General features: G+C 35.5%; 3 protein-coding genes and 1 pseudogene across 4 annotated transcripts; 3 read left to right on the top strand and 1 right to left on the bottom strand.

Annotated features, from left to right (window-relative positions):
- The first annotated feature begins 1,071 nt into the window (after nt 1–1,071).
- On the top strand, nt 1,072–4,062 carry LOC143628916 (protein PSK SIMULATOR 1-like). The gene is made up of 2 exons (XM_077098361.1): nt 1,072–1,145; nt 2,186–4,062. Exon 2 carries the CDS (start codon nt 2,212–2,214, stop codon nt 3,913–3,915), a length of 1,704 nt encoding a protein of 567 aa, XP_076954476.1. The 5' UTR covers nt 1,072–1,145; nt 2,186–2,211; the 3' UTR covers nt 3,916–4,062.
- A 1,351-nt stretch (nt 4,063–5,413) lies between these two features.
- On the top strand, nt 5,414–9,014 carry LOC143627352 (uncharacterized). Its single transcript, XM_077097199.1, has 7 exons — nt 5,414–6,052; nt 7,017–7,140; nt 7,231–7,284; nt 7,926–8,017; nt 8,099–8,334; nt 8,410–8,565; nt 8,648–9,014. Exons 1-7 carry the CDS (start codon nt 5,466–5,468, stop codon nt 8,728–8,730), a joined length of 1,332 nt encoding a protein of 443 aa, XP_076953314.1. The 5' UTR covers nt 5,414–5,465; the 3' UTR covers nt 8,731–9,014.
- A 4,103-nt stretch (nt 9,015–13,117) lies between these two features.
- On the top strand, nt 13,118–18,915 carry LOC143628923 (pyruvate kinase 1, cytosolic-like; annotated as a pseudogene). The gene is made up of 16 exons (XR_013152842.1): nt 13,118–13,186; nt 13,257–13,324; nt 14,915–15,012; nt 15,121–15,276; nt 15,746–15,823; nt 15,894–16,025; nt 16,134–16,214; nt 16,309–16,380; nt 16,648–16,737; nt 16,830–16,974; nt 17,185–17,273; nt 17,669–17,764; nt 17,845–17,912; nt 17,998–18,097; nt 18,205–18,264; nt 18,331–18,915. The product of XR_013152842.1 is annotated as a pyruvate kinase 1, cytosolic-like (transcript).
- A 3,795-nt stretch (nt 18,916–22,710) lies between these two features.
- LOC143625999 (histone H2B.7-like) lies at nt 22,711–23,094 on the bottom strand. Its single transcript, XM_077096204.1, has one exon. The coding sequence runs from the start codon at nt 23,092–23,094 to the stop codon at nt 22,711–22,713; it is 384 nt and encodes a 127-aa protein (XP_076952319.1).
- Between the last annotated feature and the right edge of the window lie 36,614 nt (nt 23,095–59,708).

Below are 59,708 nucleotides of genomic sequence, written 5' to 3' on the forward strand. Positions count from 1 at the left end.
GTGGGTTTGTGTGATGGAGATTGAAATGTAGTTATATAAATGTTTATGCCACTTATATATAATGCAACTTATTAAATAATTATACAACTTATTTAAATATTTATATAACTTATATGATAATTACTCAACTTATTTTTTGCAATTATGCATGTATAGGCGCATATTTATGTAATTTAGATGATTACTAATTTAATAATATTCTTTGATTGGTTGTTAAAAAAATTAAAGTTACAAAACTAATCCCTAGTTAATATATAGTTTATTAATTAACAATGTATATAGAGAATACTTTATAAAAAAAAGGACTGGTTTTAAACCATTTAATTAATTGTGTAGTATATTAATGATTTAATTCCACTCGTTTTCTCTGCATAATCTTTCCATGTGATAAGTTGGGAATAAGCTTGTACCGGAGTGGTAAGAGAAATATTTGGTGTGTCATGTAATTTAGGTTTAATCCTGTTCATATCATATAGTTTCAGCATCGGATGATAATGAGAGATTAGGTGAATAGGTGACGTTCACTAGTTGAATCTTTAAACTGAACAAGTTTTTTTCTCATCACACTGTCATGTCTTTGAGCTGGTGTTGACCTTATGTGAGGGTTTTCCTTTGATTGAAAGACGAGTGTATTTCAATATGATAAATTTTGTCCGTAACCATTGAAACATTCCTTGACCGTTAAAAAAATAATAATGGAGAAGGTGACGTTTTACTAGTTGAATAATTGAACTGAACAAGTTTTTTCTCATCACATTGTCATGCATTCGAGCGTATTTGCAAGCGATAGCCTTATATGAGAGTTTTCTCCGAATTGAAAAACGAGTATATTTCAATACGATAAATTTATCAAGCAACCCATTTGAAACATTTGTTGAGTGTTAAAAGATAATACTCCGTATTAGACTATAATGTACTATATAGGGACTTGAACACACTATATACAAAACAAGAAGGATGAATGAATAATTATATTAAACCATTGAATTAATTGTGTGGCATATTAATTCCACTCTGTATAATCTTTCCATGTGCGAGTTGGGTGGTCACCCACACACACACACACACTCTCCCTCTTTCGTATCTTTAAAACTCTCTCTCTCTCTCTTCGCCTTGAACTCCGTGCTCCGATTCTGATTCAATCGGTGAGTTATTTTCCTATTCATGTTCTCTTCACTTGAATTCATTCTTATACAATGGAACATTGTTAGGTTTGGCTTTAAGTGTATGCGCATTTGGAACTTTGAATCTAAGGTTTTAAATATTTAGTATTTGAATAGTGTGTGTTTGAGAGAGTATTGAATAAGAGTTGTTTTGGTTGAATTTTGATTCAGATTTAATGATATTGGGATTTGTGAAAAATTTGGATTATGGGTTGGGTTGTCAAGATAGATCCCTAAACTAGGGTTGTTTAAAAAGCTCGTGGTTCTAAAAAAACTTGATTTGAAACGATATGAGCTGAGCTGGCTCATTTTTGTAACCAAGACGAGTTCGACCCAAGCTTGGCTCGGCTCGTTGGCTCGACCTTAGGTTAGTTAACTTCTAGCTCGAGCCTAGCCAAGCTGACTCAGTGACTTGTTAAATTTGGAGCTTGAGGTCGAACCCACCCTGGCTGTTCAAAAGCTCGAATAAAACAAGCAAAAAAAAAACTTGATTTGAAACGATCTGAGCTGAGATGGATCATTTTTGTAACCAAGCTGAGCTCGACCCAAGCTTGGCTCGGCTTGTTGGCTCGACCTTAGGCTAGTAACTAGTTAACTTCTAGCTCGAGTCTAGCCAAGCTGCCTCATTTACAAAGTTACGTATACACACACACAATTTTTTTCAAAATTTTATATATAGTCTTTCAAACCTATTAATTATCAATCGCATAGGATTAATAAGTATACCTTTTCAAATACTTTGATTTTGACGGTTTTTGACCAATCCAATTGGACCGGCTTTGACCGACTACCAATTTGTATTAGGTGAACTTGAACTGGTAGCATACCGATTAGTGATTAATTGGTGACCAATCGCGATTTTTTGAACACTGACATTATCTATTAGATATAACTTGTAGAAGTGAAAAAACATGCATTTAAAGGTTACCATTTCGTTCACTGTGCTTTATACATGTTAAACCGCAACAAACTGTACCTTTTGAGATTGATTATTGACTGTTACTTCTTTTATATTGATTCAGAATCAGAGTATTCTTGAGGGTGCACCATGGTTGGCGAGTCATGGTTCCATGGTCTATGGAAACCTTCGAGAAAACATGACCACGGTCCCGATAAGGCGCACATTGGAGTATTAGTATTCGAAGTAGCAAGTGTAATGTCTAAGTTAGTCCATCAATGGAACTCACTATCCGATAAACAAGTCACAAAACTTAGGGAGGAAATAAGTAGCTCTACGGGTATCAAAAAGCTCGTTTCAGAGGATGATGATTACATAGTCGATTTAATATGTGCTGAAATGCTGCATAATTTAGAGAACGTGTCGAAAGTTGTCACGAGGCTGTCGACGAACTGTAAAGATCCGGTTTTGAAGTCTTTTGAACGCGCGTATGACGATTTGATTCAACTCGGTGTTGATCAGTACCAGTGGCAGTATTCAGGGAAGAAGATGATCAAGAAAGTGAAAAAGATGGAAACTTTTGTTATGGTTAACTCGAATTTGTATCAAGAAATGGAGAGTCTTTCACAACTTGAACAAGTCTTGAAAAGAATCAAGAAAAACGTTGATCACGATACCATAACCGTTGTTGATTTTACCAAGAAAATGGCGTGGAAACAACACGAAGTGAAACGGTTAAAAGAGATTTCGTTATGGAACAAAACTTATGATTATGTGGTTCTTATTTTAGCAAGATCAGTATTCACTATTTTTGCAAGAATCGGACACGTTTTCGGGGTTACTCACGTGTTACCTCAAAAGGTTCATGATACTACATTACTAGATTCCGGGTTGCTTCAAGAAAACTACCCGGTTCAGAGCAGCTTCACAAGATTCTCTTCGGGCCCGTTAGGGAACATTGGTGCCAAATCCGGGCCGGTGACAAGAACTGGTAATGTGAAGAAGTACTTTTCAGGTCCACTTGGTAACTCAATCATGGTTCCGAGTTCCAAAAGTCGAAACATGAATTTCTTTTCGGGACCCATCGGGAAGCTAACGTCAAAGTCGGGACCTTTAGCTCGAGCCGCTCGAACCGGGCTCAGATGGTGGCATATCCGCGATCACTCATCAAAAATCCATGAAAAGAAGACTGATACCCCGACCCGTTTGAGTATCGGTGGCCCGTTTACAGGGTGCATGATGGGCGGTAACGGTAACGGGTCTCCTTCCAACAACCCGAATGCCGCCTCTTCTGCCGCTAAGTTCCAAGTTCAAGAAACCCGTAGTTTGAAACTGAACCGCTTCGACCCACCACCTGAAACTCTAGGTGCGGTTGCGTTAGCGCTACATTATGCTAACGTGATTGTGGTTCTCGAAAAGCTTATCGCATCACCTCATTTGATCGGTCACGATGCACGTGACGATCTATACAATATGCTGCCTAGAAACGTGAAAACCGCCCTTCGTGTTAGGTTAAAACCGTACGCTAAAAGCTTAGAACAGGCGGTTTACGACCCGGTTTTATCGGATGAATGGAATGATGCAATGTTAGGGATTTTGGATTGGTTATCTCCACTTGCTCATAATACGATAAGGTGGCAATCAGAGAGGAGTTTTGAGCATCAAAATATGGTTTCCAGAACAAATGTTCTTCTTGTACAAACAATCTACTATGCGAATCAAGAAAAGATCGAGGCAATGATAACCGAGCTTCTTGTCGGGTTGAACTATGTTTGGAGGTTTAGTAGAGAAGTTAACGCGAAAGTTTTGTTCGACTGCGATAATGGGGTTGATGATTATGTTAACATGGGTTAGTATTGGTTTTAAGATGTGTGATGTTAACTTACATGTTGGTGGTATAAGTAGTTTAGGGCTATAAAACTTGTCATATGGAGGATGTTTACTCAGATGTGAAAAGTTGTTTAGAATTATTATATTTTCATGTTATACATGTTTTAACCTTTATAATCTATAAGGTGGATGGTAAATGCCCGAGTCTCTGTAAGCTGCTTTTTATTTGTTAACGCTTTTTAAGTTTAAAGCATAAGGGTGAGCAATAACCGAATCGAAAATTGATTATTAGCTTTTTTGTACTCTCAGTTAACTGAATTTAACATAATTTATGTTATTATCTTTTATACCTACATTTATGTATTTTGTATTTCATGTTTTATATATTTATTTTATGTATTTCTAAGCAAAAATTTAGCCCAAGTTTAATTTTGGTTATCATCCATAATTAATCAACCGAACCGAAAATCAACAAACTAACCGAATAAATTGAACTAATTAACAGAAAAATTATTTAACTAATAAAATAGATTAGATGATGACTTTTTTTTTGTTTCGACTTTATGTTGAGGCTAATAAGCGAATCAATTTGAACCGTGCACACCCTTAAAATCACCTATAAATGTAAGTTGAGTTTTATCAAGTAATTATTTTACTATTTGGTCTCAATAATCAATGCACCGTGTACAAGTACTTTTTTCAATTATTGTAGTTCTTAATATACAATTGGTTTTGAAAAAACGCGTTCCAGTATAATATGTAACATTGCACCTAAAATAAATATATCTTCAATAGGTGTGTAAACGAGCTTAGCCAAAAATGGGGCCGACTCTTTTGACTTACGTAGCATGAGCTCGGCTCGCGGGTCATTTTTTTAAGCTTAAGTTTAGCTTATATATTTTGAGAAAACCTTCACGAGCCTAAGCTCAACTCAAGCTCGTGTACAATACCTTAAATGAACTAAAGCTTGGCTCGAGCTTAGTTGCATAGTGTGAAATAAATACACAAAAGTCCAAAAAGAGAGAAACTTCAAAATACACTAGTCTCGTTGATGTTCGACGAGCCTGGACGAGCTTTCCATACAAGGCTCAAGCTCGGGCTCAATTACTAAACACGATGTATTTCAAGCTCGGCCTCGAGCTCAGCTCATGAGTCATTTCTTCAAGCTCGGGCTTGGCTCGAGTTCAGTCAGTTTATTTTTCATTAATATTTAATACATATTTAATTATTATATATATGTTTTGAGAAAACCTTAACGAGTTTAAGCTTGGCTCGAGCTCGCATCCAACATCTTAAACGAAATAAAGCTCGTTCGAGTTTGGTTGTATAGTGTGAAATTAATACATAAAAGTTCAAAAGAGTTAAATACTTAAAACTACAATAACCAGCTTTCTATACAAGGCTCGAGCTCAATCTCGATTAGTAAACAAGCTTTATTAGAGGCTCGGACTCGGCTCGTTTGCTCCGTTTATTACCCTTAACGAGATCCGTTAACGTCGTTAGTCTATTCTTCTTCACCTTCTTCTTCCTCATCCTACAAACCACAAACCCTAACCCTAACAACCTGTTCTTCAATGGCTTCATCACCTCCAATCGACGAACAGAGCAACGGAGACACCATCACCACCTCCGCCGTCGCCGTAACGTCTCCGGCCACCCCTGCCGCCGTCAATTCCGACGAAAATCTAACCAAAACCCCTAACAAAAAGCCAAAACTTGAGTCCAGTTCGGATCACCGGAAGGAACGAGAGGAATGGACAGCTTCGGAGATCACAATCCTATTAGAAGCCTTCACGGAGAAGTACTTAGCATTGAACCGGACGAATTTGCCGCGAAAGGAATGGGAAGTTGTGACCGGATTGGTGGCGGAATGCAGCGATAAGCGGTCGAGGAAAGGCGTGGAGCAGTGTAAGAATAAGATTGATAATTTGAAGAAGAGGTATAAGTTGGAGACTCAGAGAGTGGAGAGTAATGGTGGTGGTGAGAGTAAGTGGATTTGGTTTAAGAGAATGGATTGTGTGTTTGGAGTCGGACATGTGAAGACGAATGCGAATGCGAATGTGAGTGAAGCGGTTTCGGACGGTGAGGAGGAGGAGGATTATGAAGGTGAGGGGAAGTCGGCGGGTGTGTCGTCTGCGAATCGGATAAGGCGGTCTGCAAGGTTAACATAAACAAGTAGTTTCTTGAATATTGAACTATGATTAAATTTCAGTAGTTTGTAATTGGTTCAGAGTTCAGTATGTTGTGATCGGTTTTAGTGTAGGATTTCAGTATTTAAGTGATCATTGAGTATCACAAAATAAAAAAACCTGATACTGAACTGATCACAAAATAGTGAAATCAGATGCTAAACGGATCACAAAATACTGAAATTGGATACTTAGCCAATCACAGACTACTAAAATCAGGCGATCACAAAATAGTGAAAACGGATACTAAATGGATTACAAGGTACTGAAATTGGATACTAAGCTGATCACAAACCAATGAAATCTAGTACTGAACCGATCCCAAAATACTGAAATTCGATACTGAAAAGGTCTCAAAATACCGAAGCCAAATCAGTTATTTGTATTCGACAATTCAGTTATTTGTACACGGTTTTCTTGAGTTATCTTATGTGTCTAGTGATCGGTTCAGTATCGTATTGCAGTAGTTTGTGATTAGTTCAGAGTTCAGTATTTTGTGACCATTTTAGTATAAGATTTCAGTATTATGTGATCGGTTAGTTTCACAAAATATTAGAATACTGAAACCTGATACTTAACGAACTCAAAAAAATGAATTCTGATAGTGAGCCAATCACAAAATAGTGGAAATCGGATACTAAACTGATCACAAAATACTGAAATTGGATACTAAGCTGATCACAGACTTCTGAAATCTGATACTAAACGGATCACAAAATACTAAAATCTGATATTAAGCTGATCAGTAAACAAGAAATCTAATACTAAACCGATCACAAAATACTGAAATTTGATACTGAAACCATATTTTGTTATTTTGCGTATAATTGAGTATTAGCTTTCAGTATTGCATAATAGTACTACTACTAAACATTTGTTTCAACTTTCAAGTCATCTTCTCTAGTGTTCTTATATACATGTTGTTTATGTTCAAAGGCTTGCTCCTCACAATGGCTCTATTATGAACAAAAAGCTGAGTACAAACGTGAAATGGAAAAGGGTAGTCTTTAAAGTTAGTGGCAGTGCATTAGCCGGAAGCGGTCAAAGCATTGACCCGAAGGTTCAATTTTAAAATTGTCGTTTGAGTAAAGTTGACTTCATGAATATGTTGCAATCTACACATTCATTAAACTTGATTTTTAAATTTTAGGTGGCTTTGCAAATAGCAGAAGAAGTAGCCACTGCTTCCCGTTACGGTGTGGAGGTACTTATCTCTCTTTCGTTTAAATCTAACCGAACAAACGATCGAAAACGGACAGTTTTACGAATGGAGTTTTGTTGTTCTGTCCGTTTGTTAAGAAAATAAGCGTGTTCTTGTTTGTTTATGTTCGTTAATAGTAAGAATGAGCGGTTCACGAACGTGAAATGAATGAACATGGCTAAACATAGATGAATGAACATAAATGAGCAAACACCAATTAAAATTATATATGAACATAAATATGTTGGGACCTAAAAATTTATTAAAAGTAAAACAAATTGTAATGGACAATTATAAAAGTAGACTAAATTGTAACGGGCCTAAAGTATTTAGAACAATATGTAAAAATTGTAAACAAACGAGCATAAACAAATGTTCGCAAACACAAATGAACGAACAAGAAACATGTTCATGTTCGTTCGTTTAGTTAGATGGAAAAAAAATGTTCATGTTTGTTCGTTTATCAAATAAATTGACATAAACTAACTTCCCACTAAACAATTCACTAAACGTTTGGTTTATTTACAGGCCTAGAAAACTGCATGTAAAAGCAATCAGTTTTATAAGATGAACAAAAAAACTGTTAATTATACTATTAACATAGACTCTTAAATGTTAATAATCATAAAACTTATGATTTATAGGTTGCTATAATAATCGGAGGTCGTAACTTCTTTTGTGGCGATTCATGGGTATCAGCAACTGATTTAGACAGGCCTACAGCGTACCAAATCGGGTACTTCTAGTAATTTATTTTAACTTAAAACACTATATCTTTAAAACAAATATTCTGATATTTATACAACGATAAATGTAGCATGATGGCAACAGTTATGAATTCAATACTGCTTCAATCAGCTTTACAGAAATTAGGTATTCCAACACGAGTTCAAAGTGCGTTTGTGATGCCAGAAGTTGCTGAACCGTATAACCGATTACGAGCCATGCGTCATCTTGATAAAGGACGAGTTGTTATTTTTGGTGGGATCGGGGCTGGAACTGGGAACCCACTTTTTACTACTGATGCAGCTGCTGCATTAAGAGCCTCCGAGAGTATGTTAATTTACTTTTTTTACATTTTTGTTCCAAGTATATATTGAATTTGACAATGTTGTTTTTGTTGATCAGTCAATGCAAATGCTGTGATTAAAGGTACAAATGTAAATGGTATCTATGATAATAACGTCACACTCGACAAAATTTCGTTTCGTGACGTGGCTTCTAAACAATGCACTTCATTCGATTTAATGGCGATACAGCTTTGTGAAGAGAATGCAGTATCTGGTTAGTTTATTCTCTCTATATTGCACTTTTTTTTTCTTTTTTTTTTCATTTGATTTTATTGTCTTTTTTTTTTGCATTATAGTTGTCGTATTTAACATGCTGAAACCTGGGAATGTATCAAAAGCGTTGACTGGAAAACAAGTTGGCACCTTGATTGAAAAGTAAAATTTTCACCGAGTTGACTCACCCTCGGAACCTATTTGCCTGTACTAGTTCGAGTCTAGTTACAGTAAAACCATTAGGGTTATTTATTTTGTACATTATTATTGTCAGCAGATTCTAATAAACTAAACTGTAGAATTGGTTTTAGAAGGGTTGATTGTTAATAAGCCCAGTGTTAGTTTGTTGGAGGAGTTTTCAGATAGAAATAGTTTCGGATTAAGCTGATTGTATACAACACGACACGTTTAACACATCTATTAAACCTGAACTTGACACCGTTCACTAAACATGTAATTTTCTTAAATGCCAACACACGCATATAATTAACGGGTTACACAACACAACGCCCTAAATAAGATTAAATGAAACAAGTTCAATAACACGAATGCATGACGTACTTTACACACTTAAATTAATATAAACATGTCAACATTGTGAATGGCATAAAAAGCATAATTGGTCCAATAAAAAAAAGTCATAAATGTGTCGTGCTAACTTAAAAACATATATAGTCTGATTAGTTAAACGTGTTATTTGTGTTATAAACAGGTTGACCTAAACAGACGTGATTTTAATCATGTCAGCCCGCTTGTGTTCCAAACTCGTTTAGCCCCAAATATTAAACTCTCCATAGTAATATCTTGTCACTGGGCCATATTTTGGTAGGTTAGATGTGTGGTTTGGATTGGATTGGCTGACCCAGCTATTCAATGTGGTAATATCAAAAGAGATAAGGTGATGACCAAGAATCCAGATTGTCATCACTTTTCTAAATTATTTTATTTATAAAAGTTCCAAATATGTTTTACAAAGTGGTATTCTAGGGACCCTGCCCATTTTGCTAAAAACACCCATTGATACGTTCCGTATAGGGCTATACGGTGTATTGGCCCCCATATAGCCCCCCCCCCCCCCGTATAGCCCTATATGGAGCGTATAGGGGGTGTGGGGTGTCCCTAGTAGGACCATTTCCAAAGTTACCAAGCACGTGCAAAATCCGTTTACTGTATATAGTTACAAGAAAATGTATGTCGGAATGTTAAGAAAACAAAAAAAAACGAAACCAGGTATTTTGAATTTGAGAAAAAGTTAACGAACAAAATTTATTAAAAAAATCAATTCAAATGATAAAGGAAGATTATTGGCGTAGACAACTCGCCCGCCCACTTTGAACCCACAAACACCAGCGCCGTCTACTAACGAATATCCGCACACGCGCGCATCTCTTTCATTTCTTTACAAACACATGCATCTCTCCCTGTCCTCTTCTTTCAGTTGGTACCTACATAGGTGGCGGCTATATACCCGCTCAACAAGCTTTACCCGTGAGGCATACCCCGTTAACACCACTCATGCCCCAAAAGAGTTAAAAACATACACGCGTGACCAGCCCCCAGCTCTAAGCGTGTGCCATGTGGGGGGGCGGCCGAGGCACATTTTTCTTAAAATTTTTGATGTTATATTAAATAAAATGTCCGAACGCTTATAATCCTGCTATTTATATAATACTCACACACATTTTAGATCACTTTTTTGTAATTACCAAAAAACTTATAGGCCATTAAAAATTGAAAAATGCCCATTTTACTTTTAATTAATTAATAAAAGTTAATTAAATAAAAACAAGAAACGAATATGCGGGATAATAACAAAGTCGACTTCGATTACAGTTATTGAAATTGTTATGTACAATCCACATCCACAGTTCCTAATAAAGCAAATTCCAGCCTTCTTTTTCTCTAAATTATGTAAATTGCAAAGCAAAACATAGTATGGTCGAAATGTTTTATTAACTTTTTATTAATTTGATATTTGCATGATTGCGTGACTTTTGTGTTAATCTAGAATAATGCTGACGAGTTCACATTTTTGTCTGCATTGGTGAGCTTCTTTTGGACCATTTCTAGTTTCTTTCAAGTGGAACAAAAAAATTGTTAAAATATTTTTACTTTTACTACTTTTTATTTGCTGATATCAATTTTACCTCCTTTTCTCTATGTTTAATTGTTTATATAGATAGGCATATATGTACTTAAATAAATATACTGAATCTATGATCAAAGTAGTCATAAACAGTTTACAAGAAATTTTCCTTTGATGTGTGTGTGTTTGGGGGGGGGGGGTAAGTAAGATTCAATGGATAAACTGAGAGAAGTAATATAATTCCGATTAACAAATTTAATAAGGGATTGGAATTGGTTCCCTAATAGACATAATCATATCTCCTATCAAAGTGGCGGCGTCGATACAAAATTGAGCCTTACGAGTCTTTGGAGACTAGCGGTGTCGGCCATCCATTTGTCCAATCACGTCAAACTGTAAGGGAGTGGATAAAATTTGGGTTTGTCTTTCCCTCGTCTTGAAGACGAATGGAAATGGCTTGGCAATCCAAATGGTACATTTTTGGACTTTGGTCAAGTGGCTCGGTCAAACAAATATTTGCAAACAAATATTTGCAACTGCTCACTTAAACTTTTGAAACCGAGTCCTAAATACAAGTTAAAATTATAAGTTTTTAAATATAAATATTAATATAACGCTAATTATCATTTATCAATATGACTTATATAGTTAAAAAATATATATAAAATGTATCAGTGTCTAAATATTAAAACCATTGTGACTTAGTCCAAATTGATTTTGTGTTTATTTATGTATTTGTTGTTGGTGTTTTTGCTTGCTTATAAAATTGTATTTGTTTACATATGTTCTTCTATGTTCAATCAACTTTGTTCAATTATGTTTATGAAATATTTATTTAGATTTTACATTCATGAACATAAATGAACACGTGTCCTTATTAAAATTAACAACCAATGATGTTGAAACCGGACTTGACCGGCCGGACTTTGGTTCATTGACCGGTCCGGTTCTATGTAGTTCGCTCGGCTCCTAGAGAACTGGCCGATCCGAACCGGTTTGACCGGTCAGACCAGGAAACCTGACCGGTTGAACCGGTTTACTATGATTTTTTTTTTCATTTTGAAAAATCATTTTTCCAACCCTACCCTCCATTTTTTTTACCAAAGTCGTTAGACTGGTCAGACCGGTTAAACCAATGAACCGACTGTCTGTCCGGTTCACTGTTCAAGCCGGTTATGAAAATATTAGTAACAACAATAACATCTTCAAATCTATTTAATGTTTGTATATTTTAGGGAAAAGATCCAATACAATAATACCTTATCGTACAATATGTACGCGAATCCCCTTTTTTCACGAAATCGATTCATGAAATCACATCCAACATTTCGGAATCGTCAATCCATATCCAATTAATCATTGGTTCACCGAAAAAAACAGTTCTAGATCGTTAATCGATCAATTTTTTATTTTTTTTCACGAAAGCCGTTTTTGAGCGTTTTAGGTTTTAGGTTTTGCCTTTGTTTTTTACTTATCGTACGTTAAGACATTATTGTACAGTATCTCGAACCTTATATTATTATTATTATTATTATTATTATTATTATTATTATTATAATTTATTAAGAACTAGTTTTTATCCCCCGTATTACGGGGGTTGTTTTATATTATTTGTTCTAATATTTATTTATTTTTTACATTTATATTTTTTTATTGTATGAAAGTTAATAATATACTTATGGTTTAATAATAAATTGTTTGACAAATAAATGAGATGTTATAACCCGGTTTAAAAGCTATATGGTTTTGATGAGACCCAAGACCCGTTTATTCCTTTTACTATAAAATTGGTTGTTTAATTATAAATAATATTTATGAAAGTTAATAATACACTTATGGTTTGATGGGACCCAAGACCCGTTTATTTTTGTTACTATCAAAATGCTTTTTTAATATAAATAAAGTATATATCTTTTTTAAAATAAGTAAGATAGTATATTCTATTTTATATGATTTTTACATTAATAATTTGGTGAAAATAATTTTTAATTTAATGGGATATTATAACATGTTTAAGGAATATTTGAGTTTGAAAAGACCCATACCCATGAATTCGGGTCAAATGCATAAGAAGTCTCCATTTAAAAATCAAGCAAATGTGGCGAGTCCAAAAAAAGGAAGAGCGACCACATCGCGACACGTAAGATTTTTTTGTCTTCGTTTATAGATAGATAGATAGATATATAAAGCGCAGCGTTTTCATGGGACCCAGTGGTAGTAAATAAATAGATAAATAAATCAATCATGGTTTATAAGAGTGCGCTTAAAACATTGGGCACACACACTTTGGTCAAATTCAGGCGGAGAGTGACTAAACAACGACTCCCTCCAATCCATCCCCCGCTCGCTTTAAATAATAATTAATATTAATAACAACATTCACTCTTCCTTCAACAACAAACTAACTAACTAACAAACATTCACTCTTACTAATATTAATCCACTTACCAATCATCCATCCGTCAACATGAACTCCAATCACTTGCTGCTCGAAGAACCTATACGTATGGCTTCCATCCTCGAACCATCCAGATCTGTAACTCATTCCTTTCGTAATTTTTTAATTTGAATTACCGTTCGTTTCAACCGTGATCGGTGTTGTGTAGAGTTATTTTCCGTCAATGACGAAGATCCGTGGAAGTTATTTCGCAGTGTCTAATGGCTGGAATGTCTGGTAATGATTCATGGATCTATCTGGTGGTAAAGTGTGTGTTAGTTAGTTATTATTGTGGCATGATGAGCATGTTTTAACGATTCCGGTACCGTATAGATACTGTACCGAACACTATCAGACTATCAGTACATGTATTTGTACCTGTACTGTATTGATACCTGATTATCATGTTTTCGGACTACTGATATTGATTGGTACCATACTTGATTATCATGTTTTCGGTATTGGTACTATTGAGTTTCGGTATTTTTAATGGTACTTATATTGATCGGCACGATACTACAATATCGATTGATGTATTGTTAGTGGTACTCGGTTTTCATGTTTTCGGTATTGATACCGTTCGGTTTTGGTATTTTTTTTATGATACTTTTAGACAATATCTCGGAAAATGAAATTGAATAATAATAATAATAATAATAATAATATATGATTGTTTGTTGAGTGACTTTTGGTTAATTGTTTGCTTTTTTCTTAAATAAGATAGTGATAGTTTCCAATGGATGATGAGGATGTCTTACTAGATAGTAGATACATACTAATAATATTATATTTTTCTATGTTTATTGTTATACGTTGATCGTCATTTAAAAAAATTAGCTTTTGTATTTCCTTATTTGTTAAGGCCTAATGGCTTTTTTATTTAAGCTCGGCCGAGGTTTTTTAAAATTTTAAATCCTCGGGGCCGGCCTTGCTAATACCGTATCGAACCGCTACCAACCAAACACAATTACTGGTATTCAATTTTTATGTATTCAGTATCTCTGTACCATTTGGTTTTGGTATTTTAGTGTATTTTCAATGGTACCGATCACCAACCGGACACGATCAGTACCATAACGGTACTTGATTGGATGACTTCGGTATCAGTATCATTTGGTTTCGGTAATATTTGGTATTTTCAATGGTACCAGTACCAGTCAAACACAATCGGTACGGTACTCAATTTCACGTCTTCGGTATCGGTATTTTCATTGGTACCAATACCGATTGGTACTGAATCGAGAAAGTAGTACGATATTCGGTTTATGGTTTCACTCATTTTTGGTATCATTATGTTGCGGTGACGTACCACCTCGGTACCGATCTCTTCCCTTCAAAGCTACAAGCAGTTGAGCAACAATGTTCAATAGAGAATTAAATTGACTTTGATTTTTGCTTGCTAGATGTCATCACAAATGAAACTGAATATGTTAGACGTTTTTGGTTCAGAATGGTTCAAATTCACAAAAATTTTCTGGCCAAATTGGATTGGATAACCTACTAGTTACTACCCTGGACACTAGAAACTTTTGACCATAAACTTAACTGATTGATAAATGAAGGCAGTCTTACAAATTACCATATTCACAGACCATAAAAAACTCTAGAAACCTAAACTGGGCCTGTTTGTGCATACGAATAGACCCTAAAAGATTTTTACAACGTTTGCTTTTTTTTATTTTGGTTTTGAAACATTGCATCAAACCCGAGAGTTTTGTAGCATAAATAAATAATTAAACTTGTCTAATACACGGGTTCTAAAGCTAGTAATAAATATATTCAAATACTTTTGAGCTCCTATTTTATAATATTTGTCATGCTGTGTAGTGGCACGATTCGATTTTACATGGGGAGATGCCGAGTTTCACCAGGAGACACTGGAAAACTTAAAGATTGCTATCAAGAAAACAAAGAAACTGTGTGCTGTAAGTTTCATTACTACCTCATCCGATGAAATCCCATTTGTTATTACAAGTATAAGCCATCAAAAGAATAAACATCTTTTTTAAATGTAATGATTCTGTGTGATGTAGGTTATGTTAGATACAACTGGCCCTGAACTCCTTGTTGTCAACAAAGGTGATCATCCTATACCTCTTGAAGCAGATTCATTCGTTGTTTTAACACCCGATCAAGAGAAAGAAGCAACTTCAAGTTTATTGCCAATTAATTTTGGCGGTCTAGCTAAGGTAATGAATTCTTATTTACCATAATACTAGCTTCAAAGCCATGGATAGGTGGAAAAATGAATTACACATACTAACGATTTTAGAAAAAATTTAAAAGTTTTTAAATTCTAATTAGGTTTCGAAAATATATTAGCTATTATGTAATGTAATTTATTTTCCATTTACCATTTGATTGAAAACAAAAACTTCCTAATTAGATTTCAAAGTTTCTTGAAATAAAAAGATATATATTAAATCAAATGTGTTTTATTAGTATAATTAGTATTTTTATTTTTATATACATCCATTACTAAAAAGTGAGGTATATTTAGTAAGAGACAGGGGCGAAAAAAAATGGTGAGAAGGGATATGGATACGATACGTGGCAATTTTCGATTTTTATGTATTATATAGTTCAGATTTAGATTAGATTCGTTTATTAAACCATACTACTGTATGTTCAATTTGAGGTTATTACTGATGTTTGTAGGCAGTAAAGGCTGGTGACACCATTTTTCTTGGCCAATACTTGTTTACAGGAAGTGAGACAACATCTGTTTGGATGGAGGTAATTTGTACTTGTTTATTTACTAAACTAAATTCTGATTTTGAATTAAGTGGTTATTTATGCAATGTAGGTTTCCGAGGTTAAAGGTGATGATGTTGTTTGTTTGATAAAAAACTCGGCTGTTCTTGCTGGTACATTATACACTTTACATGTTTCCCAAGTTCATATTGATTTACCAACACTCCCGGATAAAGATAAAGAGGTAAACAATCTCAATATTTAATAATTATACCAATATTTTTTAAAACAAAACGAAGGGTTCTTTATCAATCAATCAAGTATTATTTTTTTCGTTTATATTTGATTGTAGGTTATCAGCACATGGGGAGTCAAAAACGGTGTTGACATATTATCTCTGTCGCATGCGCGTACCGGGCAAGATATTCGTGAAGTATAGAATTACTCCTTAATTTCTTACATATGTAATTCAATTGTTTGTATTGACTATTTTCCATATACAATTCAGTTCTCTTGCTTTTTTGTAGGCTCGTGAATATCTTTCTAAACTAGGTGACCTCAGTCAAACTCAGATTTTTGCAAAAATTGAGAACGTAGAGGTAAGATGCTTGTTTTGGCATATTATTCTTTTAGATGATCGATCACATAATGTATATAGTTAGTTTCATTTATTCGAATTTCGGTTAAAAGCATATTGAATGACCAAAATAGCCTTGCTTTTTGTAAAGACAGCCCTTTCAAACTATAACTCATTGACACCTCGTCAATGGTATTTTTGTCTTTACAAAAGTTCTAAGGGCGTTCTCGTCATTCGACAAGTTATGCATATTCTTAATGTTTTTATGTGTGTCCCCGATATGCTGCAGGGTCTCGTGAATTTTGATGAATTACTTCAAGAAGCAGATGGAATTATTCTAGCTAGGGGTAATTTGGGAATAGACCTTCCACCAGAGAAGGTGAGCGTGAAATTACCTGTTCTCATTTTCCGAATATTATCATTATAATTGTCATTATTTTGTAGAATCGTAACCGAATTTCATTATTTTAGGTATTTTTGTTTCAAAAAGCAGCTGTTAACAAATGCAATATGGCTGGTAAACCGGCTGTTATTACTCGTGTTGTTGATAGCATGACTGATAACTTAAGGCCCACCCGTGCTGAAGCTACTGATGTTGCTAATGCTGTTTTAGATGGTCAGTATTTAAGTACATTATAGTCTTATAATAATATACATTTATATTATATTATAGATATCCCTATAATCAGAGTTTAGTATGTTCTACCCTATTAAGAGCAGATTGTTTTTTGATTTTGCTCGTGTGTCGATTATCTTTATAGAATATAAATTATACAAAAAAGGTAATTGATTGTCTTATGTGTGAAAATGTTTTTGTTTGAATCAGGAGCTGATGCAATTCTTCTAGGTGCAGAGACAATGAGGGGTTTGTACCCTGTCGAAACCATCTCTATTGTCGGTAAAATTTGTGGGGAGGTATTTATTTCTTGCTGATTTTAAATAATCGCTGATGCTGCGTGTTTTTGTCGCTTTATTTATATGCCACTTGACATCTGATTCGACGCATTATAATTTTTTATAATATATCAGTAAAATGATAGATTTATGTAGAATCAGTTGAACCAAATAAAAGACCGTTATATTTAATTTGTAAATAAAAACTATTTTTATAATCTTTTCACGTACGCGTTTCTTTGCATGTGTGGTGTCTGATGTGGCAATTTGCATCATATGAACCAGTGCCACGTCAGCAATTTACAATCAGTTCAGTTAAATTGTATAATTGTGAAGTTAATTTCTAATTTGTGCTATATTTGTCAGTCAATCATACATTATTATTCAGTTTCTTGATTTAACTTTACTGTATACAATCTGAGAAAGTGTACAATCAAGACTCGTATTTCAAGAAAACCGTCAAATATGTCGGTGAACCAATGACCCACTTGGAATCTATTGCTTCCTCTGCGGTACAGTATATTATATAACCTATGTTTATTGTTCGAATGATATAATCATAAGTATATTAAATCGTAAGATTCAAATATAGGTTCGTGCTGCTATCAAGGTTAAAGCATCGGTTATCATTTGCTTCACTTCATCCGGAAGAGCTGCAAGGTGTGTAATTTATAGTATAAAGTTTACAAAAAAAAAAATTATTTTCCCATTTTGTAATAGTTGATAATTAATATAAAATCTGCAGGTTAATTGCGAAGTACAGACCTACCATGCCTGTGCTCTCGGTGGTGATTCCACGCCTTAAAACGAATCAACTTCGTTGGACATTTACCGGTGCTTTTGAGGTACATACAATAATAAGCTGTTTTCTTTTTCGGTAAAATTTAATTTCATTATTTGTTTATGGGAAAGCTTATTTTTGTTAATCGTGCGGTTTTTGGTGACTTTAAAGGCAAGGCAGTCACTCATCATAAGAGGTCTTTTCCCTATGCTTGCGGATCCTCGGCATCCTGTAAGAAATTCTTTATAAAAAGTTTATTAGTTTTGTGAAAAAGCTGATAAATGTTTTATTTTGCAGGCGGAATCTACTGGTGCTACAAATGAGTCAGTTTTGAAGGTGGCTTTGGATCACGGTAGGAGTATCGGTGTGATAAAGCCGCATGATCGGGTTGTCGTGTGCCAGAAAGTTGGGGATGATTCTGTGGTTAAGATTATCGAGCTTGAAGATTAGCAACACTAGTTAGTAATTACTAGTACGCGGTTATTTACGTATGTAATATCATGTAACTTCCTTTTGTTAGATTTCGGAGTGTGTTTGTTGTTGTAATGTATATCGTGAAGCCTGTGAGCTATAAGTTTTTGTTGTGGCGTTACATAACGCGTTTAAAAGTGGATCTTTTAGTTTAACGAGTGTTTATGTGAGACATAACGTTATTACTTAGTACATTCAACCATAAGGCCGGGTGTTGTACTTTCTTGGTACCCTGCTCCATCGGCATGGTATTTCAACGCTCCCCGCTGCATCTCTAGCCGCTTCCAGTTTCTTTTTAATGTCGCGTGGCGAGTGTCTACGCTCCCAGCCTCCCACCGCTGCAGGCTCTCATGTCGCTCCGGTGGCACCTCACTAGTATAATGCATAAGTAAACCATCAAATGAAGCATGTCTATTGAGTTTTTCTTATAGAAAGAATATAGTTCAATACATTTAAACTAGCACAAGATATTAAACTTGTTATCTCATACATAATCTATACTATATAATGAGTAAAGTGTCATTTTTGTCCTTGTGGTTTGACAAATAATGCGAATTTAGTCCAAAAAGTTTATTTTTTTGCATATGAACCCTTTACGTTTCCCAGTTCTTGCCATTTACATCCAAATCACTAACCGTGTTAAATTTATTTGTTAAGTCATGGGTAGACATGTATTTTCATCCTTTCTTTATTATAATACTTATTTCAGTAAACTGCGGTTTACGTCCCTCTGGTTTGTCCAAATCTGCAGTTTTAGTCCAGTAATTTCAAATTTGAAATTTTCTTCCCTATGGTTTGATTTCACTTGCAATTAAACTCGAATTCCCTAATCTCGTTAATTCTGGTCGTTAAATCCATCAGTGTGCCCTTTACGTGAGGGACAATTTTGTTCCTTCTTTTTTTCCCTTTTCCCCAAATACACCCCAGCCTCTCACGTGAGAGGGCTTGCGAATTAGGATTGGGGTTTATTTAGGAAGAAAAACGACAAAACTGATCGTCATGTGAGGGGCTCGCAAATGGGTTAACGACCAAACTTAACAAGGTTAATAAATTCAGGTTTAATTGAAAGTGAAATGAAACTACAAGTATGAAAATTGCAAACTTGAAACTATTGGACTAAAACCACAGATTTGGACAAACCACAAGGACGAAAACCGCTGTTCACTGAAATAAGTATTTTAATAAAGAAAGAGTGAAAAGACATGTCTACCCCTGACTTAACGATTAAATAGACGGGGTTAGTGATTTGGATGTAATTGGCAAGAACTAGGAAACGTAAAGGGTCCATATGCAAAAAATAAAATTTTTTGACTAAACTCGCATTATTTATCAAAACACAAGGACGAAAATGACACTTTACTCCTATATAATAAATAAAAGTTTTCTTATGCCACATATCATCATATTTGAGTGATCTTTACAAAAGTTTCCTTCCTCTCCATCATATTAAATGCATTTATGTTTCTTATTTATATTTTATAATTCAATTTTTTAATCTATCGTTTTCTCATTTTAATAATGATTTTCTGATATAAAAGATTTAATACCAACATAAATACATTATTTTGTTTTACATAAATGTATTGCATTAATTATTAATATTACGCTTTTATAAGTAACCAATTTTCACGTTGATTTAAATAACTAATTCAAACGTTAAGATTTAAAATATATTATATTAATTCACTAATATTAATGTTTATAAGAAATGATATTTTTGGATGAAGAGCAAGCTTAATTTATAATTAAAATTTTTAATAAACTTTAACTTATTAAATATCTATATATATTGTTTACTAAATTACAAGTTTTTTCTTTCAAAACCTTAAAATATAAATTCACTATTTATGTATTCTCAGTGTTTATGTTAATTCAAACGAACGGGTTTCTTTAACCGATTAAAGGATCAAATATGGTTCAAGTCAAAATAGTCTATGATTAGAATTAGTTTCGGTTCACGGGTTGGTTTAATAGAGTATCCATATACAAGTTCTTTTTTTTACTTGACCATTTAATCAACCCATCATTTATATTAAGTTCATCATTTTAAAAATTATCAGAAAAAAAAAACACTAGACTACATGTTTTAGTTTTTCAGATGACAAATTCTTACTTTAGGAATACAAATGTTAGACTTAAGCTCATTGTTAATCAGATGATAAATTAACTTTATTGTCCTTTTAGTTTAGAATATTTCAAAAATATAGATTTCTTTAGTGGGCGAATAATACTTGCAACATAAAATGAGTTTGTTTAATAAACTAACAACCGTTTGTTATCCATGTTTCCAAGATGAAAAATATTACCATTGTTTAGATGGTATCTGTCAGAAATAATATTATATGTTACAAGAAAGTATTACTTTCCTAATGTTTTAAATGGCTTAAAAATCTAAGGTTGTCAAGTCATAGGTTAGTCTCAAAAGCCAATGTTGAAGTGGTACTCCTTACAATGTTAACTAGAAAAATGGCCTATGCAATAAAACTAAAGTGAAAATAAAATATGGTTATCATGTTATAAAAGCTGAAATCATATCTGGAAGTAATATTGGAACTCATATTTTATTATTAAAAAAAGTCATATACCTTTAGATAAAATAATTAATTTCAATTTTCAAAGAAGAAAATTTTCGCTTTATGTTTGTTATGCAATGGAGATGAATAAAAGTTAAGGCTAATCACTATAGATGGTCAGTGTGTTTTTCAGACAATCTGTTTTAACTCATGGGTGAGTTATGTGTTGCGTTATTTAGAGTTAAAAGCAGAAACAAAGTGAAACTACTAATTTAATTTTATATAGAGGGAAAAGTTACAATTAAAATTACAAATATTGTATACAAAAAAATATTTAGAAATTTATGAATTTTCAACAATTTTATAATTCCATATTGTGTAATTTAGTCTATCATATATAATATATTATATCTTTATATATGTTTAACATATTTTTTGTATTTCATAATTTCATGTGGTGTTATTATTTAAAAAAATATTTATTTTAACCCGTGTTCCACACGGGCACCTAACCTATTATATATATAAACGAAACCTTAAAAGCTCTCTGGTTACTCCCTACATTCTTTCAAGCCACAAAATTACATTATTTGTAAATATAGGCTTTTCATTCATTTGATCCGAATTCACGAGTGGGTCTCACCAAATCCAGATAGTCTTTAAACGTGTTATAACATTCCATTAAATTAAAAATTAATCTCACCAATTATTTGATATGAAAATCTTATAAAATGGGTATATACTTAAAATTAATATCTGAATTTTTTTTAAAAAAATATTATTTATATATAATTAAGAAGTAATTTTATAGTAAAAAATATAAGTGGGCCATGGTCTCACCAAACCCATATAGTTTTTAAACTGTGTTATAATATCTTATTTATTTGTGAAATCCTTTCGTCATCAAATCATAAGTATACTACTAACTTCCTTACAATAAATAAAATTAGAATTCAAAAAATTATATATATATATAAATATTAGAAACGAATAATATAAAACAACTCCGTAATATAAGGGATAAAAGCTAATATACTATAAATTTAAGCTAGCACAAGATATCATACATGTAAAGATATTCAACCTTGAAATCATATATATTAAGCTTAAAATTGATCTTGAATTCAATTCCCTTTGGTAACATGAACCGAAATCATTACCCAATATGCGAAGCCAAACCATCAGAGCAAGATATTGGATTTTGTAATTAGTTTTCAGTACTTTATATTATATGATCATGGTCGTAAAAATCCGGCTAGGCATCAATTAATCGCTATTTGGTCAAATTGGTCAAATTCGATAAATTTATATTTAAAATTGGGAAAATTCCCCAAATAGCCTATTTTGACCAACACTTTCCATGAACAACCATGGTTTTCAACAAATCCCCAAAATAGCCAAAGAATTCGACGGATCCCCACTCCATTACCCAACTATAGCGACTACCGAGTTCTACAACTACTCATAAAAAATAATTCAAAGAGATCTTAGGTAACAAAATCATAAACATTGGAACAAAATTGACCACATGGTTATATTATTACCGATTATTATAACTAAAGGCTAAATATCCACAATGCATGCATGCATGCATCATAAGTTATAATTCCACATCATAACACTGATGAGTGATGAACATATGAAATTATAATTTACAACCAAACACACCAAACCCTTCTCAACTTCAACCAATCTACACGCTACTAAACTTAATCACCGCCTTCGTTCCTTCTGAAACCGCATGCTTCGCCAACTCACCAGGCAACAAAAGCTTCACAGCCGACTGAATCTCCCTTGACGTGATAGACGGCTTGTTATTGTACCTAGCAAGCCTAGACGCCTCCTGCGTGAGCTTCTCAAAGACGTCGTTAACAAACGAGTTCATAATCCCCATGGCTTTGCTTGGGATGGCTAAATCCGGATACACTTCCTTCAACACCTTGAATATGTAGCTCTTGTACGTCTCCACGAGTTTTTTGGATATTTTTTTCTTTTTGTCCGTGGCTGTGGACGCATCCTTTGGGAGGTTTTTCTCGGGGTTGTTTTCGGTAGGTTTTTTTTCTGCCTTAGGTGCCATTGAAATTGTGATATATGTGTGAAGGATGTTTATGTTTGTTTGATGGAGTTAATAAAGGTGGTGGTGTGGGTGCAGGGACGGATTTATTCCAATGAGTACCGGGTCAAGCGAACCAGGTGTTTTTCGAACCGTAGTGGAGCATTTAATAGCGACTTTTTTAGCGAACCAGGTGTTTTTCGAACCGTAGTGGAGCATTTACTTGACCCGAACCGTTAAACCAATCCGAATCGTCAACCCGACCCAATTTTTTTATACGCGTTCTTATATATTTAGAGCATCTTAAAATAGCGAACCAGATAAAAAAAAATTCTAAATCCGTCACTGTGTGGGTGGTTAGGTATATATAGGGTAATTAAGAGTGTTGCTATTGGTTGATATTAGTTAACATGGATTGTGAGTTTAAGCCGTGGATTATGTGGGAATGTTATTGGATGGTAAAGATTGAAATGTGTGAAAGCACGGAAATTCAAGTGGAAAATGACGAGTTAATCAAGTAATGTAATTATGTAATTACATCGTAGTTTAATCACACACTAAAATTACACTATGTTGTATATATAATTACATTACTTGAATCTCACAATTAGCACGTTAAAGTAAAAAAGACAGTTTTTTAGGAATTGTAAGAATACATTTAGGTAATTAGATCTAGGACATAGTTGTTGGGATTAATAGTTTTTTAGGATATATAATTTAGGCTAGATATTTTCTTATATAGACTCATGTTTTCTAAACTTCAATTTTATGCTCTTCTTACCATTATTAAGAAACCTTTTGTTTTTATTATAAGTTCTCTCTCTCTCTCTCTCTCTCTCTCTCTCTCTATATATATATATATATATAGGGAGAGGATCATGAGAGAACTCCTTTTTATGGAGAGAACTAGAGAATTAATAATGAAATATTTTTAATTAAATAAAAAAAATATTTTTAAATTTTTTTTCTTTAATCCTTTTTATATGTTGTTATTCTTCACCACAAAAAATATAAAAATGAAAAAAAATAAAAAAAATTTAACGAGTAATGCATATATGCAATACACCGACTTTTTTTATAATGCATATGTGCAATAGTGTGCATTTTGATATTTTAAATAGTGTTGAATAGCATATATAGTTGTTTGTGTTGTATATTTGCAATAGTGTTATATTATATACAAAAATTAAAAAAAAATCGATATAATGCATATGTGCATTAGTGTTGTATTACATATATGCGATAATGTGTTTTGCATCAATTATTAGTGTTGTATTTGCATATATTCGATAGTGTGTATTGGATAATGCAATTGTGTTGTATTATATGCAATAAAACACTATTGTATATATGCAATAGGCATTAGTGCACATATGCACTACAGTACTAAACCGACAAGTTTTTTTTTTAGGAACAATATCATCTTATTAGAAGGAGGAAAGAAAAAGAAATCACAAAATATTTTTTTAAAAATAATTCTTTGCTAGTTCTGTAGTTCTCTCTTTAAAAGGAGTTCTCTCTAGATCCCATCCCTATATATATATATATGTATGTATAAAATAAACGAAAACATAAAAATCCTACGTGTCGCGATGTGGCCGCTCCTCCTTTTTTTGGAGTCACCAGATTTGCTTGATTTTTAAATGGAGGCTTCACATGCATTTGACCTGAATTCACGGGTATGTGTCTTACCAAACCCAGATATTCCGTAAACGGGTTATAACATCTCATTAAATTTAAAATTATTCTCACCAAATTATTGATGTGAAAATTTTATAAAATAGGATATACTAAACTTATTATATGATTTCTTTTTAAAAGATATTATTTATAATTAAGAAACAATTTTATAGTAAAAAAATAAGCGGGTATTGTGTCTCACCAAACCCATAACTTTTAAACCGGGTTATAGCATCTTAGTTATTTGTGAAACCCTTTTATCATCAAACTCTAAGTATATTATAAATTTTTTTACAATAAATAAAATTAAACTCAAAAAAGTATATAAATATTAAAAACGAGTAATGTAAAACAGCCCCGTAATATGGGGACAAAAACTAGTATATATATAGGGTAAAGTTAAAATACATAGGACAACAAAAATGAGAAGGGTGAGAATGAATCCGGTTCATTGATCTTAGATTTGAATGACTGAGATTAACTTAATAAATAAAAATTGATGGAAAGAGCATAAAGGTAATAACCCACTTTGTTGACTTTCTCTTCACATGCAAGACACATGTCAATTCCCCATCATTTTAAAATGTCCATAATTTTTTCATACAACATTATTTATTTTAAAAAAATTCACCATAATAATAAGTGTTTTTTATCTTTAATATGAGTATCATATTGTTATATAAAAAAATTAATTAGTTTTTTTAATTGTGTCTTTTAGTTGAGTTTTCATATGAATTGTATTATAGATTTTGATCATTATATTTTTTAATTGGTACTTATATTAAAGACAAAAATTAAAACAAACATTACGTCATTGTGTCGTTTTGTTCGTCATTAACTTTTAGTCATTGTGTAATACGTTCATTGTCTTTTATTCGGATTGACATACGACAAATTCATTTAATTTCAGAAAAATAGTATTGTGTTCATTGTATATTACGTTCAAGTCATTGTGTAATATGTTGTTTCCATTGTGTTTTACGTTTCAAGTCATTGTGTTATATATATTCACCATTGTTTATTACGTTTTAGGTCATTGTGTTATACGTATTCACCATTGTGTCTTACGTTTTAGGTCATTGTGTTATACGTATTCACCATTGTGTTTTACGTTTCAAGTTATTGTGTAACATGTATTAATCATTGTGTTTTATGCATTAGATAATTTTTTGTTATTTTATCATTATTTTTACATATTATTATTACACAACTGTGTTATTAGTATTTAAAAAAACATAATGATGAGTTAAAAGACACAATAACGAAAAAACACAATGATAAGCGAAAAGACACAATGACGAAAAAAGACACAATGATAGGCGAAAAGACACAATGGTGTGCGAAAAGACACAATGACGGAAAAAGACACAATGATAAGCGAAAAGACTCGATGTGTGTGAAAAGACACAATGACGAAAAAAGACACAATGGTGTGCGAAAAGACACAATGACGTGATTTTTGTTTTAAATTTTATATAACAAAAATCATACTCATATTAAAGATAAAAAAACGTTTGTTATTATGATGATTTTTTTTAAAAAAATATCATACGAAAAAGTTATAAAGGTTCTAAAATGATGGGGGTATTAACATGTGCCTTGCATGTGAAGAGAGAAAATGTGTACAATTACCTCTATACCCTTTTTCTTTTGGTCCCCACTTGACACATGTCAATTATTTATGGGTTTTCGTACTTCTCATTTTAGTTACACTTTGTATAATAACTTGACCATATATATATAGTCCAACGTTTAACTCGTCTTGCTTTAAACACCAATTATATTTTGGTACGATTACTATTTCAATTGTTATTTTTACCATTATTATTATTATTATTATTATTATTATTTTATTATCATATGCATTTAATGTAGTTAATTAAATATGCATTAAATAATGTATATTAATTATTAATTAGTTTTTTTTAATGACCAACTAAGACCATGTGTAGTCATAAAGCTCTACTACCAGGGTTTATGCGCCACGTGGCGCCCAGTCAGAGTTATGGTTTTGTACAAAAACATGCTGTAGTCATAACTTTCCACTACCAGGGGTTATGCGCCACGTGGCGCCCAGTCATTATTAATTTTATTTGTTTTTTTAAATACTAAATCATTTAAATAAATTAACATAAAATTAAAAATTACATTAAACTTCCAAATAAAAAATACATTAAACTAAATTAAAAAAAAATACATCAAATTAAAATAAAAAAACATAAATAATCTAATAAAACTAAAACTCATTTATATTTTTCTAAAATTTTCGCTCGTCGATTGGCTTTTAGAGATTGGACTATCGGGTCGTCTTTGGATAGCTCGTTTGATAAAATCTCGATGTCTTTGTCCATCTCATTCCTTCGAAGTAGGTCGACGGCGTCCAAATTTACTTGAAGTCGTTGGGTTCCAAGTTGGTGTAAATCTTGGAGTCGAGAGTTCATTAATTGGAATTGGCTTTCCAATTCGGGATTCGAACCCGTTGCCGACGACGAACTGGTTGTGGATTTTGGTTGCCTTGACGGGCATATTGGCCGAAACCGAGAATATTTTGGTTGTTGTTTGGAAACATGATGGTAGAATATTAGTGTAAAAGATATAAATTGGTATAGAAGTGGAAGGAGTGTGTTAAAAAAATGAGTTTGGTTTGTTTATATAGTATAAATATAATTAATATAATTTTTTTTTTAAATTCCCAGCGGCTATTTTTTTTGATTTCTGTGCCAACCCCGCGTTTTTGATACAATGCAGCCAAAAACAAGCTTCACATAACGCGGGGGGGGGGGGGGGGGCGGTGTACCCCCCGCGTTTTCGTCACATAACATAGTGGCAACGTTGCCACTACGGATGGTCTAAGTAACGCCGGGTATTAATTAGTGGATGACATGATAAAAAATAAATATAAAATGCTAAAAACGTATAAAATAGTGTGAGTAAGTTTAAAAGTTATACAGAGAATAGTGTGAGTAAGTTTAAAAGTTATACAGAGATTATTAATTTATCAAAAAAATTATTTTCAGGATTTCATTCAACTGCAATTATGAAATATTTCAACTTTAATATGTAAAGGACTTTTATGAATTATGATAATAATATAAAGTATGTTGGTTTCTCAAGTGTAATATATTGTTAAAGGAAATTTTATATGCAAAAATTGTTGAAGAAGTTTAACGAGAAAAAACTGAAAGTATGTCGGGTTTTTTTATGGTATTTGCTCTAACTATTTAGGTCGTACGTTACAAACATTGTTGTCAAATATCGTTAGTCTGGCATATGATTCTAGTATCTGGTGCTTTTGTTCCTAGGGAGTTGCTAACGTTTACATAGAACAAAAGCAAACATAAAAATAAAATTAAGACTTAAAATATATAGATATATGTTTATTTCATTTAATAATGATCATATAAAAACAAGGATACATGTCTCATCACTACCAAGTATGTTTTAAATACCAACCATCTGGAAAAGGTTTATTATCTATAGAAAAATAAAAACCATCATTCTTCACTAACCAGTAGCAATCTCTAGTTTCTCTACATTCAGCTGCTATATTTTTGAAAAAAACAAGAATCTTGACCGTTTTAATCAACTCCATATTAGGCGTCATTGATTTAAATTCACACACGAAGTATGTGTTGTCTAACCAGTCTTCACGGAACGACCATTTAAAATACTGATTAGGCACCAAGGTTTTGGTTCCTAAATCATCGTCACTGGACCAGCAATGAGCCATTAACTTACCAACATCGCCATCAGCTATATGTATTGTGTACCGCTTGAAGGGATTTTTGGTGGAGTCTTTACCAACCATGGAGAATACATCATCACCCGATGTTACAACCAATGGGTTAAGGATAAAAACAATCATAAGAGAACAATATTTTATTGTAAAGCCCATGATAGATAAAAATGTTGCAAGTGACTATGAGAATCTTGATATTTATAGACGGGTATGTTATTAATCGCATATTATTCGAATCTAAATGTAATTAGATTTGTAGGATTCTCATTCCTTTTTCCTTCTTCAAATTTTAAATTATACTAAAACATACTATATTTTTTATATAGTTTATTAAATAATATGTATTATTTTCTTTACCTTTATCATTTACTTTTTATTTTTTTCTCTATTCACAGTCACTTTCAAAAAAATATTTTTTAAAAAATACAGGGGCAAAAAATTAACATTTCAAATACACTGAAAAATCACTGCGTTTTCTCTCTTTTACTCAAATCAACCTAAATCACTTCATATGTTATAAAAATTAACATTACTCACTAAATTAGATTAACAAGAGGTGAATGCTCTAACAAGTTATTATCGCGCTTTGTGGTGGTTTAGAGTTAAATTATTATCTATAACAATTGATAAGTTTGGTGTCGCTAAGCCTTGATTGAGGCACTTGGCGCCACCATACTTGTCAATTCAATTTTTCTTCTTTTATTATTTTTTCTTTGTTATAGTTCTAGTATCGTAACGAAATAACGTAAGCAGACTAAATGTCAGTTTTGTGGTTTTTTGTTTGACTGACTTCTGGTACCGTAACAAACGTGATGGAAACCAACTGATTTTGTTTAGACTCATCGTCTCAACATCCAGGACCGTTTTCTCGAGTTTTAACTGTTGGTACATGATGTCAGTAGTTCAGTGTCTAGTGTCTGTAATCGAGTCGTTTGGATTTGAGTTTGTATGTAAGCGAAGTTGCTAACAAGTTCGCTGATATGGGCGAACTTGTTAGACAAGCGAAGTTAGGGACAACTTCGCCTGAACATGCCAGGCGAAGTTGTCGTGATATATATGTCCTAGGTTACGGCTTAGAAGATATTAATTCAACGAGTTCATTAGTCAGAGAACGAGTTAGAGAGAGTCTGTATTTGGTGATCTTTGTATCACGTGTTTACGGTTGCAATATAACGTGTTTGTGTTTATTGTAACGTGTTTAATCGTTTTGTCTTCTACGCTCGTAACGTCTTACGTAGGGATTCCGCACCTACGTAGAACGCGATATCTCGTGTAGATCCGGCTGGGAACCTACAATTGGTATCAGAGCTTTTGCTCGATTGTGTGGTTCGGGATTATCACGCGGGTGTAGAAATCGTTCCGTTCGACTATTCGAGGGACGAGTTTTCTGAGTTTTTGTGTCCTACTCACCTCCTACAATCTTAAACAACCCATAACACCTTCACAAACCTCGTAAAGTCCAGAAATCAAACCTGCATATTCATCGTGTTCATCAGGCGAAGTTGCCGTTACTGTTTGTAGGGTTTCAGCGAAGATATAAGGTTAAGCGAAGTTATCCACAACTTCGCCTACCTTCTCAAGTTCGTTTATCTCAAGCGAAGTTACCCACAACTTCGCCTACTTCACAAGTTCGCTTACCTTAAGCGAAGTTATACACAACTTCGCCGAATCAGGCGAATTTAAAAAGGAAGCGAAGTTCAGACTTAAGCGAAGTTATCCACAACTTCGCCTACAGTACTGTTAAAAATAAAATTTTTATTTTTCGGGTTTCTGTGTGTTTCGTGAAAGATGTCTTCAATCAACATTACGGAACTAGTTAAGATGGAAGTGGAAGCGGGTTCGGCTACAAAGGCACCGAAGATGCTTAAGAAAACCGATTATGTAGCGTGGAAAGATCGTTTTGAACAATATGTCAAGTACCAAGATGCTAAGATGTGGGTGTGCATACAAGATGGTTACATTCCACCTACTGCTGAGTATGAGGGACGTGATCAGATAAAGAAATACAAAGATATGGAAGAAGAAGAGAAGAAAATGTATGAGGCCGAAAGCAAAGCTCATGCAGCAATTACAATGGCTCTTCCACAAGAGATTCTGCACACTTTCAGAAGTACAAAACTGCCAGAGAGCTTTGGGAAGCGCTTGAAAACCGTTTTGAGGGTAATGTGGGAATCCGTGCTTCAAAGATTAAACTACTTAAAACCCAGTTCTCGGTCTTCAAGTATCTGAAGAATGAATCACTTGATGATATCATCACTAGATATTATCATCTGATGACAGAACTCAGCAATTATTCGATTACTTACAAAGAAGATGAGATTGTTGAAAAGCTTCTTGATGCTCTCCCACCGAAATGGGAGATGTACACCGTGTTGATAAGAGAAGACAAAAACTTTGCCGACTATGATTTGGAAACAGCAGTAAACAAGCTACGAACTTTTGAGCTAAACATGGTTCGAAAAGAGACACCTACTGATCAGGTTCAAGATCCAGGAATGTATGGTGCCAAGGTTAATACAAGTTCAAGTTCGAAGTCTGATTCGTCTGCTTACTACTCAAAGGGAGAGTCGGACACTAACTCAACACATGAAGGTCATGTATCTCTCAACATGAATGGAGATGTATGCTTTGTAGCTGGAGGATCAAATGTTTCTAACCCTCAAGCAACCAAGAGTAGTTTTTCCCCAAGTGTTTCGAACAACTACTACTCAAGGATGCCCATGAGTGTTAAATCTGCTGAACAGCAGTTTGCTCTCTATGCATCCTTCATTGCTTCGTATGAAAATTACATTCAGGGTAAGATTGTTGATCCTGCGACTTTGGATGAAGATTATGATCAGATCGATGCTAATGATCTGGAAGAGATGGATCTGCAGTGGCAGATGGCGATGATTGTGAGAAGGGTTAAGAGGTTTATGAAGAAGACAGGAAGGAAGTTTGTTGGTGCGAGACCGGGTTTTGACAAGTCAAAGGTGCGCTGTTACAACTGTCAGCAGAATGGTCACTTTGCGAAGGAGTGCACGAATGAGAGAGTTGAACGCAGACAGAACAGGTCGACACACCAGAATGGGGGTGGAAATGATAATAGAGCCATGATTTCCAGACAGAATGGGGAATATAACTGGAATCTGCATGTTGAAGAAGTGTTCGAACATGCCAATATGGCGAACATCGAAACTGCAGATAATGAGGAAGTGACTGGCGAAAGTGAAGCTTACATGGCAGAGGATCAAAATGAAGCTTGTATGGCAGATGTGAAAGATCAGCTCACCGAGGTAAGTACTAAACTCCCTTGCACTATGTGTGAAAATCTGTCTGAACAATTGACAACTATAACTGATCAGTATGTTAGTTTGGATGCTCAATTTAAAACCTTAAAAGAAGAACATCATTTCACTAAAGCTAGAGAAAATAGTTATAAAGTAAAAATAAAAGCTAGTGAAAAAGATATTAGAAGTCTAAAAGCAAATCTAGCTGAAAAAATTAAAGTATTGATCTGAGCTATGAAGTGTTAGAAGAAAAAACCAAACTAATTGCTGAAAGTGATAAACAGATAGCTGATCATCAGGTGAGAGTGGTGGAACTAAACAGGAAACTTGAGAAATTCAGAAATTCCACCGCTATACTTGATCACCTCGTTAGTGATCAAGGTTCCCCAGTTAAAAGGGGAGGAATTGGTTATCATGAAGTTCCACCACCTTACAATCATAATTACACTTATGATCCTAGTAATCAGAAATCTGTTGATGTTGATTATAGTCAGACAGTTCCGGTTAAGGTAACTATTAAAGATCCAGAAGTTAGTAAAGGCGAAACGAGTAAGCCTGTGTCTAATGTGAAAATTTCTGTGCCTAGTCCTGTCTCATCTAACTCGGACAAGTCTTCCGAGTCGAGTGAGACAAAACAAGAGGCAGTGTTACCAAAAAGTGGGGAGAAACATAAAACAACTGAAAAGAAATCTCCACTAAACCCGTATGTCCCACCTTATGTGAGACAAACGGGCAGTAATACAGCCTCAACATCTAAAACAACTATGGAAAAGAAAATTGAACACAGGAGTTGTTTCAGATGTAATCGATTAGGACACCTAATTGCTGATTGCCCTCTGAAGCAGAAATTCAGAGGTGTGAGGCCTTCAAAATCTGAGAAAAGAAACAGTAATCAATATAATGGAAAAAATGAAAACCCATCAAAATTCAAAAATTGGTCTAATTCAGGTTTTCAAAGAAATAGATCTCAGTTTTTCACTGCTAACAACCAAACCATAAGTAATAATTCATTTAATTCACGATGGTTTGGATGGCCTCATAGTCAATCTCCAAGAAGGTATCCGCTCAGGACTTACAGAAATTATTCTGATGCTAACTTTGGACAGCCAAGGTACGGGATGTATCGACCCAAGACCAAGAGGTCTTGGGTCCCCAGATTTTAACCCTCTGCTTTAATCGTGCAGGAACAGTTGAACAGGGCTGCAAACAATCTATGGGTTGTGGATAGCGGCTGTTCCCGGCACATGACGGGTAACAAGAATTTGTTACACGAATTGAAATCTGTTCAAGGAGGAAGAGTGAGTTTCGCTGGAGAGAGCGGTGGAAGGATCACAGGAATTGGGATTGTGACGAATGGAAAGATGACTTTAGAGAAAGTGAACTTTGTTGAAGAATTGAAGCACAATCTGCTGAGTGTTTCGCAGATCTGTGACAAGGATTACACCATGCATTTTACCAAGAATGAGGCGATTGTGTTGCATCCTGGTTTTAAGATACCCGAGGATTGGATTGTTATGAGGGCTCCAAGAGAGAAGAATACGTATATCATGGACATGAGGTCGACTGAAATGGCCACAGAAGAATCGTGTCTTTTGTCGAAAGCGACTGAATCGGAGTCCGAATTATGGCATAGGAGAATGGGGCATATTCATCTTCGGAAGATGAACTACATTGTCAAGAATGGGTTGGTGTTGGGTGTTCCCTTGAAGAATTTCAACTTCGTAAGACCAATGCTTATCATGCAAGAAGGGAAAGCAACACAAGAAATCCCATCACACCAAGAAGATTAATTCTATAGTCAGTTCCCTAGAACTACTTCACATGGATCTCTTCGGTCCAGTGAATGTAAAAAGTCTAGGAGGAACATCTTACTGCTTGGTGATCACTGATGATTTCTCTAGATATTCCTGGGTATATTTCCTGAAGTCAAAGGATGAAACTGTTCAGATGGTAAAGAATTTGATTACCAAGGTTGAGAATATCATGGGAAAAAGGGTTAAGTTGATCAAAAGTGACAATGGGACTGAGTTCAAGAACTATGAGATGGAGATCTTCTGCTTACAGAAGGGGATTGAAAACCAGTACAGCGCTCCGTATACACCGCAACAAAATGGAGTAGCTGAGAGGAAGAACAGAACTTTAATTGAAGGAGCCAGAACCATGCTGGCTGATTCGAAACTTCCCGTGGTGTTCTGGGCTGAAGCAGTTGCAACAGCCTGTTATATCCTTAATAGAGTGTTAACTGTTAAAAGATTAAATAAAACCTGTTATGAACTTATGCATGGGAGAAAGCCCAACTTGAGTGGTCTTGAACCATTCGGGTCACCGTGTTCGATATTAAAGACCAATTCTAAATTTGGTGAAGTAGTCGACGAAGGAATCTTAGTCGGATACGTTGTTGGGACTCCCAACAGACGGGTCTTTAATACATCGACCAGCAAGGTTGAGGTGGTGTGTAACACTGATATCACAAGTTACAAATCACCAAACCAAGCACGGGACCCGCCGCGGTTTTCGACTATGATAGACTTTTAAATCTTTTAACATGCCTTATTTGGATTTTGCAGAAGTTGAGGAAAGAATTGCTACGAAGATGATATGCGATGAGGAAGACACTTTGGTGCAACGACCACAGTATGATGAATGTCAGCCTTCCTCGTCAAATGCTGTCAATACCCCTGCTGCCTCTACTGAAGAGGAATTCATCAATCCGTTTCACTCTCAACATCAATCACCCATTGATGAGCTATCTTCGAACTTGGAAGATAATCTGAATGTCAGTTCGGTTCCGACTACGAGAATTCACAAAAATCATCCTCTGGAAAATGTGATAGGTGATCTGTCCGATGGTGTACAAACAAGACAAAGCTTGAATGAGCACACCTGTGTTTACACAAGCATTAAAGAATCAGGCATAATCAACGAATGCTTGTACACCTGCTTTATCAGCCAGATTGAACCAAAGAACTATCAAATGGCTCTCAAAGACAGCTCGTGGGTCGAAGCCATGCAAGAAGAATTAGCCCAGTTTAAGAAGATGGAGGTATGGAACTTGGTTGCAAAACCAAGGAATGTGCATGCGATTGGCACAAAATGGGTCTTCAAATGCAAGAGAGATGAGAAAGTGATTGTTATCAGGAACAAGGCGAGGCTGGTTGTTAAAGGCTTTAATCAGCAAGAGGGGATTAATTACAATGAGGTGTTTGCTCCTGTGGCAAGATTAGAGGCCATTCGTTTGTTTTCGGCATTTACTGCTCATAAGGAGATGAAGGTTTTTCAGTTAGATGTGAAGAGTGCGTTCCTAAATGGTAAAGTCGATGAGGTTGTGTACGTTGAGCAACCTCCGGGTTTTCCTGACCCTGACTTTCCTGATCACGTGTACAAGCTAAGTAAAGCACTGTATGGACTACATCAGGCACCTCGTGCATGGTACTCAACGTTATCCGACTACTTGCTTGAGAATGAGTTTGAAAGAGGTAAGATTGATAGCACATTGTTCTTCAAGAGAAAAGGGAGCGACTTTCTACTGGTGCAATTCTACGTGGATGACATTATCTTTGCTGCATCAAGGTCGCCATGTGTCAGGAGTTTGAGACCGTCATGAAGAAGAGATTTGAAATGAGTGCTATGGGTGAACTAACTTTCTTTTTAGGACTGCAGGTTGATCAGAAGAAAGATGGTATGTTCATTCATCAGACGAAGTATGTCCATGATGTTCTCAAACGTTTCAAGATGGAGGACAGCACTCCATACGATACTCCAGTCTGCGTCAACCACAAATTGGGTGCTGAGTCAGACAACGATGCAGACGTGGACCCAACCCAATATCGGGCTATAATAGGTTCTTTAATGTACTTAACTGCTTCTAGGCCTGATATAATGTTTGTTGTTTGTCTTTGTGCTCGCTTTCAGGCAAACCCAAAGGAATCTCACTTGAAGGGTTCGAAGAGGATTCTACGGTATCTCAAAGGAAAGCCTAAGCTGGGGTTGTGGTACACGAGAGGAGGAGACTTGGAGTTGGTTGCCTACACAGATTCTGATTATGGAGGGTGCAATAAGAGTCGGAAGTCTACAACTGGTGGATGTCAGTTTCTTGGTGGCAGACTAGTGTCCTGGCAATGCAAGAAGCAGACCTCAGTCACAATTTCAACCTGTGAAGCAGAATACATGGCAGCATCCAACTGCTGCTCCCAGGTTCTTTGGATTCAACAACAGTTGCGCGATTATGGTCTGAATTTTACTCTTACTCCTATTTGCATTGATAACACTGCTGCTATCTCAGTAACTAACAATCCCGTTAAGCACAGTAAAACTAAACACATTGACATACGTCATCATTTTATACGGGATTGTGCTGAGAAGAAACTGATTGAGCTCGAAAAGGTTGATACGCTAGATAATTTCGCTGACTTGTTTACGAAAGCGTTTGACAAAACTAGATTTCAAAACCTTGTTAAGCTGAATGGGATGATCAATCCCGAGTAACCATGCTTTATGTTTATTGTTTTTTTTAAAAAAAAAAAAAAAAAAAAAAACGTCACTATCGCTTAGAATTATGTCGGTCGCCTCAGTTTGAGGGACATATCTTCGGATATGTTTGGTCCTCATTTCTACTTGTAGAATATGAGGATAGCCATTAACCAGATGACTGAAAGTGACCGGGGCGGTTTATGATGTGTTTTTATTCTTTCGTTGAAAATTAGTCGATCATACTTAGTTAGAAGGACACATACTTGTATGTGGTCGGTCCAGCTGATCCATTGGATCTTCGGGATAGCCGTTTACCTGAAAACTTCAATTTGATCGGGGCGATTGAAGTTAAAAATTTTTCTGGGAGATGAAATTATTTTTCAAGTCTACTACTTCGTAAGAAGTACCTTTACTATGTTTAACAGAAAATTGATATAACCTTGGAAAGTGATAGATATACTGATTCTGTGTGCTTAACTAGTGAAGTTATAAGGCCTAAAAGACTTTAGAACAGTCATTGTATATCATGGTAGCTTTTTATGGTGCGTAAAAGTAGAAGTGATACTAACTAAATCTACTCGATTTTATGTGGAAACTTCTTATGAGTTGTGCATGTCTCCATATATATCTTTCCGAATGATAGGCAGAAAAGCGATTACCCAGTCATACACGAGCCCGTGAGTGTTCTGATTCCCGTGAAGATAGCGTGTCAAGAAACTGCAGTGATCCAGATTCGGGACTTGCAGTAGTTTATCTGAAGTTGTGTAAATACTTAATATATATATATATATATATATATATATATATATATATATATATATATATATATATAAAATTTGAGACATTCTAGAGTTCATAATATTTATACTTCTCAATCAAGGTGTAAGAAAGAGAACGGGAAGCAAAATCTAAAGATCGAAGAGTACTTACTATTTAATCAGACACTACGGGTCGAGGTCAACTCGGGGTGACTTGGGGAAAGCCAAATACGCTTTGAGAATAGATAGGAGGTATCATAATCTCTGAGTTGTTGCCCATTTAAAATTTTGAGCTTAATTGAACCTAACCCGTATCATAGAAACGATGAAAACCATTCTAAGTTATTTACCTGCTTACAACCTGTTTCTTTATGTCATAATACAGCTAAACACGGATCTGTGTGACAGTCACGTAGTTAGTATGATTCCTGTTCGGATCTTTTCTAAAACATGGTAGTCCCTATCGAGACTGAAATTTGATCCCGTGTATTTTATTTTAGAAATTTTTCTGCTTATGTAGTTGTTTGATTTTATACCTGGTTACTTGGTCTTAATCGTATCATTTAATTCTTTAAAGGTTGTTTTAAAACTTAATTGCAAATTGTAGGGGTTTGTTTTGAAAATTTTCATATATAGGCGAACTTATCCATAACTTCGCCCGCAATAGGCGAAGTTATCCATAACTTCTCCTGTCAAATTTTGACCCTATATAAAGAAGTTTTAAGGTCAAACAGTATCATTATTTCAAAAACCAGCGAACTTAACTTTCTTGTCAACCGGCGAACTTATCGTTACTCTAACCGATCATATTTCATCGATCAATCTGTGTTCTCTTTTCAGATTCTAATCCGATTAAAGGTGTGTAGGGTTCTAATATCAATGTTTTTGAGGTTAATCATCGGTCGTTTCGACTCGATTATCGACCTCGTCTTTCGAAACCTTAAACACCCGATTTCAAGCTTGTTATTACGTGTTCGTAATATACCTGAACGTCTAAAACTTCATAAAATCATGTGTTACGGAGTCCTCGATCTCCAATTTCATCATCTACACGTCGTTCGACAAACCTAACTGTTGCAGATTCGAATTCGGCGAAGTTACAGTTTAGGCGAAGTTATCCGTAACTTCGCCTGAGGTTTAACTTCGCCTGATTATAGATTTTGAAACAGTTTATGAGGCGATGTTGTGGTTAGGCGAAGTTATCATTAACTTCGCCTGGACCTTTTTACTTAACAGTTATCAGACGAAGTTCAAGTTGAAGCGAAGTTGTTTCCCAACTTCGCCCCACCTCTAACTTCGCCTATACAGAATAAATCACAACTTCGCTCATGGTAACAGGCGAACTTGTGATTTGCGTTGACGTGTATCTAACTTAGTCTGTTTGATGCAGATATGGCTGCTGTAGGTGGTGCAGGCGGAGATGACGGTGGTGATAACCAGAGACAGTTCTTCCCGGGTCACAACATGTATATAACATTAGACCCGGAGGCGAGCGGAGTTGATGATTTCCGCGAAATCATCACATTCTTACTACGCTCGCGTATATTCCACATGATCACTACAACACTGCCGATATCCTTGCCCAACATTGAGGATTTTTGGCAGACCGTGGAATATGACTGTAGAGTCGAGCCCCCGGTGATGCGCGCAACAGTCAACAATCAGATTGTTCAGTTCTCTTCTGAACAGATCCGGGTGGCTTTACGGTTTGGAAATGAGACGAGGGATGACCCGACAGAGTTTGTGGCTCCTTTCCGTGATGGAGCGTTTTTGAGGATGGGGTACTCTGGCCCCTTGGGGGATACGCAGGGAAGGAAAGGGTTTTTACATGACCAGTGGCGCTTTCTCATGCATGTCATGATTGTATGCATGTCAGGGAGAAAGGCGGGCACTGATGGCATGGGCGCGACCATGCAGTCGGCGATGTCTGCTCTGACTTACAACAAGCGATACAGCTTTAGTCAGATGGTCTTCTATGAGATTGATCGTCAGAGAATGGCGATGGCGCGTGAGAGATTCATCATGTATCCAAGATTCCTACAAATGATCTTGAATCATGTTGCTCCAACGCTACCTCAGCGCCGTCCGATCAGATACGTTGAAAGTGTGAATAAGCGGATCTTCGCCCAATGTAGATCTTCGAGTGCGAGGAGCAAAACTGAGCTCCGTCCTCGCCACACTCCACTGTTTGGGTACTTAATCAACCCAGGGTATATGCCTGCTCGAGGGGACGAGTTTCGGGACCCGACACCACAACAGGCAGGAGCACCTCAAGCTATACCTGCTGCTCCTGTTGTGTCACCGGAGGAGAACGTTGACCTTGACGCAGAGTTTGGCGGTCAAGGATTTTTTGACATGGAGAGGGTTGATCCAGAGGAGTATGTGCAAGTCTCGGTTGAGAGGGTGTCGACTGTGAATGTTACTAGGACAGCTGCTACGGTGGCTGGTTCTGATGAGGCAAGAAGGATTTTGGTAACACATGAACGGACTCATGGGAAAAGAAAGAGAACTGATGATGGTAGTGATATCTCATGTAGATCCGGCTGGGAACCTACATTAACAATGCTCGAGTTTACCGACGGACACAGCCCCATTCGTGCACCTCAATTGTTATATTATCTGTTTTTTGCTCTAGTACCGTAACGAAAATTAATGAATGCCAATTTTGTTTTTTTATTTCCACTATCTAAACGAACGTGAAGGAAACTGACCGAATTCACATAGACTTAATATATTTTGTTTTAAATCCAGTGTCGTAACACAAGTAACGAACACCAACCGAATGTCAATGTTTTTTTTGTTGTTTTAGCTCTGCTACTGTAACGAACGTGACAAAACTGGTTGAATTTGCGTACACTCACCGACTCAATGCTCGAGATCAACAACGCTCGGGTCTTCCCAACGTCGTGGTTTTACCAGACGACGCCACCTATTAGCCCAACACAATTTTTTTATTTTTGGTTTATAGTTACGATATCATAACGCACGACACCAAACCGATCGAATCCGCGCCGACTTATCGCCGCAACGCCTGGGACCGATAACACTTGGGTTGTACCAACCTGCCCGTCGCAACGCGCCGAGTAAATCCCTATTTGAAACATAATGGTGTTCGGATGGATACGTTTGATTCAGTAAAAATATTTTGTTTGAAACTAGCAGTTTACCCGCTGGCGCGTCGTTCCGGGTAGATCGGTTAAATGACGATGGTGGTATAACTCAAGCATTGAGTTGGTAAGGCGACGCAAATTCGGTCAGTTTTAGTTACGTGCGTTATTATACCGGCACTAAAACCAAAATTTTTTATGTTTATTTGTTAGGTAAACTCAGGCAATGGTAAAACCCAAGCGTTATCGGTCCAGCCATTGAGGCGGTAACTCGACAAGAATTCGGCTGATTTTGATTACGTTTGTTATAGTATAAGAGCTAAAACTTAAGAAAAAACAAAAATAAAAATCGAGATAGACCAATGGGTTTCGGTTACTTTCGTTAGGGTGCCTGAGCTAAGAAAATAATGTGTATATATATATATATATATTAAAAAAATGTGAAAACCATTTTGAAATTGAGAACTTTGAGAACCACTCTGAACAAAAAAAATTCTTTTTAAGAAAAATAAAAAAAATTATAAAACAAAAAAAACACGAAAATAAAAAAAGTAAAAAAACCAAAAATTTATTTTTTCATCATGGTTTCATAAAAAAATAAAAAATATATTAATTTAGCAAAATTATACATATATGTATAATACAAATTTTTATATTTATACAAATTATTTATACACATATGTACAATTAAGATAAATGATAATGTACATATGTGTACGTTATGTAAATCGAGATTAAATAAAAATATACATTTGTGTATAATTAGTTTTTTTTTATTATGAAACCGGGATGACAAATAATATTTTTTGGTTTTTTTACTTTTTAAAAATTTTCATTTTTTTTGTTTTCTATTTTTAAGGGTATTTTTGTGACTTAAAGTGGTTCTCAAAGTTCTCAATTTCAAAAAGTTTTCTTAGAATCATCACCCTATATATATATATATATATATATATATATATATATATAACTTAGGTGGACCAATGGGGTTGTGTCGGTTGATAAACTCGGCCCTTAGTAAAACCAAAGTGTTGTCGTTCGTTAACGTAGAGTCTATGAATCTACACGAATTTGGTCGGTTTCCGTATATTATTCCGAACAAACAAAAAAAAATCAATGATTAATATGGTGCTACCAAGTGGTCCAATCGGGAGATGGCTGCACGAAATTCTCAATTGTTATGGATAATTTGGTATGCGTGTGTGTATATATATATATTTGAAAGATTACATACGAACCCCAATCTGATTAATCATTAGTAATTACAATTAATTATTGATCACTACCTCACTACCAGACTAGCGTCTAATGAGTTTAACAATATAACAAAAAATATTCACGAAAATAGTTCAAAGAGATTTGAGGTAACAAAATCGTACAATGTTGGAACAAAATTCACGAGGATCCACGATGCATCACAAATTATAACTTCAAATCAAGACACTGATGAACACATGAAATTATAATAAAAGAGTTCACAGCCGACGCATCTCCCTTGACGTGATGGTCGGCTTGTTATTGTACCTAGCAAGCCTTGACGCCTCCTGCGCGAACTTCTCAAAGATGTTGTTAATAAACTAGTTCATAATGCCCATGGCTTCGCTTGATATCCCTAAATTCAGATGCACTTCCTTTAACACCTTGAATATGTAACTCTTATACATCTCCACGGGTTTTTTGGATCGTTTTTTCTTCTTGTCCGTGACTGCGGACGTGTCCTTAGGGACGTTCTTCTAGGATACATGGGTCTTTTCTTTTAAAGCATTTCTAGTAGCTTATCTATATTAATATCTAAAATTATATTATATATATATATTTTTTTTAATTAAATACTACATTTTTATACCTTTATAATTATTTTTTTCTTTCTCCTTCACTCAAACTATTTTCTTTCTCCTTCACTCAAAACAATTTTCAACAAATATTAAAGATTTATATAGAGTATGAAAAGTATTTCTTTAAATTATTCATAAATAGTAACACATTCTCTCTTCTCTGCTCACAAACACAATATAGAGTCAATGCTCACAGTATTTAGAGAAGTCAAGATGCTCTTAGAGCATTTACAATGGGTTTTTCATATAATTATGTGAGTAAGATCTTTATTTGTTATGATATTTCCAACGTGATTTCCTAAATAGAAATAAGTTTCTTTCCTAAAGGGAGTCTTCGATATTTTACTTATACATTTAGGCCCTTCTCGGCCCACCATTTGTTTCTTAGGCCCAAAAAAATCCAATATTCTTTAGTGGTCGAATGATATAAAACATAAAATATCGAGCCCTACTCCACCCAAATTCACAAACCCTAATTTTGTTGTTATCGTCTTCGGTGCCCACTACCGCCGTTTGTCGCCGCCAATCACATGTCGTAAAGTTTGGTTTCCGATGTAAGATGAGAACAAGGGATGTCATCTCATGGTATATCACAATTAATTCTTGTTGTGTAACTCATATTTCCTTCCATCTTGTTTTCAATTGCGATATAAAGCAAACTTTCCACTTTGTTATAAATAGATCATAATTACTTATCTTTGTTTGCATTATGAAGGAACCGAAGAGCGCACATTTCAGTCATTTATAACATGTTAATTGCTCATAGTATTGTGACAAGCATCTCATGCCCTGGAAATTCAAGTGGAAAATGACGAGATGACCAATGTTTGTTTGTAGCGTCTATGTATTCATTTTCATCTCTAAAATATATGGGTCTTTCCTTTTAAATATATTATTTGCAATCTTTTAAAAGAGAAAAAAAGTATGATGTTATACTAGCAAGTGAAATGCAAATATAAAGATTGCATTCTAATATTAACAACTCATGTTTAAAAAATTAATAAATTTGAAGTAATTAACACTATGGAACATAATATTACAATTTGATTTAATATGATTGTCACTTATCATAAACCTTGTACATTGCAACTATGTATGTGTTGTCATAGCTTATAATCTAAGTAAAATGTGGTTTCGTCCTCGTGGCTTGTCTAAATTTGCGGTTTTAGTCCAATAGTTTAAAATTTAAGATTTTTGTCCATGTGGTTTCATTTTACTTGCAATTAAACCCGAATTCATTAACCAGTTAAGTTTGGCAGTTAAATCCATCAGCGTGTCCCTCACATGAGAGGAAAATTTGTCCATTTTCTCCCCAAATACAACCCAGCCTTTCACGTGAGGGGCTTGCGAATTAGTATTGAGTTTGGGAGAAAAGGACAAAACTGCCCTGACGGATGGTCTAAGTAACGCCGGGTATTAATTAGTGGATGACATGATAAAAAATAAATATAAAATGCTAAAAACGTATAAAATAGTGTGAGTAAGTTTAAAAGTTATACAGAGAATAGTGTGAGTAAGTTTAAAAGTTATACAGAGATTATTAATTTATCAAAAAAATTATTTTCAGGATTTCATTCAACTGCAATTATGAAATATTTCAACTTTAATATGTAAAGGACTTTTATGAATTATGATAATAATATAAAGTATGTTGGTTTCTCAAGTGTAATATATTGTTAAAGGAAATTTTATATGCAAAAATTGTTGAAGAAGTTTAACGAGAAAAAACTGAAAGTATGTCGGGTTTTTTTATGGTATTTGCTCTAACTATTTAGGTCGTACGTTACAAACATTGTTGTCAAATATCGTTAGTCTGGCATATGATTCTAGTATCTGGTGCTTTTGTTCCTAGGGAGTTGCTAACGTTTACATAGAACAAAAGCAAACATAAAAATAAAATTAAGACTTAAAATATATAGATATATGTTTATTTCATTTAATAATGATCATATAAAAACAAGGATACATGTCTCATCACTACCAAGTATGTTTTAAATACCAACCATCTGGAAAAGGTTTATTATCTATAGAAAAATAAAAACCATCATTCTTCACTAACCAGTAGCAATCTCTAGTTTCTCTACATTCAGCTGCTATATTTTTGAAAAAAACAAGAATCTTGACCGTTTTAATCAACTCCATATTAGGCGTCATTGATTTAAATTCACACACGAAGTATGTGTTGTCTAACCAGTCTTCACGGAACGACCATTTAAAATACTGATTAGGCACCAAGGTTTTGGTTCCTAAATCATCGTCACTGGACCAGCAATGAGCCATTAACTTACCAACATCGCCATCAGCTATATGTATTGTGTACCGCTTGAAGGGATTTTTGGTGGAGTCTTTACCAACCATGGAGAATACATCATCACCCGATGTTACAACCAATGGGTTAAGGATAAAAACAATCATAAGAGAACAATATTTTATTGTAAAGCCCATGATAGATAAAAATGTTGCAAGTGACTATGAGAATCTTGATATTTATAGACGGGTATGTTATTAATCGCATATTATTCGAATCTAAATGTAATTAGATTTGTAGGATTCTCATTCCTTTTTCCTTCTTCAAATTTTAAATTATACTAAAACATACTATATTTTTTATATAGTTTATTAAATAATATGTATTATTTTCTTTACCTTTATCATTTACTTTTTATTTTTTTCTCTATTCACAGTCACTTTCAAAAAAATATTTTTTAAAAAATACAGGGGCAAAAAATTAACATTTCAAATACACTGAAAAATCACTGCGTTTTCTCTCTTTTACTCAAATCAACCTAAATCACTTCATATGTTATAAAAATTAACATTACTCACTAAATTAGATTAACAAGAGGTGAATGCTCTAACAAGTTATTATCGCGCTTTGTGGTGGTTTAGAGTTAAATTATTATCTATAACAATTGATAAGTTTGGTGTCGCTAAGCCTTGATTGAGGCACTTGGCGCCACCATACTTGTCAATTCAATTTTTCTTCTTTTATTATTTTTTCTTTGTTATAGTTCTAGTATCGTAACGAAATAACGTAAGCAGACTAAATGTCAGTTTTGTGGTTTTTTGTTTGACTGACTTCTGGTACCGTAACAAACGTGATGGAAACCAACTGATTTTGTTTAGACTCATCGTCTCAACATCCAGGACCGTTTTCTCGAGTTTTAACTGTTGGTACATGATGTCAGTAGTTCAGTGTCTAGTGTCTGTAATCGAGTCGTTTGGATTTGAGTTTGTATGTAAGCGAAGTTGCTAACAAGTTCGCTGATATGGGCGAACTTGTTAGACAAGCGAAGTTAGGGACAACTTCGCCTGAACATGCCAGGCGAAGTTGTCGTGATATATATGTCCTAGGTTACGGCTTAGAAGATATTAATTCAACGAGTTCATTAGTCAGAGAACGAGTTAGAGAGAGTCTGTATTTGGTGATCTTTGTATCACGTGTTTACGGTTGCAATATAACGTGTTTGTGTTTATTGTAACGTGTTTAATCGTTTTGTCTTCTACGCTCGTAACGTCTTACGTAGGGATTCCGCACCTACGTAGAACGCGATATCTCGTGTAGATCCGGCTGGGAACCTACAATTGGTATCAGAGCTTTTGCTCGATTGTGTGGTTCGGGATTATCACGCGGGTGTAGAAATCGTTCCGTTCGACTATTCGAGGGACGAGTTTTCTGAGTTTTTGTGTCCTACTCACCTCCTACAATCTTAAACAACCCATAACACCTTCACAAACCTCGTAAAGTCCAGAAATCAAACCTGCATATTCATCGTGTTCATCAGGCGAAGTTGCCGTTACTGTTTGTAGGGTTTCAGCGAAGATATAAGGTTAAGCGAAGTTATCCACAACTTCGCCTACCTTCTCAAGTTCGTTTATCTCAAGCGAAGTTACCCACAACTTCGCCTACTTCACAAGTTCGCTTACCTTAAGCGAAGTTATACACAACTTCGCCGAATCAGGCGAATTTAAAAAGGAAGCGAAGTTCAGACTTAAGCGAAGTTATCCACAACTTCGCCTACAGTACTGTTAAAAATAAAATTTTTATTTTTCGGGTTTCTGTGTGTTTCGTGAAAGATGTCTTCAATCAACATTACGGAACTAGTTAAGATGGAAGTGGAAGCGGGTTCGGCTACAAAGGCACCGAAGATGCTTAAGAAAACCGATTATGTAGCGTGGAAAGATCGTTTTGAACAATATGTCAAGTACCAAGATGCTAAGATGTGGGTGTGCATACAAGATGGTTACATTCCACCTACTGCTGAGTATGAGGGACGTGATCAGATAAAGAAATACAAAGATATGGAAGAAGAAGAGAAGAAAATGTATGAGGCCGAAAGCAAAGCTCATGCAGCAATTACAATGGCTCTTCCACAAGAGATTCTGCACACTTTCAGAAGTACAAAACTGCCAGAGAGCTTTGGGAAGCGCTTGAAAACCGTTTTGAGGGTAATGTGGGAATCCGTGCTTCAAAGATTAAACTACTTAAAACCCAGTTCTCGGTCTTCAAGTATCTGAAGAATGAATCACTTGATGATATCATCACTAGATATTATCATCTGATGACAGAACTCAGCAATTATTCGATTACTTACAAAGAAGATGAGATTGTTGAAAAGCTTCTTGATGCTCTCCCACCGAAATGGGAGATGTACACCGTGTTGATAAGAGAAGACAAAAACTTTGCCGACTATGATTTGGAAACAGCAGTAAACAAGCTACGAACTTTTGAGCTAAACATGGTTCGAAAAGAGACACCTACTGATCAGGTTCAAGATCCAGGAATGTATGGTGCCAAGGTTAATACAAGTTCAAGTTCGAAGTCTGATTCGTCTGCTTACTACTCAAAGGGAGAGTCGGACACTAACTCAACACATGAAGGTCATGTATCTCTCAACATGAATGGAGATGTATGCTTTGTAGCTGGAGGATCAAATGTTTCTAACCCTCAAGCAACCAAGAGTAGTTTTTCCCCAAGTGTTTCGAACAACTACTACTCAAGGATGCCCATGAGTGTTAAATCTGCTGAACAGCAGTTTGCTCTCTATGCATCCTTCATTGCTTCGTATGAAAATTACATTCAGGGTAAGATTGTTGATCCTGCGACTTTGGATGAAGATTATGATCAGATCGATGCTAATGATCTGGAAGAGATGGATCTGCAGTGGCAGATGGCGATGATTGTGAGAAGGGTTAAGAGGTTTATGAAGAAGACAGGAAGGAAGTTTGTTGGTGCGAGACCGGGTTTTGACAAGTCAAAGGTGCGCTGTTACAACTGTCAGCAGAATGGTCACTTTGCGAAGGAGTGCACGAATGAGAGAGTTGAACGCAGACAGAACAGGTCGACACACCAGAATGGGGGTGGAAATGATAATAGAGCCATGATTTCCAGACAGAATGGGGAATATAACTGGAATCTGCATGTTGAAGAAGTGTTCGAACATGCCAATATGGCGAACATCGAAACTGCAGATAATGAGGAAGTGACTGGCGAAAGTGAAGCTTACATGGCAGAGGATCAAAATGAAGCTTGTATGGCAGATGTGAAAGATCAGCTCACCGAGGTAAGTACTAAACTCCCTTGCACTATGTGTGAAAATCTGTCTGAACAATTGACAACTATAACTGATCAGTATGTTAGTTTGGATGCTCAATTTAAAACCTTAAAAGAAGAACATCATTTCACTAAAGCTAGAGAAAATAGTTATAAAGTAAAAATAAAAGCTAGTGAAAAAGATATTAGAAGTCTAAAAGCAAATCTAGCTGAAAAAATTAAAGTATTGATCTGAGCTATGAAGTGTTAGAAGAAAAAACCAAACTAATTGCTGAAAGTGATAAACAGATAGCTGATCATCAGGTGAGAGTGGTGGAACTAAACAGGAAACTTGAGAAATTCAGAAATTCCACCGCTATACTTGATCACCTCGTTAGTGATCAAGGTTCCCCAGTTAAAAGGGGAGGAATTGGTTATCATGAAGTTCCACCACCTTACAATCATAATTACACTTATGATCCTAGTAATCAGAAATCTGTTGATGTTGATTATAGTCAGACAGTTCCGGTTAAGGTAACTATTAAAGATCCAGAAGTTAGTAAAGGCGAAACGAGTAAGCCTGTGTCTAATGTGAAAATTTCTGTGCCTAGTCCTGTCTCATCTAACTCGGACAAGTCTTCCGAGTCGAGTGAGACAAAACAAGAGGCAGTGTTACCAAAAAGTGGGGAGAAACATAAAACAACTGAAAAGAAATCTCCACTAAACCCGTATGTCCCACCTTATGTGAGACAAACGGGCAGTAATACAGCCTCAACATCTAAAACAACTATGGAAAAGAAAATTGAACACAGGAGTTGTTTCAGATGTAATCGATTAGGACACCTAATTGCTGATTGCCCTCTGAAGCAGAAATTCAGAGGTGTGAGGCCTTCAAAATCTGAGAAAAGAAACAGTAATCAATATAATGGAAAAAATGAAAACCCATCAAAATTCAAAAATTGGTCTAATTCAGGTTTTCAAAGAAATAGATCTCAGTTTTTCACTGCTAACAACCAAACCATAAGTAATAATTCATTTAATTCACGATGGTTTGGATGGCCTCATAGTCAATCTCCAAGAAGGTATCCGCTCAGGACTTACAGAAATTATTCTGATGCTAACTTTGGACAGCCAAGGTACGGGATGTATCGACCCAAGACCAAGAGGTCTTGGGTCCCCAGATTTTAACCCTCTGCTTTAATCGTGCAGGAACAGTTGAACAGGGCTGCAAACAATCTATGGGTTGTGGATAGCGGCTGTTCCCGGCACATGACGGGTAACAAGAATTTGTTACACGAATTGAAATCTGTTCAAGGAGGAAGAGTGAGTTTCGCTGGAGAGAGCGGTGGAAGGATCACAGGAATTGGGATTGTGACGAATGGAAAGATGACTTTAGAGAAAGTGAACTTTGTTGAAGAATTGAAGCACAATCTGCTGAGTGTTTCGCAGATCTGTGACAAGGATTACACCATGCATTTTACCAAGAATGAGGCGATTGTGTTGCATCCTGGTTTTAAGATACCCGAGGATTGGATTGTTATGAGGGCTCCAAGAGAGAAGAATACGTATATCATGGACATGAGGTCGACTGAAATGGCCACAGAAGAATCGTGTCTTTTGTCGAAAGCGACTGAATCGGAGTCCGAATTATGGCATAGGAGAATGGGGCATATTCATCTTCGGAAGATGAACTACATTGTCAAGAATGGGTTGGTGTTGGGTGTTCCCTTGAAGAATTTCAACTTCGAAGACCAATGCTTATCATGCAAGAAGGGAAAGCAACACAAGAAATCCCATCACACCAAGAAGATTAATTCTATAGTCAGTTCCCTAGAACTACTTCACATGGATCTCTTCGGTCCAGTGAATGTAAAAAGTCTAGGAGGAACATCTTACTGCTTGGTGATCACTGATGATTTCTCTAGATATTCCTGGGTATATTTCCTGAAGTCAAAGGATGAAACTGTTCAGATGGTAAAGAATTTGATTACCAAGGTTGAGAATATCATGGGAAAAAGGGTTAAGTTGATCAAAAGTGACAATGGGACTGAGTTCAAGAACTATGAGATGGAGATCTTCTGCTTACAGAAGGGGATTGAAAACCAGTACAGCGCTCCGTATACACCGCAACAAAATGGAGTAGCTGAGAGGAAGAACAGAACTTTAATTGAAGGAGCCAGAACCATGCTGGCTGATTCGAAACTTCCCGTGGTGTTCTGGGCTGAAGCAGTTGCAACAGCCTGTTATATCCTTAATAGAGTGTTAACTGTTAAAAGATTAAATAAAACCTGTTATGAACTTATGCATGGGAGAAAGCCCAACTTGAGTGGTCTTGAACCATTCGGGTCACCGTGTTCGATATTAAAGACCAATTCTAAATTTGGTGAAGTAGTCGACGAAGGAATCTTAGTCGGATACGTTGTTGGGACTCCCAACAGACGGGTCTTTAATACATCGACCAGCAAGGTTGAGGTGGTGTGTAACACTGATATCACAAGTTACAAATCACCAAAACCAAGCACGGGACCCGCCGCGGTTTTCGACTATGATAGACTTTTTAAATCTTTTAACATGCCTTATTTGGATTTTGCAGAAGTTGAGGAAAGAATTGCTACGAAGATGATATGCGATGAGGAAGACACTTTGGTGCAACGACCACAGTATGATGAATGTCAGCCTTCCTCGTCAAATGCTGTCAATACCCCTGCTGCCTCTACTGAAGAGGAATTCATCAATCCGTTTCACTCTCAACATCAATCACCCATTGATGAGCTATCTTCGAACTTGGAAGATAATCTGAATGTCAGTTCGGTTCCGACTACGAGAATTCACAAAAATCATCCTCTGGAAAATGTGATAGGTGATCTGTCCGATGGTGTACAAACAAGACAAAGCTTGAATGAGCACACCTGTGTTTACACAAGCATTAAAGAATCAGGCATAATCAACGAATGCTTGTACACCTGCTTTATCAGCCAGATTGAACCAAAGAACTATCAAATGGCTCTCAAAGACAGCTCGTGGGTCGAAGCCATGCAAGAAGAATTAGCCCAGTTTAAGAAGATGGAGGTATGGAACTTGGTTGCAAAACCAAGGAATGTGCATGCGATTGGCACAAAATGGGTCTTCAAATGCAAGAGAGATGAGAAAGTGATTGTTATCAGGAACAAGGCGAGGCTGGTTGTTAAAGGCTTTAATCAGCAAGAGGGGATTAATTACAATGAGGTGTTTGCTCCTGTGGCAAGATTAGAGGCCATTCGTTTGTTTTCGGCATTTACTGCTCATAAGGAGATGAAGGTTTTTCAGTTAGATGTGAAGAGTGCGTTCCTAAATGGTAAAGTCGATGAGGTTGTGTACGTTGAGCAACCTCCGGGTTTTCCTGACCCTGACTTTCCTGATCACGTGTACAAGCTAAGTAAAGCACTGTATGGACTACATCAGGCACCTCGTGCATGGTACTCAACGTTATCCGACTACTTGCTTGAGAATGAGTTTGAAAGAGGTAAGATTGATAGCACATTGTTCTTCAAGAGAAAAGGGAGCGACTTTCTACTGGTGCAATTCTACGTGGATGACATTATCTTTGCTGCATCAAAGGTCGCCATGTGTCAGGAGTTTGAGACCGTCATGAAGAAGAGATTTGAAATGAGTGCTATGGGTGAACTAACTTTCTTTTTAGGACTGCAGGTTGATCAGAAGAAAGATGGTATGTTCATTCATCAGACGAAGTATGTCCATGATGTTCTCAAACGTTTCAAGATGGAGGACAGCACTCCATACGATACTCCAGTCTGCGTCAACCACAAATTGGGTGCTGAGTCAGACAACGATGCAGACGTGGACCCAACCCAATATCGGGCTATAATAGGTTCTTTAATGTACTTAACTGCTTCTAGGCCTGATATAATGTTTGTTGTTTGTCTTTGTGCTCGCTTTCAGGCAAACCCAAAGGAATCTCACTTGAAGGGTTCGAAGAGGATTCTACGGTATCTCAAAGGAAAGCCTAAGCTGGGGTTGTGGTACACGAGAGGAGGAGACTTGGAGTTGGTTGCCTACACAGATTCTGATTATGGAGGGTGCAATAAGAGTCGGAAGTCTACAACTGGTGGATGTCAGTTTCTTGGTGGCAGACTAGTGTCCTGGCAATGCAAGAAGCAGACCTCAGTCACAATTTCAACCTGTGAAGCAGAATACATGGCAGCATCCAACTGCTGCTCCCAGGTTCTTTGGATTCAACAACAGTTGCGCGATTATGGTCTGAATTTTACTCTTACTCCTATTTGCATTGATAACACTGCTGCTATCTCAGTAACTAACAATCCCGTTAAGCACAGTAAAACTAAACACATTGACATACGTCATCATTTTATACGGGATTGTGCTGAGAAGAAACTGATTGAGCTCGAAAAGGTTGATACGCTAGATAATTTCGCTGACTTGTTTACGAAAGCGTTTGACAAAACTAGATTTCAAAACCTTGTTAAGCTGAATGGGATGATCAATCCCGAGTAACCATGCTTTATGTTTATTGTTTTTTTTAAAAAAAAAAAAAAAAAAAAAAAAACGTCACTATCGCTTAGAATTATGTCGGTCGCCTCAGTTTGAGGGACATATCTTCGGATATGTTTGGTCCTCATTTCTACTTGTAGAATATGAGGATAGCCATTAACCAGATGACTGAAAGTGACCGGGGCGGTTTATGATGTGTTTTTATTCTTTCGTTGAAAATTAGTCGATCATACTTAGTTAGAAGGACACATACTTGTATGTGGTCGGTCCAGCTGATCCATTGGATCTTCGGGATAGCCGTTTACCTGAAAACTTCAATTTGATCGGGGCGATTGAAGTTAAAAATTTTTCTGGGAGATGAAATTATTTTTCAAGTCTACTACTTCGTAAGAAGTACCTTTACTATGTTTAACAGAAAATTGATATAACCTTGGAAAGTGATAGATATACTGATTCTGTGTGCTTAACTAGTGAAGTTATAAGGCCTAAAAGACTTTAGAACAGTCATTGTATATCATGGTAGCTTTTTATGGTGCGTAAAAGTAGAAGTGATACTAACTAAATCTACTCGATTTTATGTGGAAACTTCTTATGAGTTGTGCATGTCTCCATATATATCTTTCCGAATGATAGGCAGAAAAGCGATTACCCAGTCATACACGAGCCCGTGAGTGTTCTGATTCCCGTGAAGATAGCGTGTCAAGAAACTGCAGTGATCCAGATTCGGGACTTGCAGTAGTTTATCTGAAGTTGTGTAAATACTTAATATATATATATATATATATATATATATATATATATATATATATATATATATATATATAAAATTTGAGACATTCTAGAGTTCATAATATTTATACTTCTCAATCAAGGTGTAAGAAAGAGAACGGGAAGCAAAATCTAAAGATCGAAGAGTACTTACTATTTAATCAGACACTACGGGTCGAGGTCAACTCGGGGTGACTTGGGGAAAGCCAAATACGCTTTGAGAATAGATAGGAGGTATCATAATCTCTGAGTTGTTGCCCATTTAAAATTTTGAGCTTAATTGAACCTAACCCGTATCATAGAAACGATGAAAACCATTCTAAGTTATTTACCTGCTTACAACCTGTTTCTTTATGTCATAATACAGCTAAACACGGATCTGTGTGACAGTCACGTAGTTAGTATGATTCCTGTTCGGATCTTTTCTAAAACATGGTAGTCCCTATCGAGACTGAAATTTGATCCCGTGTATTTTATTTTAGAAATTTTTCTGCTTATGTAGTTGTTTGATTTTATACCTGGTTACTTGGTCTTAATCGTATCATTTAATTCTTTAAAGGTTGTTTTAAAACTTAATTGCAAATTGTAGGGGTTTGTTTTGAAAATTTTCATATATAGGCGAACTTATCCATAACTTCGCCCGCAATAGGCGAAGTTATCCATAACTTCTCCTGTCAAATTTTGACCCTATATAAAGAAGTTTTAAGGTCAAACAGTATCATTATTTCAAAAACCAGCGAACTTAACTTTCTTGTCAACCGGCGAACTTATCGTTACTCTAACCGATCATATTTCATCGATCAATCTGTGTTCTCTTTTCAGATTCTAATCCGATTAAAGGTGTGTAGGGTTCTAATATCAATGTTTTTGAGGTTAATCATCGGTCGTTTCGACTCGATTATCGACCTCGTCTTTCGAAACCTTAAACACCCGATTTCAAGCTTGTTATTACGTGTTCGTAATATACCTGAACGTCTAAAACTTCATAAAATCATGTGTTACGGAGTCCTCGATCTCCAATTTCATCATCTACACGTCGTTCGACAAACCTAACTGTTGCAGATTCGAATTCGGCGAAGTTACAGTTTAGGCGAAGTTATCCGTAACTTCGCCTGAGGTTTAACTTCGCCTGATTATAGATTTTGAAACAGTTTATGAGGCGATGTTGTGGTTAGGCGAAGTTATCATTAACTTCGCCTGGACCTTTTTACTTAACAGTTATCAGACGAAGTTCAAGTTGAAGCGAAGTTGTTTCCCAACTTCGCCCCACCTCTAACTTCGCCTATACAGAATAAATCACAACTTCGCTCATGGTAACAGGCGAACTTGTGATTTGCGTTGACGTGTATCTAACTTAGTCTGTTTGATGCAGATATGGCTGCTGTAGGTGGTGCAGGCGGAGATGACGGTGGTGATAACCAGAGACAGTTCTTCCCGGGTCACAACATGTATATAACATTAGACCCGGAGGCGAGCGGAGTTGATGATTTCCGCGAAATCATCACATTCTTACTACGCTCGCGTATATTCCACATGATCACTACAACACTGCCGATATCCTTGCCCAACATTGAGGATTTTTGGCAGACCGTGGAATATGACTGTAGAGTCGAGCCCCCGGTGATGCGCGCAACAGTCAACAATCAGATTGTTCAGTTCTCTTCTGAACAGATCCGGGTGGCTTTACGGTTTGGAAATGAGACGAGGGATGACCCGACAGAGTTTGTGGCTCCTTTCCGTGATGGAGCGTTTTTGAGGATGGGGTACTCTGGCCCCTTGGGGGATACGCAGGGAAGGAAAGGGTTTTTACATGACCAGTGGCGCTTTCTCATGCATGTCATGATTGTATGCATGTCAGGGAGAAAGGCGGGCACTGATGGCATGGGCGCGACCATGCAGTCGGCGATGTCTGCTCTGACTTACAACAAGCGATACAGCTTTAGTCAGATGGTCTTCTATGAGATTGATCGTCAGAGAATGGCGATGGCGCGTGAGAGATTCATCATGTATCCAAGATTCCTACAAATGATCTTGAATCATGTTGCTCCAACGCTACCTCAGCGCCGTCCGATCAGATACGTTGAAAGTGTGAATAAGCGGATCTTCGCCCAATGTAGATCTTCGAGTGCGAGGAGCAAAACTGAGCTCCGTCCTCGCCACACTCCACTGTTTGGGTACTTAATCAACCCAGGGTATATGCCTGCTCGAGGGGACGAGTTTCGGGACCCGACACCACAACAGGCAGGAGCACCTCAAGCTATACCTGCTGCTCCTGTTGTGTCACCGGAGGAGAACGTTGACCTTGACGCAGAGTTTGGCGGTCAAGGATTTTTTGACATGGAGAGGGTTGATCCAGAGGAGTATGTGCAAGTCTCGGTTGAGAGGGTGTCGACTGTGAATGTTACTAGGACAGCTGCTACGGTGGCTGGTTCTGATGAGGCAAGAAGGATTTTGGTAACACATGAACGGACTCATGGGAAAAGAAAGAGAACTGATGATGGTAGTGATATCTCATGTAGATCCGGCTGGGAACCTACATTAACAATGCTCGAGTTTACCGACGGACACAGCCCCATTCGTGCACCTCAATTGTTATATTATCTGTTTTTTGCTCTAGTACCGTAACGAAAATTAATGAATGCCAATTTTGTTTTTTTATTTCCACTATCTAAACGAACGTGAAGGAAACTGACCGAATTCACATAGACTTAATATATTTTGTTTTAAATCCAGTGTCGTAACACAAGTAACGAACACCAACCGAATGTCAATGTTTTTTTTGTTGTTTTAGCTCTGCTACTGTAACGAACGTGACAAAACTGGTTGAATTTGCGTACACTCACCGACTCAATGCTCGAGATCAACAACGCTCGGGTCTTCCCAACGTCGTGGTTTTACCAGACGACGCCACCTATTAGCCCAACACAATTTTTTTATTTTTGGTTTATAGTTACGATATCATAACGCACGACACCAAACCGATCGAATCCGCGCCGACTTATCGCCGCAACGCCTGGGACCGATAACACTTGGGTTGTACCAACCTGCCCGTCGCAACGCGCCGAGTAAATCCCTATTTGAAACATAATGGTGTTCGGATGGATACGTTTGATTCAGTAAAAATATTTTGTTTGAAACTAGCAGTTTACCCGCTGGCGCGTCGTTCCGGGTAGATCGGTTAAATGACGATGGTGGTATAACTCAAGCATTGAGTTGGTAAGGCGACGCAAATTCGGTCAGTTTTAGTTACGTGCGTTATTATACCGGCACTAAAACCAAAATTTTTTATGTTTATTTGTTAGGTAAACTCAGGCAATGGTAAAACCCAAGCGTTATCGGTCCAGCCATTGAGGCGGTAACTCGACAAGAATTCGGCTGATTTTGATTACGTTTGTTATAGTATAAGAGCTAAAACTTAAGAAAAAACAAAAATAAAAATCGAGATAGACCAATGGGTTTCGGTTACTTTCGTTAGGGTGCCTGAGCTAAGAAAATAATGTGTATATATATATATATATATATTAAAAAAATGTGAAAACCATTTTGAAATTGAGAACTTTGAGAACCACTCTGAACAAAAAAAATTCTTTTTAAGAAAAATAAAAAAAATTATAAAACAAAAAAAACACGAAAATAAAAAAAGTAAAAAAACCAAAAATTTATTTTTTCATCATGGTTTCATAAAAAAATAAAAAATATATTAATTTAGCAAAATTATACATATATGTATAATACAAATTTTTATATTTATACAAATTATTTATACACATATGTACAATTAAGATAAATGATAATGTACATATGTGTACGTTATGTAAATCGAGATTAAATAAAAATATACATTTGTGTATAATTAGTTTTTTTTTATTATGAAACCGGGATGACAAATAATATTTTTTGGTTTTTTTACTTTTTAAAAATTTTCATTTTTTTTGTTTTCTATTTTTAAGGGTATTTTTGTGACTTAAAGTGGTTCTCAAAGTTCTCAATTTCAAAAAGTTTTCTTAGAATCATCACCCTATATATATATATATATATATATATATATATATATATAACTTAGGTGGACCAATGGGGTTGTGTCGGTTGATAAACTCGGCCCTTAGTAAAACCAAAGTGTTGTCGTTCGTTAACGTAGAGTCTATGAATCTACACGAATTTGGTCGGTTTCCGTATATTATTCCGAACAAACAAAAAAAAATCAATGATTAATATGGTGCTACCAAGTGGTCCAATCGGGAGATGGCTGCACGAAATTCTCAATTGTTATGGATAATTTGGTATGCGTGTGTGTATATATATATATTTGAAAGATTACATACGAACCCCAATCTGATTAATCATTAGTAATTACAATTAATTATTGATCACTACCTCACTACCAGACTAGCGTCTAATGAGTTTAACAATATAACAAAAAATATTCACGAAAATAGTTCAAAGAGATTTGAGGTAACAAAATCGTACAATGTTGGAACAAAATTCACGAGGATCCACGATGCATCACAAATTATAACTTCAAATCAAGACACTGATGAACACATGAAATTATAATAAAAGAGTTCACAGCCGACGCATCTCCCTTGACGTGATGGTCGGCTTGTTATTGTACCTAGCAAGCCTTGACGCCTCCTGCGCGAACTTCTCAAAGATGTTGTTAATAAACTAGTTCATAATGCCCATGGCTTCGCTTGATATCCCTAAATTCAGATGCACTTCCTTTAACACCTTGAATATGTAACTCTTATACATCTCCACGGGTTTTTTGGATCGTTTTTTCTTCTTGTCCGTGACTGCGGACGTGTCCTTAGGGACGTTCTTCTAGGATACATGGGTCTTTTCTTTTAAAGCATTTCTAGTAGCTTATCTATATTAATATCTAAAATTATATTATATATATATATTTTTTTTAATTAAATACTACATTTTTATACCTTTATAATTATTTTTTTCTTTCTCCTTCACTCAAACTATTTTCTTTCTCCTTCACTCAAAACAATTTTCAACAAATATTAAAGATTTATATAGAGTATGAAAAGTATTTCTTTAAATTATTCATAAATAGTAACACATTCTCTCTTCTCTGCTCACAAACACAATATAGAGTCAATGCTCACAGTATTTAGAGAAGTCAAGATGCTCTTAGAGCATTTACAATGGGTTTTTCATATAATTATGTGAGTAAGATCTTTATTTGTTATGATATTTCCAACGTGATTTCCTAAATAGAAATAAGTTTCTTTCCTAAAGGGAGTCTTCGATATTTTACTTATACATTTAGGCCCTTCTCGGCCCACCATTTGTTTCTTAGGCCCAAAAAAATCCAATATTCTTTAGTGGTCGAATGATATAAAACATAAAATATCGAGCCCTACTCCACCCAAATTCACAAACCCTAATTTTGTTGTTATCGTCTTCGGTGCCCACTACCGCCGTTTGTCGCCGCCAATCACATGTCGTAAAGTTTGGTTTCCGATGTAAGATGAGAACAAGGGATGTCATCTCATGGTATATCACAATTAATTCTTGTTGTGTAACTCATATTTCCTTCCATCTTGTTTTCAATTGCGATATAAAGCAAACTTTCCACTTTGTTATAAATAGATCATAATTACTTATCTTTGTTTGCATTATGAAGGAACCGAAGAGCGCACATTTCAGTCATTTATAACATGTTAATTGCTCATAGTATTGTGACAAGCATCTCATGCCCTGGAAATTCAAGTGGAAAATGACGAGATGACCAATGTTTGTTTGTAGCGTCTATGTATTCATTTTCATCTCTAAAATATATGGGTCTTTCCTTTTAAATATATTATTTGCAATCTTTTAAAAGAGAAAAAAAGTATGATGTTATACTAGCAAGTGAAATGCAAATATAAAGATTGCATTCTAATATTAACAACTCATGTTTAAAAAATTAATAAATTTGAAGTAATTAACACTATGGAACATAATATTACAATTTGATTTAATATGATTGTCACTTATCATAAACCTTGTACATTGCAACTATGTATGTGTTGTCATAGCTTATAATCTAAGTAAAATGTGGTTTCGTCCTCGTGGCTTGTCTAAATTTGCGGTTTTAGTCCAATAGTTTAAAATTTAAGATTTTTGTCCATGTGGTTTCATTTTACTTGCAATTAAACCCGAATTCATTAACCAGTTAAGTTTGGCAGTTAAATCCATCAGCGTGTCCCTCACATGAGAGGAAAATTTGTCCATTTTCTCCCCAAATACAACCCAGCCTTTCACGTGAGGGGCTTGCGAATTAGTATTGAGTTTGGGAGAAAAGGACAAAACTGCCCTGACGGATGGTCTAAGTAACGCCGGGTATTAATTAGTGGATGACATGATAAAAAATAAATATAAAATGCTAAAAACGTATAAAATAGTGTGAGTAAGTTTAAAAGTTATACAGAGAATAGTGTGAGTAAGTTTAAAAGTTATACAGAGATTATTAATTTATCAAAAAAATTATTTTCAGGATTTCATTCAACTGCAATTATGAAATATTTCAACTTTAATATGTAAAGGACTTTTATGAATTATGATAATAATATAAAGTATGTTGGTTTCTCAAGTGTAATATATTGTTAAAGGAAATTTTATATGCAAAAATTGTTGAAGAAGTTTAACGAGAAAAAACTGAAAGTATGTCGGGTTTTTTTATGGTATTTGCTCTAACTATTTAGGTCGTACGTTACAAACATTGTTGTCAAATATCGTTAGTCTGGCATATGATTCTAGTATCTGGTGCTTTTGTTCCTAGGGAGTTGCTAACGTTTACATAGAACAAAAGCAAACATAAAAATAAAATTAAGACTTAAAATATATAGATATATGTTTATTTCATTTAATAATGATCATATAAAAACAAGGATACATGTCTCATCACTACCAAGTATGTTTTAAATACCAACCATCTGGAAAAGGTTTATTATCTATAGAAAAATAAAAACCATCATTC

Source organism: Bidens hawaiensis, unplaced genomic scaffold (assembly GCF_021521415.1).
Source record: "Bidens hawaiensis isolate Kalapana, Puna unplaced genomic scaffold, B.hawaiensis_p1.1 tig00000458_1, whole genome shotgun sequence".
Taxonomy (NCBI): domain Eukaryota; kingdom Viridiplantae; phylum Streptophyta; class Magnoliopsida; order Asterales; family Asteraceae; genus Bidens; species Bidens hawaiensis.

What these genes read in the sequence shown, in the direction of transcription:
- LOC143628916 (XM_077098361.1), top strand. Translation starts at nt 2,212, where the DNA reads ATGGTTGGCGAGTCATGGTTCCATGGTCTATGGAAACCTTCGAGAAAA.
- LOC143627352 (XM_077097199.1), top strand. Translation starts at nt 5,466, where the DNA reads ATGGCTTCATCACCTCCAATCGACGAACAGAGCAACGGAGACACCATC. An exon ending in CGGATAAGGCGGTCTGCAAG is followed by an intron (nt 6,053 to 7,016) that starts GTTAACATAAAC and finishes TTATGTTCAAAG; the next exon opens with GCTTGCTCCTCACAATGGCT. An exon ending in TGCATTAAGAGCCTCCGAGA is followed by an intron (nt 8,335 to 8,409) that starts GTATGTTAATTT and finishes TTTGTTGATCAG; the next exon opens with TCAATGCAAATGCTGTGATT.
- LOC143625999 (XM_077096204.1), bottom strand. Translation starts at nt 23,094, where the DNA reads ATGGCACCTAAGGCAGAAAAAAAACCTACCGAAAACAACCCCGAGAAA.